This window comes from Leiobunum rupestre, chromosome 9 (assembly GCF_980474605.1).
Source record: "Leiobunum rupestre chromosome 9, qqLeiRupe1.1.hap1, whole genome shotgun sequence".
Classification (NCBI taxonomy): domain Eukaryota; kingdom Metazoa; phylum Arthropoda; class Arachnida; order Opiliones; family Sclerosomatidae; genus Leiobunum; species Leiobunum rupestre.
The window spans coordinates 12915246-12976193 of NC_143392.1; the positions used below are offsets into that span (position 1 = coordinate 12915246).

General features: G+C 38.6%; 5 protein-coding genes across 5 annotated transcripts; 2 read left to right on the forward strand and 3 right to left on the reverse strand.

Moving 5' to 3' along the window:
- The first annotated feature begins 31684 nt into the window (after positions 1–31684).
- pch2 (pachytene checkpoint 2 protein) lies at positions 31685–33743 on the forward strand. Its single transcript, XM_090159509.1, has 7 exons — positions 31685–31821; positions 32010–32172; positions 32250–32432; positions 32496–32723; positions 32789–33136; positions 33207–33392; positions 33640–33743. Exons 1-7 carry the CDS (start codon positions 31685–31687, stop codon positions 33727–33729), a joined length of 1335 nt encoding a protein of 444 aa, XP_090015635.1. The 3' UTR covers positions 33730–33743.
- Positions 33709–47936, reverse strand: LOC149926590 (uncharacterized). The gene is made up of 43 exons (XM_090157720.1): positions 47789–47936; positions 47340–47440; positions 46992–47159; positions 46769–46918; positions 44716–46623; positions 44508–44546; positions 44327–44446; positions 43964–44260; positions 43812–43859; positions 43698–43742; positions 43591–43629; positions 43483–43521; positions 42963–43421; positions 42832–42858; positions 42698–42769; positions 42246–42290; positions 42136–42174; positions 41927–42064; positions 39944–41863; positions 38705–39667; positions 38602–38643; positions 38405–38545; positions 38040–38339; positions 37927–37980; positions 37809–37853; positions 37710–37745; positions 37483–37653; positions 37323–37420; positions 37014–37254; positions 36914–36946; positions 36819–36863; positions 36306–36338; positions 36168–36233; positions 35904–36104; positions 35722–35841; positions 35369–35662; positions 35267–35305; positions 34944–35201; positions 34757–34886; positions 34356–34696; positions 34246–34284; positions 34037–34180; positions 33709–33983 (listed from the first exon to the last, which is right to left on the reverse strand). Exons 1-43 carry the CDS (start codon positions 47860–47862, stop codon positions 33826–33828), a joined length of 9720 nt encoding a protein of 3239 aa, XP_090013846.1. The 5' UTR covers positions 47863–47936; the 3' UTR covers positions 33709–33825.
- A 306-nt stretch (positions 47937–48242) lies between these two features.
- Positions 48243–52485, reverse strand: rump (heterogeneous nuclear ribonucleoprotein rumpelstiltskin). The gene is made up of 12 exons (XM_090158585.1): positions 52311–52485; positions 51824–52081; positions 51641–51734; positions 51304–51582; positions 51083–51236; positions 50970–51019; positions 50858–50903; positions 50735–50794; positions 49989–50647; positions 49873–49924; positions 49733–49816; positions 48243–49661 (listed from the first exon to the last, which is right to left on the reverse strand). The coding sequence occupies exons 1-12, from the start codon at positions 52373–52375 to the stop codon at positions 49606–49608; spliced, it is 1857 nt and encodes a 618-aa protein (XP_090014711.1). The 5' UTR covers positions 52376–52485; the 3' UTR covers positions 48243–49605.
- Positions 52486–53980: 1495 nt separating this feature from the next.
- On the forward strand, positions 53981–54860 carry Trs31 (trafficking protein particle complex subunit 31). Its single transcript, XM_090158445.1, has 2 exons — positions 53981–54230; positions 54304–54860. The coding sequence occupies exons 1-2, from the start codon at positions 54145–54147 to the stop codon at positions 54782–54784; spliced, it is 567 nt and encodes a 188-aa protein (XP_090014571.1). The 5' UTR covers positions 53981–54144; the 3' UTR covers positions 54785–54860.
- A 3028-nt stretch (positions 54861–57888) lies between these two features.
- On the reverse strand, positions 57889–59851 carry LOC149926593 (cytochrome P450 307a1-like). The gene is made up of 4 exons (XM_090158705.1): positions 59480–59851; positions 58623–59414; positions 58453–58552; positions 57889–58391 (listed from the first exon to the last, which is right to left on the reverse strand). Exons 1-4 carry the CDS (start codon positions 59844–59846, stop codon positions 58103–58105), a joined length of 1548 nt encoding a protein of 515 aa, XP_090014831.1. The 5' UTR covers positions 59847–59851; the 3' UTR covers positions 57889–58102.
- Between the last annotated feature and the right edge of the window lie 1097 nt (positions 59852–60948).

A 60948-nucleotide genomic window follows, 5' to 3' on the forward strand; every position in this document is an offset into this window, starting at 1 on the left:
GACTTGTACCTACACCAGTTAGAGACTTTGCAACATAACTCGAAGACACTGCTGGACTTGTACCTATTGACTCTGTATTTATCTCCCCAGTTGGCAAATCTGCAACAGAAGTTGATGAAGCAACGGTAATTTGTTTTTTGGCAGCATAAGCAATCCGCCTTTTGAGATTTTGCCGATCCCGGAAAGCAGGGTCTTGGTTTTTGGCATCTGTAGCCCTCTTCGTTTTTCTATGGTCAATTTCTGAACCAGTTGGTGATGCACCTAAAGCAACGGTAATTTTTTTTTACGCACATTGGCCAAATATTGACTTTCACAACGCACTATTCACTTCACTGAACACAGGCCGCGCAAACGCTTCATAAATCCGTGATATGCTACCAGGCACTAATGTTTACAACGCAAATATTATTATTATTATTGAGTGGGGTGGCAAGCCAAACACTTCGACCTAAGGTCCATTGTGCATCCCCAAACTGGTTGACTTAAATAAGTCCTATTGCCGACATAAAGCTTAAAATCTGCCCGGCCGTGATATTAGAGACGTCATACGTCTCCAACCGATGCATACCCAAATGCTCAAACCTCTGGGCTGCATAGTAATCGCAGCTACAGAGTACATGTGAGGCAGTTTCCTCCTCAGCTAGACAAGATCTGCAAATCGGGTCATCACTGACCCCAATAAGCGTTAAATGTCTGTTAAGATGGCAGTGACCTGTTAGTAGGCCAGTAACAATCCTAATACTGGACCTAGAGAGAGAGAGTAATTCTCTAGCTCTCTCCCTAGAAGGGCCAAGAGTGAACTCTTTGGCCTGCCTTTGACCCTCAATTTCAGACCATTGTCTGAGTTGACGATCCGACATAAACTTGGAGATTAAGCCGCGTACAAGTCCTCGGGAGATGGGGAGAGCAGGTTCTGGACCAATGAACCCAGCCCTCGCACCTTCCTTGGCCAAGGCGTCGGCCCTTTCGTTCCCAAGATGCCCCTTATGCCCAGGTACCCAACAAAGTTGAACTTTATTCTGCAACCCAAGAGTGCAGAGGAGATCTAAGCAGCTAAAAACCAGTTTAGAAAGAATACTATACTGGCTGAGAGCTCTAAGAGCAGCCTGGCTATCTGAATAAATCTGGATAACCTTCCCATGATACCCCTGATGTAAACAGTGAGCAACACAGGAGCAAATGGTAAAAATTTCAGCCTGGAATACACTAGTGTGTATCCCTAGACTTTCATAAAAGCCAAAATTATTAGTAAGGCAATACATCCCCGCACCAGTGCCATAGTGTGTCTTAGACCCATCAGTGAACCAGACGATCTCTCCTCTGGTACCGAGGGTCAAGTGACTCCACTCCGCACGGCTAGGGAAGTTGACCTCAAAAGGTTTACTAAAGTGGAGTTTAGTAACCATCAGATCAGAGCCCATTGTTAAAATCGGCATCTGATTGGACATATCTCGGAAGAGCTTGGTGTGGCTATGCTCCCAATTATTAGCCTTCCACCAGCCATTTTGGTTAAGCCTATAGGCACCTAAAAGGGCAGCTTCCTCAATAAAAAGGTGGAGAGGAAGCATATTCAGGAGTATTTCCAGAGAAGCGCTTTGGGCTGTTCTCATGGCTCCTGTAATGCCGACACAAGCCAGCCTTTGCAGAGTGCGCAGATCAAACTGCACAGTCCTTAAAGTAACCCTTGGACACCAGACCACAGCTGCATAAGACAGGATAGGTCTGATGATCATGGTGTACAGCCAGTACACAGTCCTGGGGCTTAAGCCCCAGGTCTTGCTAACTGCACTTCTAGTTCTCCAAAATAACATTTTGCCCCTCTTGACTATGTAGTCAAGGTGTGGTTTCCATGTTAGTTTGCTATCCAGGATGACCCCGAGGTACTTCACCTCGGTGCTCTCCACTAGGTCCTTTCCAAATAAGGAAATACCCTCAAACATACCTTTTATCCTTCTACGAGTAAAAGGAACCAAGACAGTTTTATTAGGATTAACCATGAGGTTGACCTCTCTGCACCAGCTCTCAACTGATGCTAGGGCCCTCCTCATTACGTCCTTCACTGTTGCCGGGAATTTCCCAGTAATGATGATAGCAATATCATCGGCGTAACCGAAACAGCGGCATCCTCCCCTGTTCAACCTCCGAACGAGTTCATCCACCACCAGGCACCACAGAAGGGGAGAAAGAACGCCCCCCCTGTGGGCAACCACGGCTGGTGGAGACCATAAGGGAGTCACCCAGCAAGGAGGATACCACTTTTCGGTCAGTTAACATAGATTTGATCCAAAGGCACAATGTGTCATTGATACCAAACCTTTTCGCAGCCTTAAGTATAACTGCGCTGGAGACCTTATCAAAGGCTCCCTCAATATCAAGAAAAACTGCTAACGCAATTTCCTTGTGCTCAATTGCTTTTTCCAGGCAGCTGCTGATACCATGCAGGGCGGTCTCAGTAGACCTGCCCTTCTGGTAAGCATGCTGCGCAGTCGACAGAGGAGAGTTGCAAAGAACCTCCTCCCTAATGTAGTTGTCCACCATTTTCTCCAGAATTTTTAGGAGAAAAGAGGTAAGACTAATTGGCCTAAATGCCTTAGCTTCCAGGTAATCAGATTTACCAGGCTTAGGTATGAAGATAGCTTGAGAAAGCTTCCAGGTGCTAGGTAAATGCCCTAGAGCAATACAAGCCCTGTAGATTCTCAGCAGCATAGGGCATAGAATATCAATGCCCTCCTGTAAGAGGATAGGAAAAATCCCATCCGGTCCCGGGGACTTATAGGGTTTAAATGACTTTACAGCCCATATAAGTCTGGAATGCGTGGCGACCTTATTCGCCACTGCCCAATCTTCCCTTTTGGTTCGATTGATCCTCAAAGGGCGATTGTCAGTGTTACCATTGCTAGTGAGCTTAGAGTCCGGAAAGTGTACATCTAACATATGTGTCAGAGTGTCCTTACCGGACGTGGAAAAACTACCATCTTTCAACTTAATGGTGTCAAGATGCTTAGTATTATCGTGTGCCAGAATTTTCATTAATTTGGCCGTACTGGGAACATCCGCTATGTTCTCACAGAAGTCTCTCCATGAAGCCTTCTTGGCATCGCGGATAGACTGGTGGTAGGTGGTGAGGGTGCGTTTATAGGCATCCCAATCACCCCCCTTCTTTGCCCTATTAAAGAGCCTACGAGTTTCCTTGCGCAGCCTGCCAATCTCGTTGTTCCACCAAGGCACTAGCCTTGGCCGGTTGGCAGGCTTTGCCGGACAGTTGCGGTGATAGGAGTCGATAATGGACTGTTGAACGCGTTCAACAGCCAAATCAAAATCCAACACCGATGACAGCCGTGGCTTATCACCCTTTAGGAAGAAATTTAAGTCTTCCCTGTAACCGGACCAATCTGTGCCCCTAGGGTTACGAATAGTGGTACAAGCCCATACAGGTTTGACCAGAATATTGAAGCAAATGTGTCTGTGATCCGACAAAGACGGTTCTTGATTTTATCTGCGACATTTACTGTACACAGTGTGAGATCAATGACCTCACTTCTGTTAGAAGTAACAAAAGTTGGTACATTGTTCTTATTCAAAATGTGAAGTCTGGTACTAACCAGATATTCCATTAAGTCGTTACCGCGCCGGTTGCAGTCTGAGCTGCCCCAGATTTCGTGGTGCGCATTAGCATCGCAACCGATGACTAGCCTCCTCCCCGAACCCTCACAGTAGCTGACCAAACTGGTCACCCCCTGCGAGGGAGGGGGGAGAGCATCGTCGTATGGTAGGTATGCCGATGCCATAGTAACCTCCCCACCTTCCGTGATGAGCTTTACCGTGGCAATATCCCTGGAGGTGTGCACTGAGAGCGGAAGGGCATGAATGCCCTTGCGTGTCAGTGCACAAGCCCTCGGTGTAGCAGAGTTATAATCATAGAATATATTACCTGCATTTTGGAGACCAAGTATCTTTCCATTGGCAGTCCATGGCTCCTGTATGAGAGCGACGTCAAAGCTCTCCTTTGCGAACCTCCTGCAGAGAACTGCAGTGGCTGCCTTGCAGTGGTGCAAATTAATTTGCAGCACCTTTACACTCATCTTGGTTTAAGGTGAGCTCGGTTGCAGGCCTTAGATGTCTATTCAGACACAGTGGTGGTTGTGTTTGTGGAAACCCCAACACACCCACCGGTCTGACTTACGTCCCTAGCCTGCCCCCCTGTTGCACCCTCCAGTGGTACAACCTCTTTGATCTCGTCGGTGTCCGACAAAGCAAAGGCCTTTAGCTCCTCCACGAGATTATCTTCCATTGGAATGTCCTCTCCGGAGTCCCCGCCAGCCAGAGCCTCATCTTCCATCCTTGAGATCTCCAAGGCAGAGGGTTCGACTGAACCACCCTCCTTTACAGGATCCACCGGAGCTGTCGGGTCAGGTTCATGAAGTATCTTAAAGATACCACTGTCCAGACCCGTTAAGGCTCGGTGTCCTGCCTCCTTGATAGCCTTAACCGACTCTCCATCCACCTGGAAGATCCAGCGGATGGCAGTCGGCTCATCGGCTTTATTTACGACCTTCCAACATTGCGTATTTAGCGCGTTGTTGTAGGTCCTGAGTCTACGAAGGAGGACATTGCCATCCTTGGTGTAGACGTCCTTGGTGCGGAAGGCTACCTTGAAAGGTTTCGGTAGGTCGACGGCCTTCATTACTGAAAGCCGTGACCCCCCGGAGACCAATTCCTTCTGGTTAAATCCTCCCACCAACCAATCCGCTGTAAACGCATCCTTACAGAGGTAGTGAATGGCGCCCCCAACCAGCTGAAAGTTCCCAAAACGAGGTAGAGGGTCTCCCGAAGGTGACCCATCTATCCGCTTCAGGACCTCACGCTGGATGGTGCCCATTTCCTCTGCGGAGATGGTTTTCACAGGATAGCCTTCTTTAACGATGGCCATCTTTGTGGAGCTTAAGGTTTCGCTATAGGTTTGGTCGTGAGACTTCACCTTTTTGGAAACCTGAGACTGGGAATCGGGGGAGTCATTTTCCCTGGGACGTTTTGAAAGTGATGGCGGGGGGTCGTCCTTACCAGAGACCTCCTCCTGCATCAATCTTTCCCTACGGCGTCGATTCCGCTTTTGAGTTTTACTGAGGGGTTTCTCCCCCTTGAACCCTTGCATCACCGACTGGGTCTTGCCAGAGGCAGACCCTTGAAGGCTAGGCCGGGTTCTTGTAGGGGAAAGTCCCCCCTCCAGGTTAGAAACAGGGGGGGTAACATCCGAAGATGAACCCGCCCCTTGCTTTGGGTCGGGTTCTTTCGAACCCTCCCCTTGCTTTGGGTTGGGTCCTTTCGAACCCTCCCCTGGCTTTGGGTTGGGTCCTTTCGAACCCTCCCCTTGCTTAAGGCCGGGTTCTTTCGAACCCTTGCCCGGTTTTTGGTTTTTTTGTTTGTTTTTTTGTGTTTCCATTTTGGTCCCACGAGAAAAGAGGAAAGTAAAAAGTCACGCAAATAAATCACTGAACACAGGCCGCGCAAGCGGTTCTCGCCCCTTTCCTCTCAAAAACAAATAATTTCTGTCTTGGATCAACCATGGCCGGGATTAAATAAAATGGGTCGCACAGGTGCGAACTGAATCGCGATTCCATATCTTTCAAGATATTATCTCTGAGTTCTGGAAATTTGGTTGTGGTGTTATTGTAAATATTGTCAAAAGTTTCCAATAACTTCATAACCACAAGCGCAATTTGTGGTCCATCTCCCTGAAAGCAGTCTGTTGCATCTTTCAGCGGAAGTAGCAAATTTTTTAAGTCCCTAATTTTTGCAAACCATCCAGGTGAGGGTGGACTCTTTATGCCATGGCTCAACAATGAAGTTTCTTTAGAATTGATTGCTTCCATAATTGTTTTTGTAATTGCCGACTTCATTACAGCCTAAATATAGATAATGAAAGATAACTACCAAATGTCAAATCACCTGTAACTTTCTACTATTAATTTTACAATATACCCTTAGGAAACGCTCCATTGCGAAACATAAATAATTCCAGCGCGTTTTTACTGGGCAAACTAAGTCCAGACCGTCTGTTTTCGATCGAAGGTTTTCGGTCCATTTCGTCGACTTTCGAAAAAACATTATGACTCCGTTGACGTACTGGCACACCGACTTGGACGAGGAGTCATTTGTAAGGTTGTTTACTACTACTAGCTGCAGAGTGTGGGCAACACAGCTTAACCTGTTCCATTTGGCCCTCGTGACTGTGTCTTGTACCACAATCCAACTTTCGTCGTTCCATGCTAAATTTACGATTTTACGGATATAAACGTGACTTGTATTAGGATAATGCTTTGGTTTGTCAACCATTTACCTAACAGCGTATTTCAAATTAGCAAGCCATAACCAGTGGCATAACGACAAATCCCCCCCCCCCCACCGCAGGATTTCAAAAGGGCCCATTAGGAAAAAACCATGTTTTTATTTCTTATGAAGCAGTATAAATTAAATCAATTGTAAGACGCGGCTGAAGAAGGACCTCGTAAATCAACCATGAAGTAGCAGATCTTTGGTTGCTAGGAGACTAAGGGTCCCAGCTTTAACAACTATAACGCTACCATGTTTACGGAGGCCCACTTCATGAACGGTCCATGGGATCCACGCCATCGGGCAGGTCACCTCTATGGCCAATCCGAGATTGATAATAATTTTTTACTTGAAATTCAATAAATTAAGCATTTGATATACTGCATTTTAGACGTCCAATACGTTTATAAAATCACATCATAATACCTTAAATTATATTTAAATGGAAAATAACATATCAAAATAGCAATATGTATGTTCACCGTGCGATGGTAACCTTCGGCAGCAAAAATGATATTATTCGTAACTCGGATTAATTTATGATTGGAAGGCTCAGAGCGTCAGTGGCGTAGCCAGAAATTCGTTAAAAGGGGGGGGTCCAAGAATGTTAATATTAAGAGGGGTGTCGAGAAGGGGGTGTCCATTTAGTATAGTCAAGGTAGGCCCAGGGGGTTGACATTGAACCATCCTTGTCTACGCCACTGCAGAGCGTTCTCGTGCAGCACGACCAAAAAAAATTTTAGCCAATACCGAGCCTTCAACCGAATTTCGACCCGGCATAACTGCGAATAATTTTGGTTGTCGTTTGACGTCAGGCCAGTGGCCTACCTCGGAAGGACCATGGACTAATTAATGTACTTTAAAACATTAAAACAAAAGTTTTACAAATTGAGCCAGTCCCACGTGTTTTCCAGCTGCTGAGCTACATTTGTATTTTCCCTCCCCTCACCCCTTTTCCTTCTTCCCCGGTTATCAGTAGTTAGTTAGTTCCTAATCCGAACTCCGCCGCCAGAGCGCACATTTAACAATCGAGCCGAAGCAAATATTCGGGAACGGGGCGTCCCTTTGCGAAGTACATTAATTAGTCCATGGAAGGACTAGTACGAGTTGGTATTTGCCCTTGCCCTTCTGGACGCGTGTTTTTATAACTGTCGCTACAAGAAATAGCTCTAATAATTATACAAACGCCGGCGTACGCCGCCGCCGCCGGTCATTTTGGCCACGACGAAGACGCCGCCGCCATAGGCCTAAACGCCGGCGTAAGCCGCCGCCGCCGGTATATTTTGGGTCAAACGCCGCCGCCGACCCATATCAGATCGGCGCAGGCCTCTACTTGGGGGAATAGAAGAGTAGACAGGCGAACCATTTTTACCGCGCGATAGGGAGCCATATTGTTGTCAAGCGAGCTTTGTGAACAGAGCGGATAAAATGAGGGGTTGGATTTTCTTCATTCACTTTTTCCCAAAGAAAAGCAAGAATAGGTATATCTTAAAGATTTGTACAGGCTAACACTGCAAGTCAAAAATCCCGTTTAGGAGAAAGTTTAGTTAGTTCTAGTGCGTCGCATCGCGACGGTGGTGCCAACTGAATTCAAAAAAGGAAGCTCAACCATGGACAAACCCATGGCTCAACATCGACTTTTAAAAAAAATGCCCTTGACAGTGTGCCTTTAATTTCAAATAAAAAAACGATACTCTTAAATGAACTTACGGAGGTGGAGGGACGACGACACCGGGGTGGTTGAGGTACTTCAGACAATGCTTCAGAGATGGTGAAAGTACTAGGAACCTTTTGAAAAAAACAATCGTTAGATCTCTTATTACCATAAATCGGCGAAGGCACTAGCCGCGAAATCCCCGGCGATTACCAGGGCCGCGTACGTTGGGTTGTTGCCAGATCGAAAATCTGAAATTATCGTACATAGGGCAAAAAATTATCGTTTGTCCTGGAAAATTATCGCATATTTATTTTTCGAGCTAACTTTGAATTCATAACTAAATGCGTTGAATTAAGATGCTTTTTTCTTCAAAGCACTACAGGAAATGGACGATATACTTACCTATTATCATTATAAACTGAACTTAATATGTTTAAAAATGTATAAAATTTATAATTATAAATCTATTTTTACATAAATAGCACAATTTACCGCCTAAAAACCAAAACCACGTATATTTTTTAGATTTATGTACAAAGTTACTTGGTTTTTGGTTTTAAAGCTACAAATAGGTGATTATGAAAAAGAATTGCGCGCAGAGGCTCACGGGAGTTGGTTATTTTTTTGACAAAGCGTCGGCTGCTTAAATTCGTCTGCACCTACCGAGGCCGCGGTCGTCCGCGTTTTTAAAAAGCACCAACCATGGATTGATTGTTTGAAAAGTTAGTATTTTTCTAAAATTCGAGGGGCTAACCACTCTTAGAAAGTCTGTACACCGGATTACGCTTAGATTAGCACTGCCAAAGGCAGGGACTTCAAAGATTACGCGTAATCCCATTAGTACAGTCAAAGGTACGGCTCTGTACACCGATTACGCGGAGTGATCTGCCCCTCGCTAAAATTATTAAAAATACATAAAGTTAACAAATTTATTATATATTTTTTTTATTTCTTATAGTTCTAGACCAAGTATTGATAAAGAAACAAGCACAATTTTAGTTGACATTTTAAAGGCTGTAAAATAAATGACCACACTTATAATTAGGATTTAAATCTAGTATTATATTGTACGAACGGTTTAAACGTCTTTAAACAAGAACTGGTTGAAAGAATTAAACCTGAAAATGAATTAAAATCAATTTGGATATAATTTTAATATATTTCATTTAATAAATCAATTACCTTAATTTAACGACTTTGCAAACTTCTCTCAAAACGAAAAACGAAAAATCCTTTCGATTGAACAATGAAATTAGAGAAATCTCGCTAACCCTTGCCCAACTAGTCAGACGAATTTACAAAAAGGGCCAATTTTGATACTTTCAACTTGGTAGTACTTAACCAAATCACGTGACCACCGATATTTTTCATAATCACCTATTGATATTAAGAAATACAATTTCTATGCGTATAGAAGCACACGGACTCATAGGCACCGCGAAATATAGCGGCGTTACAAATAGTTGATTTTATAAAATGTCTCTACGCTTGCCCAGCTTGTTGAAATGTTACCCTGGAATAGTTCAGTCAATGCCTAAGAACGAGTTCATAAATTCTTTAGTGGGAGAGAAAACGAATCCACAGCTGAAGCGGGGAGGCAACATTTCAACAATATGGCCAATTTTATTTTATAAAAAGAACTTTTACGCCGCTATACAGCGGTGTTGTCCTAGGGGGCCGACAGGGGGAGGTGAAGGCATTTGAGGGGAAGAACTATAAAAAAATATTTCAGAACATTTAAAAAAAGTTTCATCATCTGAAAGATTTAAAAAACTTACTTTAAAGATGAAATAGTCACCACATCTGGTGGCATGAGACTCTCTTCATGTGCTGTCCCTGTAGATAATACATAGGCTCAGGCTGTGATTGTGGCGTGCTACTTATGTAGTTGGACTTATCAATACTGAAGGTCAAGCCAAGCCGAGTGGCAAATGAAGTGCAATTGTCGAGTAACTGACGCATATCGGAAGGATTGTTGGAAAAAAGGACTATGTCATCGGCGTAAAACAGACAGACTAGCTTGAACTGAGAATTTGGACCATTCAACACCGCTCCCACCCCTGTACGACGTAGTTCTAGGGCTAGATCATCCAGATACAGAATGAATAGCAAGGTGGCTTTCCACCAATCCGGTACGCACATCATTTAGACTATACACGTAACTGCATCTTCAGTATAAACTTGAAATGTCTCTCACTATCTCATCCAGTAATCCTTTAGACAATAGCTTCTCCCACAAAACAGATCTATTTACGATATCGTATGCCTTTTTTAGATCTAAAAAGGAGACGTTCAGAGGTGTGTTAGTCTTAGCCGATAATTCCAGAAGACTTGTAACGACAAAGAGGTGGTCAGCCATTCTTCTATCTGGGCGGAATCCCGCTTGTTCCTCACTAAGCAAGCTCTGACGCTCAACATAAGCACTTAGTTTGTCTTTAATAAGCATTGCGTAGAGTTTATACATTACGGATGTCACTGCGATTGGGCGATACGAGTCTAGGTCTGTGTCATCCTTTCCCTTGCCTTTAAAGACCAGTGTGACTCGCGCAGTTTGCCACTCACTCGGGGTGTCTTCACTACATCGTATTCCGTTCAGTATGCGACAAAGTGTCAACCTCGCTATTGGACCGAGTCGTTTCAAAACTTCAGCGTATATCCCATCAAGGCCAGCAGCTTTCCCCGTTTTCAGACGGATCAAGACGTCCGCAAGATTCTTGAGCGTAAACTCATCTAGGAGAATGTTTTTGTCAGCAGCTGGAGAAGGGTTTTCTGTGCGGTGTACATCTTCAGTGGAGGAATTAAAAACTTCAGAGATAGTATTCTGATCCAGAGGGGTTACAATAGGAACTGCTAATTCTTCCTCAAGGTCACGCATATAGTTCGATATACGTTCTGCTATCATGACCCTATCCGTCAGGTGTTTGCCATCCTTTGCTTTAACACGTGAGGGTCGTTTGACTTCTTGTTTTCCGACGCGTCTAAGCTTCTTCATGAATTGCCAAAATTTACGGCCCCGGTCCTTTGCTGATTGTTCGATATTCTCTAGCCTAGTGTGATAGTGCTTGATTTTCTGGGCGATAAGCGTTTTGGCATTCGATTTCTCAGTCTGGTACTCTAGTCATTTACCCCTTACTACATCGGTGTCTTCCTTTGCGCGTAAGACCATACGGTGTGCCTTACTCGCGGTCTTCCGGGCAGAGATAGCTTGTGAAACCTCTTGGTCCCACCATTTCTTTGGAGAGAAGCCATTCTTTAGCTCACTTGCCGTTCTTTTCTTGGGTATTGTTAATTCCATTGTTGCATGGATAGCAGAGACAAAATCTGCATACGATGCCAGACCAGCTTCTGCACGTTCTTCCATTGCCCTCGAGAAGTTAGTAAGCGCGTCTTTATTTTCAAAATTCCAGAACACCTTCGGCGTCCCACGATCGCCCTTAGCACTTTGCCTGTAGTCAGATGCGAAATTATATTCTAAGAAGATGGCATTATGGTCGCTACAGAAACCTTTATCACAGTCGTCATCTATATACATATTAACAAGGTTATCAGTAAGGCATTCGGATTGTAGAACATAGTCTACCGTTGAAGTTGACTTAGGGCCACGCCAAGTAGTACGGCCATGGCATTTGGGTGATAAGTTGGCAATCGCTAGAGCGTTAGCTTCAGTTAGGTTCTTCATTAATTTTCCACTCTCATCTTCGGCCCCAAACTCTGCAATATGGGCATTAAAATCATCAACTATATCCTTCTCCAAACAGTTATATATTTGTTTATTCCATGCCGCCACTTTGGCGCCAGAGCCGGTGGAGCAGTATACCACCGCAAAACTGATCCCCGGGAGACTTGCAAGCTGGAACCAGAGGTGCTCTTTGCATAGCTTATGCTTTACTAATCGCTCTGTTGTGCTGATCAACACTCCAACACCACCACCCTTCTTATCCTTACCATGACGGTTCAGCCCGAGCCAGTGAGTCCCTCTAGGTATATGAGGAGTTTCACCGTCACGTAGATGAGTTTCGGTCGTACAGAAAAAACGCAAGTTCTCCTTATCCATAATCCGCGCTAGTTCAGCCCACTTAGCCTCGGCCCTACCACCTCTGATATTCTGAAGACCAAAACGAAAACTATCGCGGTTGTGTTTTACTTTCTGGCTCCTCCTCTTTCCCTGCTTCTTTTTTCTGTACTGTTTATCAACGCTTGCCTGACTTGTTTCAGAGAAGCTACATGTATCAACGATACCGATCGGTTTTAGAAATGAAAAAATGCATTCTTAGGCATTTGAATTTTAATATTATACAAACAGGAGGTATCACAGGCTATACTATTAGTCGTATTAGTAACATAAGAAACATTCTTTATAGTTTGTTCATACTCCTCTAGCTTAGAGGGAGCATGGCTTAAAGTCTGAACAGTACACAGAAAAAACAACGTTTAGCTTTTAAACATTTGAATTGCAATTTAACGCGTTATAAATGTAAATGGCTACTTTTGCCGTTGATTCACTAAACACCAAAATGTTTAAATCCAAAATGGCTAGACAACTAATCACGAGGAGCAAGCAAAAATCTATATACACGCATAAAAAACCTAGGCGTTTAACAAAATCAACATAAACCTAAACATCTCTGTTTTAAAGTGTTCAAAACGGATCCACTCAGAAAAAACAACGTTTAGCTTTTAAACACTTGAATTGCAATGTAACGCGCTATAGATGCAAACGGACAAAATGGCTAAACAACTAAACACGAGAAGGAATCCAAAATCTATAGAAACATGTTTGAAACCTATACGATAAACAAAATCATCATAAACCTAAACACCTGTGTTTTAAAGTGTTCAAAATGGTTCCTCTGGGATATAGATTTGAAACGGCTTCTGTTATAAAAGCCAAAGTTTCCGTTAATAACGCGTTAGATCCGACTGCGTCGATGTAACCGTTTATTTTGCTTCTTTCCTATTCTAATGTTCCTCACATATTTCGTTATAATTCGTAAACGAGTTATCCTACGGATTTGTGGTCGGTGACATTCGGCACTAAACAATACGTAACATCCGAAAGTATGGTTGGTCTTGTCCAATATTTAGTGAAATTTCGAGAAAACCACGTTTTTGAGTGTACTTTTGGTCATAACTCGGAAACTATTAGTACTATAGTGGCTCTGATGTCTGCATGACTCCAGATTATTATAGTTGCTAGCAGACTTGGAAACAGCGGTAGTCCTGTGGCAAATGGCCCTTAAAACAATCAGGGGGCCCTTAAAATAAATCAATTGAACGGGGGTAGCGGGCCACCAGGGCCCCCAAATTAAATTGAAAAATATTTCTGAAACGCTGTCTTCCTACCCTAGACGAGAGCGAAATCTATCGTTACTGATAGTCTGATGTGTTACAAATTTTACTACTTAAGCCCAGTTAACACTATACAATTAATTGGGCTCAGTAATACTGTGATAGATTCTAAATCCGCTTTGACCAAACTAGTAATGTGTAATATCTCCTGGGTGTATAATTTAAAAAGTTATGTACTAACAGTACTACTCAATTGTAAGCACGAAAATTGTATAGTGTGAACAGAAAAAGTGGGTACAATTGTTACAATTTGTCTGTTCAGACTATACAATTTTCTTGCTTACAATTAGTTGGATACAGTTAAGTGGCTTCATTCACGTTATCCGATATATTTTTTCTGACCTAACCACGAATGCCCCCGACGGATGGTTGTCCCAACCCTAGACCAAACGCTGATTAATTAATTAGTTACAATTATGTGGCCCAATTAATTGTATAGTGTGAACTGGGCTTTAGAAAAAGTGACATAATGACCAAAAGTGTGACAATCCCCGTACTTTCGTATGCTAAAGCTTTAATGAATGCTCGACTCGAGATCGACTACATAAAAGACTATTTATTGTCGCCTCTCTGGATCTTTTTTAGTCTATGGTATTATATCGTAGGTAGATGGAGATATCATCTCCACAGAATGTCGAAAAATCAAAAAGGGCACTAACTTTGACCAGTGGTACTTAGTTCCTCCGGTCCTCACTACGAGGCGTTATTTGTTGGTTTTAACATCCTTCCTCACCATGGCACACTTTTCCTTCTCCCCTCCCAACTTGTATTTCGCTCGCAACATTCATTAAGAAATAGATCCGATTGACACACTTTTGAAAATTATGTCACTTTTGGCTTTAGTTACGTTTAATATGTTTTGAACATCTGGCAACGCTGTTCCTTGGAAAAATTCGCGTAGTCGCGTTATTTATGCTTGACTTAACCAGTGATGCACGCGCTCGTATCTTTGGATACTTTTAGGATACGAGATGATACTTTATCCGAAAAATAAAAATAAAATTATACGATTTTGATATGATCTTCTACATTGCAAAATGATCGCGATAGAATTTTGAAGATAATAAATCGGAAGCGATCTATATTTGAAAAGATTCTTCTCTTACCTAGCCTAGCGAAAAAAAGAGCGGGAATAGAGCTAGTGCTTCCATTTTTTGTATTAGAAATTACACGATAGATTTTTTCTGGTTTCTCTTCAATTTTGTTTGTATTTGAGAGGAAATATTTTAGCGCCATCTAGATATGCCAATATACACTATTTGAGCTGCGAACCTATCTCACGTGATACTGAAATATAGCCAAACCCGAAACACTGTTAAGTGATTGAAGGGAGAGGAGCGGTCAAAGGTCGCCGTTATATAACGGTGGTGGGGGGGGGGGGTGGCAAACAGTCGGAGGGAGGGGGGACGGAAAGCAGAGACTTTGATTCCGCGCCGCGCAGCCTGAAAGGCGATTTCAAAACTAAAACCAAAACTCCCAAAAGTTATTTTTCCCACCGTCCCACCTTGGAGTAGAGAAGTCCACTTCTTTGCTCCAAGGTCCCACGCAGACGCAGTTAGAGAGTCATGTGTTGCAAACTGGCGGTGTGGGCTGTGGCGATGCAATAGCTTTATTTATTTTCCATTATTTAGTTTTTGAAAATACTAAAATTAAAATCGATTCTAATCCATAAAATCAAAATCAAATGTTGAAGGATTTACTTCTGAATCAATAATCAAAAGATAAAAATTGAAATATTCATTTTAATACTTAGAACTTTTGATATGAAAAAAATTGATTCTACTTTCTCGTGAAACGTATTTGAAATATTTTTAAATATACTTTTCTTAATAATGAAAACTAAAGAAGTATTTGAAATGATACTTATCCAAATCTTTAAAGATTTCTATTGATATTTTTCAGGCAAGGGCAAAAAAGAATTGAAATTAATTGAAACTCTCATATCTTTAAAGAAATTTGAAAGATCGGGAAAAAATCAAAGGGCCAAAACTAAATAAAATGAAAGATTGTGAATGATTTTGTCGCCATCTTTGCTCAAAAATATCAAAAATTAAATGATATTCTATAGAAATTTCAGAGGGAAAAAATTGATAGTATAGTATAGCTGCTGCCATCTATGTAAAAAGATACGAAAAAGATAGATATAATTTTTTTTGTGCATCACTGGACTTAACTTCCGTTTCAAGACGATTCCGAGCTGCTCACGTTTTTCTTTGAAAGTAAAGGCCTTTTCACACGAGCCAACTTTTCAAATCAAAATGCTGAGTCAGCAAAAATGGATCAGTGATCCATTTTTTACTCGCGTACTTTTTTGGTGGATCAACTCATCGAACTTTTATTCACACGAACCAACTAGTTGACTCAACTCAAGTTGACTCATCTAATTGGGTAAAAAAGTTGGCTCGTGTGAAAAGGCCTTAAGTCTACGTGAGAGATGATTTTATTTCTGATTAACAATTACTTGCAAAATAGAAGAGTTGCTTCTTCTTGTATATTAATGTAATTCCAAATATCTGCGTAACGAAAATTTAGGCCTAAGTTGACCTTGGATGTTGTATTGTACTATTTTCATGAATACCAGTGCTAGTCTGCCTAATGAAATCTATAGCCAAACGATTATTAATTAAAAAATTAAACATTTTAGTTCAAAGCTAATTATTAATTCGATCAAAAAATTAATATTAAATTCAACAATGTTATTACAATTTAGGGAAGACATTAATTATAAATGCTGGAGGTAAAGTTAAACTAGCGAAGAGGTTAAAAGTAGGAAGAGGTTAGTCAAGAGATTAAGCTTAGAATATAATTATTGGTAAATTGATAATATTGAAGTGAAGTAGCACTCATGAATGACATGCAATGTGGTTTCGACAGGAAGCGATCCTCACTACGATAAAATTCTTATTAACTTGACCCCCTGACTCCTATTGTCGAAAAACATGGTGGTAATAAATATAGTCAGTACCATTGCGGAGGGGGCGGTTCGATCTGGGCTGCATTTTTAACGTGAGGCAATTTCATTTTCACCGTATTTTGGGTTGGTACAGGACCGTTCTTAAAGCGCTCGTGGCCCCGGGCGAAATGCATGGGCGAAACTGACGACTGAGTGTAGAGACCCTCCGGTATATACATCCCTATGGTAAAATTTTAGAGGCCCTGGGCGACCGTCCTGCTCGCCCCCACCTTAAGCACGGCCCTGTATATTGGTATTATAACTGCCGGCCAAATTAAATGTTAGCCCAGGGCGCCAAAACCTCAATTTACGTCACAGAACGAAATCGTATACTTAGCGCTACGAACCTATAGTGTTATATGTAAAAACGCAAATTTATCGTCTAAATGATTCTTGGGCATCTTTCGTTGTAGACACACAACTTACTAAATATTGTCCACGCAGTTCAAAAGCTTCTTTATGAGCTCTACTTCACTTCACTTCGGTTTGGTTGGGTCACATATTAAAGAAAAACCAAAAATGCAGTTTTAGGAAAGAACATAGCTGAACGGGCTCGTCTCACACCAAGAGCCCGAGCTCGATTTGAATCTGAGCTCAGCCTATTTTCTGAGAATGATACGAGCCCGAGAAGAGACCAAAACGTTGTGGTCATTTAATTTGAGCCCGAGATGAGACCTTTATATTATAGCGTATTTTTGTGTGCTCGAACTGAAACTATTTTAATATAGCGTATATTTGTGAGCTCGAGATGAGACCATTAAAATAAACTAAATTGCAGTGAGCCTTAGCGGAGTCCAATATAATATAATGTACTACTACGAGTCCGAGCTGAGACCATGTTTTTGTAACGAGCCCGATATGAGACTTTTTTTTTTGAGATACACGAACATCGGTGTCGACCCGAGGCCTTAGACACCAGCACACACACAATAACTGATTAATCAGGGTGAGATATGTGTAACGGCCACGCCAACGGGGGGATACGTGGGGATAGGGGTGGGGACACCCGTGGCGGAAGTATCCCGACCACCCGTTGGGGGATTGGTAGTCGTCCTCACACGGCCATCCACAAACTCTGCCTCCCGGACGCCTGGGATTACAGGAGTGAGCCACTACTCCCGGCTCCCGATATGAGACCTTTTTATTTTTAAGAAACGGTTGTGTCCGTTTTTGCACGATTATATTTCCCTTGGCCACTGGGGAGCGCTGCGGTGCAGAACAAGAGTACGTACTTAATGATCGGTCCCCGAAATCGTCATTTGTTAAAACCACCAAATATTTAAAATTTGTGGAAGAACATCATATAGGTATAAAATGTTTGATAATCAATAAAATATTTTTTGCAAATAAAAAGTTTCTTTAGAATCAATTTTTTCTTTGAATAATCCGAAACTTCTCAAGAACTAGATACGTTTGGAATTCTAATGTTGCGGGAACTCGCCGCGTTAGAAACTTAAAGATTCCAGAACTCGACGCGTTTGAAACTTAAACGATTCGAGAACTCGACGCGTTTGAAACTTAAACGTTTCGAGAACTCGACGCGTTTGAATCTTAAACGATTTGACAACTCGACGCGTTTGAAACTTAAACGTTGCGACAAATCAACGCGTTTGAAACTTAAACGCTTCCAGATTTCGACGCGTTTAAAACTTAAACGATTGGAGAACTCGACGCATTTGAATCTTACACGTTTCAAGAACTCGACGAGTTTGAAACTTAAACGTTTCAAGAACTCCACGCGATTAAATTTAAAACGTTTCGACAACTCGACGCGTTTGATACGCAAACTTTAACTTTTCGAGAAATCTACGAGTTGCAAAATTAAACGTTTCGTCAAATAGACGAGTTTACATTTTAAGCACTACAAGACCTCAACACGTATACAACAATCATTTCTAGAACTTAACATGCTTTAAACGAAAACGTTTTGTAATTCGACGCGCAAAAGGACTTGACGTATCATCTACTCAACGCGTGTTGGTATAGTATATGTCTGTGAGAGCGTTGCATTTTCCCGTTTAGAAAAACGTCTAGAATTTAAACATTGTTTTTTTCTGTGTAGCTTCTAATGACTGTTCTGGGTCTTCAACATTGACGAATGTAGTTGTAGACCCTACTGAGCATTTTTTGTTGCAGAGTTGACTGTAGAATGTACATGGCGTTCGCGTGGCTGATCTCGACCATGGAAATGGGATCGACGTAGGCGGTGACTAAGTCGTTGTATCAGAGGGCGATCAATAGTTAAAGTAAATGAAGGTGTCTTAGCCCCCGCAATTTCCCGCAATTTACGTGCCTCCACAAGAATATGGTCCCTGGTTTCCTTCGAATCAACAGTGATCTTAATTGGACTTAAGTACTGGACTACGCCCCATGCGACAACTGCTAACCACTTCAAAATCAAATTTTAGTTTTAGTTTATCAATGATCGAGCCAATCCTTTACATCCCCTATACCGTCGATTTCATCCTCCACTTTATACGCTATGATATTGCACAAACGATCTTCATCTGCAGATCCGTGCCCCTCGACGCTAGCTTTACTCTGAAGATCTTGAATGGTGCGCCTTTGTTCGTCTACCTTCAGTTTTAGTATATCCATGTTCTTTGTCATCTCTCCGATAAATTGCTGATAAGCACCGTCGTCTGCCTTGTTGTTAAGTTGTTTTTCTACCGCTACCAACCTCTTACTGATTACCTCGTCCATCTGTGCTAGATCCCCCATGATATTTTTCTGTATATTGTCCATGTAAGTTTTCATATTACTAGCCATTGACTTGCTCGCTTGTTCAAGTTCATCAAGTTTTGTCATGACTTGCGTTTGTTGATAATTGAGTTTGCGGTCAATAATTAGTTCCATGCCAGTCATAATATTATCTAGTGTGAAGCCTAATGGGGCTCTCATTTCAACTTCTTTTTTTGCATTGCATGTAATCTCCAGCCCTTTCTCTTGGGGGTCTCCCAGACACGCTTCACCAGAAATAATACCATCACCAACAGGGCCCGTAGCCTGACTAACAGTCCCTGCCTTTGTACAACCAGGACATGTAAAGGAGTAGGCGATGTCTCTTGGGATCCTCCGGTCTTCGGGAACTTTAATATGTACACATTCCGCATGGCACCAAAAATTGCATTTGTTGCACTCAATCCATACGTTTTCTAATTTGGTACCCTTGTTGATTGGGCAATCACGTAGGCCACACGCTCGTCAAATATCAGAGTCATCCTTTGCCACTTTAGGAAAAATTGACTTGTCTCTTCGTCCAGCTCTCTGACTAGAATTGCCCGTCATTATTTTGCTTAGCGGCCGGAAGATGGCGAGCCCGTCTCGTGAATTCGAAACTAACACAGGGGCTACGTTCAGTGAAACTCAACGGTCTCAACGTTGACAACTTTTTTTCACTGAACGGTTTTTGTAATTTCCGGTTTTGACGTCACGTTGGCAACGTTAGCTCAACAAACTCAACGATTGAAAGAGCAGGTTTCTTCGTTGTCAAACGGAATCGTGACGTCACAGTACATGGGAAGGCTAGCTACGGACCACTCAGCAGACGATATTTAAAAAAAATTACAACAATCGTAAAAAAGCGTTCAGCAATAGTCTCAACGGAGTTAACGCAAACGTAAGACCGTTAAGCTTCACTGAACGTAGCCAGGGATTCTAACCCAGTAGCGGCGCTAAGGTTTTTTCACGGGTGGGCTAAATATTTTGTGGCTCCTAAGAATTTTGTGGCCCTTACGATTTTAGTTACCCCTTATAATTTGGTGGCAGCTGTGGCTTGCCCTCCAATATGTCTCTTATAGCTTCTACATATTTAAAAATTTGAAAATTTAACTCAAAGTATAAATTGCACTCTTCTCTTTTTTTTACTAAACTCTTCTCTTTGTTTTACTAAACTCGTCAACAACCAACAAAGGATTGTCTCTTAACCTATTAGATAAATCTCTATTTATAGAGAGCAAGGCTAAATTTGTTAATCGATTTTCAGACATTGTTGTTCTTAAAAATGATTCGAGTCTATTAAGTGTACTAAAACTACGCTCTGAAATAGTATTAGCAACAGGTATGCATAATACAATTTGGAAATATTTTACGAGATCTGGGAATGCCTGCTCGTATGTCAATAAATATTTATAGCAATCGGAAACATTTTGCAAATTTTGAGGTTTAAGATATTCATTGGTTTCAAGCTGCGTTTGCAAACTTTCTGTGTTTATGTTTTCACCGCTTTTGGTACTAAATAACATTTTAGCAACGTTGACCTGATTTTTCAGAGACTCCATTTCAAAATTAAATCTTTTTTAGTTTTGACAAAACGCAGTAATTTTTTCAACGTTCAAAAACTCGCTCGAATTTGGGTCTGATGCGCAAAGTTCTTCATAAATAGAACAATTTTCTAACAATCTTTTTTTCATTTCTAATACGAATCTATCTAAAATTTCAAAATAAGTTGCTTTAAGTTGGTCGCCAATAGTTTTGAACTCCGTTTCCCGACTACTTTGACGGAACTATTCTTTTCTGGTACTGGAATTGAGGCTGAGAGAGCTAATTGTTTCGCAACATCCCAAATTTGATCGAATCTTTCAGAATTTCGGTCTGTTTCTAACCTTTTTATTGTGGCACCGCAAATTGCTACGGCTTGAGTTATAACTACTTTTGGATTTTGCAAATATTCAGACAACACATTTGTTACGCCTAAAATCTCATCTAATGCTACGACCATTAATAAAATGCTGAAATTTTGAAGCTGGGAATGGTACCCTCTACTCTACATTCGGCTGCTTCCTCAGATTTGCCACTTTCAATTAAGTTTTCTAAAGCTAAAACTACAGCATTATATCTAGTTCTAATAAAATGTATACATTTTTTTTTACTGGACCATCTAGTGTCACAACTCTGGGGTTATTTTAATATTACATCGTATTCAAGCTCTTTTTGGGCCTCTTGAAAATACTCACTTCGAAGTGACGAATTACTTTGAAATGTATAAATTGCCTGTAACAAACCAAGTGTTTCACGAATTATTGGTACATTCTTACAGGTATCCACCAAAACTAAATTTAGGCGATGGGCGTAACAGTGCACATATGGACACATCCCACCCACAGCATCCTTAATCCTAATGTTCACTCCCGACTTACTTCCACTCATTACACTCGCTCCGTCATATGTTTGCGCTACACAGTTTGATATTTTTAACCCATTTGATAAAAGAATATTAATAATCGCGGAAGATAAAGATTCAGCGTCAAATTTATGTAAATCAACAAAAGACAAAAACCTTTCAAGAACCTCTCCCTTAGTGGTGGTAAATCGAACACAAACACTTAGTTGTTCTACACCGCCTTTGTCCCTAGTTTCGTCAGCAATTATTGCGTAAAAACCACCCGAATCATTAATATCCTGAATAATCATTCTTTGAACAAGAGCACCACTAGTGTTAATAAGCTCGTTTTGTATTGATCCGTGGGTATATTTTGCTACATTGGGCATGCTATCTACTTTTTTCTTTAAGTCAGGTGAAATGCGCTTTAACAATTCTAGGATTTCAATGAAATTTCCACGATTTTGCTGATCGTCGTTCTCTCGATGCCCTCTTAACGCGATATTCTGTTGAGCGCATGTTAAAACAATTTGCACATGGGCGGATAAAACTTCTCTGTTTCGAATAGTATCTAAACGGTGTTGCTTATTTATCTGTGAAGTTATAGCTCCTCGTTTCTTAGACTGTAAAAAATGTATGTACTTCGTTTCCGCTAATTGGTGGGTCGATTTCTCGGAAGTAAAATGTTCGTGAAATTTCTCATTCATATTTTTCCAATTTTTAAAACCAGTTGTGAAATATGTTTTTTACCACTGCTTGGAAAATGACGGCAGCAAAAACAGTATACCATGTCATTTTCTACAGAATATTCCAAAAAGGGATATTTTACATAATAAATACTATTGAAACTTCGTTTTTGACCCCTAATAATCGTTTGGGGAAATGATAAGAGCCTTGGTTGAGCGAGTGGAGAATCCATGTCGATACTAATGTCAGGAATAATTTGAGTTGCATTTAAATCAGATAGAGCAGGAGTTAAATGGTGCACGATACTGCTATTCTCATGGAGTTCTCGGGAATTCCTGGAAGCGACAAATGAAAGTGCAATGTCATTTGAATTGTTTGATTCACTTTCACTAGGAGCTCCTATTAAGATATTATCAATAACTGATTCTTCAATGCCTTCTACAACTTTATCGAAAACATTTTGACTCGTTTGCAACATAGAATGTTTATTTATAACATCGTTCGATTTATTAGTTGAAAGATTACTTTCAACATGAACCCCTATAGCGTCCTTCAATAGCTTATTTTATTGTCAGTACTATTTTGTTTTGGTTCGGATTCTAACGATTTGTTTTCGTTGTGGGAAAGTTGATGTTTTAAAGATTCAGTAGTGGTTGGTAAGTCAAGTTTGTTCGCAATTGCATTTAATTGAGTTTGTTCTAAGACTGGAATTGATGTTTTGAAGTACTTATTTAGAGCCCCTTTTTGAGAATTTAAAAATTCTTGACTGGCTTTTCACTTTTTGCGACTTTGGCTTCCGGACGGAAATTTTCTCCCACTCATTTCTACAATTTTTTTTAATTTGTCAATACTTAAATAGTTAAATTTACCGGATATAATTATCTAAAATGTATCTCTAAAATCCTTCTAATTCTCGAGGAATATTTATCTTAGTAAATAATAAGACTATAAGTTTCTAAGATATTAGAAAAATAACTAATAATAGTAATTTGCCTTGACAAAGGCGGTTTGGAAAATATATATCTACTAATAGTTAGCTAGCCCTGAAAAATGCTTTTTGGAAAAATTAACTATTAATAGTTAATTAGCCTTTAAAAGGCTGTTGAAATAATTTGAAATAAAATCAAACTATCAACTAGTCATTTAGCTAAGTGTTTATATTTTAAACAAGCGCATTAGGGCTTCTTTAAACGTCGAGGAGGTAGAAGTATGCTCTTGCTAAAATATTAAAACAGAAAAGACTAAACTACTTATAATTCGAGAAAGACTTTCAAAATATATATCTACTAATAGTTAGCTAGCCTTGAAAAAGGCTGTTTGGAAAAATTAATTATTAATAGTTAATTAGCCTTTAAAAGGCTGTTGAAATAATTTGAAATAAAATTAAACTATCAACTAGTCATTTAGCTAAGTGTTTATATTTTAAACAAGCGCATTAGGGCTTCTTTATTAAACCTCGAGGAGGTAGAAGTCCGCTCTTGCTAAAATATTAGAACAGAAAAGACTAAACTACTTATAATTCGAGAAAGACTTTCAAAATATATATCTACTAATAGTTAGCTAGCCTTGAAAAAGGCTGTTTGGAAAAATTAATTATTAATAGTTAATTAGCCTTTAAAAGGCTGTTGAAATAATTTGAAATAAAATTAAACTCTCAACTAGTCATTTAGCTAAGTGTTACATTTTAAACAAGCGCATTAGGGCTTCTTTAAACCTCGAGGAGGTAGAAGTTCGCTCTTGCCAAAATAATAGAACAGAAAGACTAAAGACTTAAAATTCGAGGAAGACTTTCAAAAAAGACCTGACTCGTTCTGGAGCTCAAGACGAAATGGAAAGAAATGTTTTAAAAAAAGCAGCTTAGCGGCCGAGCCTGGCATTGACCATATTTCGCAAAAGTGGTGAAATCGAAAAACCGCAGAATTTTCCAGGAAGCGAGAAGAGCAAGGTCGTTTTATTGTTGTGGCTATCGTCGCGTTTACTGGACCCCCTTCTGAGCTTGTATCCGAGCGTCGGATTCCGAGCATTGACGTGCATGCCCGCTGGGGTATTTCCCGAAATTCCCTCAAGCCCCTTTCTTTTCTTTCAATTGTGCATTAAACTTTCTCTCCATTTCCGCTCCCTTCGCCTCCCGAATCTATCTGTTTATGGTCTACTATCTTTTTGAGTAAACGAATTGATTTTTAAAGATTTTTCCCCCCGAAAAACTTTACTTGGCAATAAAAACATAAAGAAATTTCAAATATGTGGCCTCTTAAATATAAATATGTGGCCCTTTTAATATAAATATGTGGCCCCTCTCAGAAATGCAGGGGGGCTAAAGCCCACTTCAGCCCACCCTTAGCGCCGCTACTGATCTAACCGCCGTTACTCCGCTAAGCCGGTGGAATATATCATATAAGGCTACGTTACTTATCTTCAGAAGATCACACACAAGCCACAAAGTTAGTTCTCTGTCTTATGAAGCCCGTCTATTATAAAACTGGTTGAGATACGCGTTAATTAAATCTCTTTGATAAAAAAATAGGAGCATATATACAAGGGGCACGTTCAGCCTTACCTACACGTCTACTTGTTTACTAAAATAATGGCCGTCGGTTTATCACACGTAGAGCTAATTATACGACGGCATAATTGGCATTTGAGATTCGATGACGTCAAATATGACATCAAATTTGACGTCAAATATTACGTAGGGTACGAATGACGCAATATCTGTGAAACAAACCGTTAGTGAAGAAATAGAGCTAGTGGCATACTTATGAGTAATTATGTTACATATGCTCCTGGTCCGCGCCAGCCTTGGAAATAAGGTTTTATTTTAAACTGGTCCTTATTTGGGGGGTCACTGGTCACCGTGTCCAGTTTATTAATTCGAAATAATAGGAGATGACCTATTAATTTAAGGTTTATATCAATTTTGATTTCCCTATTCATTGGATTTCTATGTACAGCGACTCCGCTTACTACCGCCGCGGCCGCACGTCGAGGTTTTATGTAGAGTCCCTTCGCTCGTTAACCCCCTCTGGGAGGCTATTCTCTAATTTATCTCGATCTCACTCTCGATGTCGATCTCGAAGGCGATCACTTCGATCGAGAAGCCATTTCTCGATAAACGCTATTCTATACTTCATCGAAATCGACTTCGAAGTGATACATCTCGACTCTCGACAAGCGAGTAGACCACGTGGGTTCTACATATTTCCGGTTGTAATCGCGCATAGGCTCTCTATTTTCCGACCAATAAGCATACACCATCACAAAAACAGCTGATTACAAACGCACATGTTTTATAGTTTAAAGAAAGGATATTTATTTTCATTGTAATACTGCACGTAACTGCAATATATATTTTAAGTCCAAAGGATTTATTGTTTGGTAAAAAGTTTTGGTGTAAAGAATTGGTCGTGTTTTTTTAGTGAAATTTCTTTTATTAGCTTAGAATTATCTTCTATAAAGAAATAAATTAATCGCTGAACTAATTTTTTCAATGTCGGAGAGACAAAGTCGTGTTTCAGTTTCCCAGCAAGAGGCAATAGTGGAATTTTTGTCTCATCATGAACAATTCAAGCCGAGCTATAGCAAGCGACATTGCTTTTTTCCCTAAGAAAGTAAGAAAGACGGTTTGGGTAGTGGACTAGTGGTAGCTTTTTGGCAACACGGGAGAAGGGTGGGGGGAGGGAGTTAAAAAGAACTACCAGCTCGATGATTGGTTGAAACCTCTGTCGAAAGCGATCTCGTAAGCTTCGGACACGACGAGATCGACTTCGAGAAGTCCATCGAATTCGAGTAGCATTTTTCGACAAATATTTTATAGAATAGCGTTTTTCGACATCTCGTGAGAGCGATTCGAGATCGAGAGAGATCTCGATCGAGAACTGCTTACAGAATAGGGCTCCATGCCTCAAACCCTCAATCCTCTAGTCTCGCTTTCCCTGGAGTACAGTAGGCTACCTGGCTACGCGGTAACGGACCGGGGACTCTGGAGTTACGGGGCCTAGAGAAAGAGAGATAATACGGTAAATTACAAGGGTCTTCTAGGCTATGGTAGTAGTCTTAGGTGAGATTGTTCTATATTGTACTGATTTTCAGACATTGTTGTTCTTAAAAATGATTCGAGTCTATTAAGTGTACTAAAACTACGCTCTGAAATAGTATTAGCAACAGGTATGCATAATACAATTTGGAAATATTTTACGAGATCTGGGAATGCCTGCTCGTATGTCAATAAATATTTATAGCAATCGGAAACATTTTGCAAATTTTGAGGTTTAAGATATTCATTGGTTTCAAGCTGCGTTTGCAAACTTTCTGTGTTTATGTTTTCACCGCTTTTGGTACTAAATAACATTTTAGCAACGTTGACCTGATTTTTCAGAGACTCCATTTCAAAATTAAATCTTTTTTAGTTTTGACAAAACGCAGTAATTTTTTCAACGTTCAAAAACTCGCTCGAATTTGGGTCTGATGCGCAAAGTTCTTCATAAATAGAACAATTTTCTAACAATCTTTTTTTCATTTCTAATACGAATCTATCTAAAATTTCAAAATAAGTTGCTTTAAGTTGGTCGCCAATAGTTTTGAACTCCGTTTCCCGACTACTTTGACGGAACTATTCTTTTCTGGTACTGGAATTGAGGCTGAGAGAGCTAATTGTTTCGCAACATCCCAAATTTGATCGAATCTTTCAGAATTTCGGTCTGTTTCTAACTTTTTTATTGTGGCACCGCAAATTGCTACGGCTTGAGTTATAACTACTTTTGGATTTTGCAAATATTCAGACAACACATTTGTTACGCCTAAAATCTCATCTAATGCTACGACCATTAATAAAATGCTGAAATTTTGAAGCTGGGAATGGTACCCTCTACTCTACATTCGGCTGCTTCCTCAGATTTGCCACTTTCAATTAAGTTTTCTAAAGCTAAAACTACAGCATTATATCTAGTTCTAAAAAAATGTATACATTTTTTTTACTGGACCATCTAGTGTCACAACTCTGGGGTAATTTTAATATTACATCGTATTCAAGCTCTTTTTGGGCCTCTTGAAAATACTCACTTCGAAGTGACGAATTACTTTGAAATGTATAAATCTCAAATGCCAACTATGCCGTCGTATAATTAGCTCTACGTGTGATAAACCGACGGCCATTATTTTAGTAAACAAGTAGACGTGTAGGTAAGGCTGAACGTGCCCCTTGTATATATGCTCCTATTTTTTTATCAAAGAGATTTAATTAACGCGTATCTCAACCAGTTTTATAATAGACGGGCTTCATAAGACACAGAACTAACTTTGTGGCTTGTGTGTGATCTTCTGAAGATAAGTAACGTAGCCTTATATGATATATTCCACCGGCTTAGCGGAGTAACGGCGGTTAGATCAGTAGCGGCGCTAAGGGTGGGCTGAAGTGGGATTTAGACCCCCTGCATTTCTGAGAGGGGCCACATATTTATATTAAAAGGGCCACATATTTATATTTAAAATGCCACATATTTGAAATTTCTTTATGTTTTTATTGCCAAGTAAAGTTTTTCGGGGGGAAAAATCTTTAAAAATCAATTCGTTTACTCAAAAAGATAGTAGACCATAAACAGATAGATTCGGGAGAGAAAGTTTAATGAACAATTGAAAGAAAAGAAAGGGGCTTGAGGGAATTTCGGGAAATACCCCAGCGGGCATGCACGTCAATGCTCGGAATCCGACGCTCGGATACAAGCTCAGAAGGGGTCCAGTAAACGCGACGATAGCCACAACAATAAAACGACCTTGCTCTTCTCGCTTCCTGGAAAATTCTGCGGTTTTTCGATTTCACCACTTTTGCGAAATATGGTCAATGCCAGGCTCGACCGCTAAGCTGCTTTTTTTTTAAACATTTCTTTCCATTTCGTCTTGAGCTCCAGAACGAGTCAGGCCTATTTTGAAAGTCTTCCTCGAATTTTACGTCTTTAGTCTTTCTGTTCTATTATTTTGGCAAGAGCGGACTTCTACCTCCTCGAGGTTTAAAGAAGCCCTAATGCCCTTGTTTAAAATATAAACACTTAGCTAATTGACTAGTTGATAGTTTAATTTTATTTCAAATTATTTCAACAGCCTTTTAAAGGCTAATTAACTATTAATAATTAATTTTTCCAAACAGCCTTTTTCAAGGCTAGCTAACTATTAGTAGATATATATTTTGAAAGTCTTTCTCGAATTATAAGTAGTTTAGTTTTTTCTGTTTTAATATTTTAGCAAGAGCATACTTCTACCTCCTCGACGTTTAAAGAAGCCCTAATGCGCTTGTTTAAAATATAAACACTTAGCTAAATGACTAGTTGATAGTTTGATTTTATTTCAAATTATTTCAACAGCCTTTTAAAGGCTAATTAACTATTAATAGTTAATTTTTCCAAAAAGCATTTTTCAGGGCTAGCTAACTATTAGTAGATATATATTTTCCAAACCGCCTTTGTCAAGGCAAATTACTATTATTAGTTATTTTTCTAATATCTTAGAAACTTATAGTTTTATTATTTACTAAGATAAATATTCCTCGAGAATTAGAAGGATTTTAGAGATACATTTTAGATAATTATATCCGGTAAATTTAACTATTTAAGTATTGACAAATTAAAAAAAATTGTAGAAATGAGTGGGAGAAAATTTCCGTCCGGAAGCCAAAGTCGCAAAAAGCGAAAAGCCAGTCAAGAATTTTTAAATTCTCAAAAAGGGGCTCTAAATAAGTACTTCAAAACATCAATTCCAGTCTTAGAACAAACTCAATTAAATGCAATTGCGAACAAACTTGACTTACCAACCACTACTGAATCTTTAAAACATCAACTTTCCCACAACGAAAACAAATCGTTAGAATCCGAACCAAAACAAAATAGTACTGACAATAAAATAAGCTATTGAAGGACGCTATAGGGGTTCATGTTGAAAGTAATCTTTCAACTAATAAATCGAACGATGTTATAAATAAACATTCTATGTTGCAAACGAGTCAAAATGTTTTCGATAAAGTTGTAGAAGGCATTGAAGAATCAGTTATTGATAATATCTTAATAGGAGCTCCTAGTGAAAGTGAATCAAACAATTCAAATGACATTGCACTTTCATTTGTCGCTTCCAGGAATTCCCGAGAACTCCATGAGAATAGCAGTATCGTGCACCATTTAACTCCTGCTCTATCTGATTTAAATGCAACTCAAATTATTCCTGACATTAGTATCGACATGGATTCTCCACTCGCTCAACGAAGGCTCTTATCATTTCCCCAAACGATTATTAGGGGTCAAAAACAAAGTTTCAATAGTATTTATTATGTAAAATATCCCTTTTTGGAATATTCTGTAGAAAATGACATGGTATACTGTTTTTGCTGCCGTCATTTTCCAAGCAGTGGTAAAAAAACATATTTCACAACTGGTTTTAAAAATTGGAAAAATATGAATGAGAAATTTCACGAACATTTTACTTCCGAGAAATCGACCCACCAATTAGCGGAAACGAAGTACATACATTTTTTACAGTCTAAGAAACGAGGAGCTATAACTTCACAGATAAATAAGCAACACCGTTTAGATACTATTCGAAACAGAGAAGTTTTATCCGCCCATGTGCAAATTGTTTTAACATGCGCTCAACAGAATATCGCATTAAGAGGGCATCGAGAGAACGACGATCAGCAAAATCGTGGAAATTTCATTGAAATCCTAGAATTGTTAAAGCGCATTTCACCTGACTTAAAGAAAAAAGTAGATAGCATGCCCAATGTAGCAAAATATACCCACGGATCAATACAAAACGAGCTTATTAACACTAGTGGTGCTCTTGTTCAAAGAATGATTATTCAGGATATTAATGATTCGGGTGGTTTTTACGCAATAATTGCTGACGAAACTAGGGACAAAGGCGGTGTAGAACAACTAAGTGTTTGTGTTCGATTTACCACCACTAAGGGAGAGGTTCTTGAAAGGTTTTTGTCTTTTGTTGATTTACATAAATTTGACGCTGAATCTTTATCTTCCGCGATTATTAATATTCTTTTATCAAATGGGTTAAAAATATCAAACTGTGTAGCGCAAACATATGACGGAGCGAGTGTAATGAGTGGAAGTAAGTCGGGAGTGAACATTAGGATTAAGGATGCTGTGGGTGGGATGTGTCCATATGTGCACTGTTACGCCCATCGCCTAAATTTAGTTATGGTGGATACCTGTAAGAATGTACCAATAATTCGTGAAACACTTGGTTTGTTACAGGCAATTTATACATTTCAAAGTAATTCGTCACTTCGAAGTGAGTATTTTCAAGAGGCCCAAAAAGAGCTTGAATACGATGTAATATTAAAATTACCCCAGAGTTGTGACACTAGATGGTCCAGTAAAAAAAATGTATACATTTTTTTAGAACTAGATATAATGCTGTAGTTTTAGCTTTAGAAAACTTAATTGAAAGTGGCAAATCTGAGGAAGCAGCCGAATGTAGAGTAGAGGGTACCATTCCCAGCTTCAAAATTTCAGCATTTTATTAATGGTCGTAGCATTAGATGAGATTTTAGGCGTAACAAATGTGTTGTCTGAATATTTGCAAAATCCAAAAGTAGTTATAACTCAAGCCGTAGCAATTTGCGGTGCCACAATAAAAAAGTTAGAAACAGACCGAAATTCTGAAAGATTCGATCAAATTTGGGATGTTGCGAAACAATTAGCTCTCTCAGCCTCAATTCCAGTACCAGAAAAGAATAGTTCCGTCAAAGTAGTCGGGAAACGGAGTTCAAAACTATTGGCGACCAACTTAAAGCAACTTATTTTGAAATTTTAGATAGATTCGTATTAGAAATGAAAAAAAGATTGTTAGAAAATTGTTCTATTTATGAAGAACTTTGCGCATCAGACCCAAATTCGAGCGAGTTTTTGAACGTTGAAAAAATTACTGCGTTTTGTCAAAACTAAAAAAGATTTAATTTTGAAATGGAGTCTCTGAAAAATCAGGTCAACGTTGCTAAAATGTTATTTAGTACCAAAAGCGGTGAAAACATAAACACAGAAAGTTTGCAAACGCAGCTTGAAACCAATGAATATCTTAAACCTCAAAATTTGCAAAATGTTTCCGATTGCTATAAATATTTATTGACATACGAGCAGGCATTCCCAGATCTCGTAAAATATTTCCAAATTGTATTATGCATACCTGTTGCTAATACTATTTCAGAGCGTAGTTTTAGTACACTTAATAGACTCGAATCATTTTTAAGAACAACAATGTCTGAAAATCGATTAACAAATTTAGCCTTGCTCTCTATAAATAGAGATTTATCTAATAGGTTAAGAGACAATCCTTTGTTGGTTGTTGACGAGTTTAGTAAAAAAAAAGAGAAGAGTTTAGTGAAAAAAAGAGAAGAGTGCAATTTATACTTTGAGTTAAATTTTCAAATTTTTAAATATGTAGAAGCTATAAGAGACATATTGGAGGGCAATCCACAGCTGCCACCAAATTATAAGGGGTAACTAAAATGGTAAGGGCCACAAAATTCTTAGGGGCCACAAAATATTTAGCCCACCCGTGAAAAAACCTTAGCGCCGCTACTGCCTGCTATCCTCCTTGGTTTCACCAAAAAATGGCGGAGAATTCGAACAGTCACGATTTATTGTCTTCCCAAAAATTAATGTTTGAAAACGTTGAAAACGATTTAAGAAACGCGAGATTGAACTTTGAACCAGATATTCATGTTGAAATATTACAGAATTCAAAAAGGTATGTATTTATTTAATAAATTAGACGCGTTGTTATTGATAAAATAATTCTTTGTGGTATGTGGCGCGCACAGTTGTCAAAATTTAAGCCTTTTGCGTTCGAAAATTGGCGCGTTTTTTTCCCCTCAAGACAAGGGCTTAAATTAAGTATATTAGTGTTATTAAATATGTATAATTTTTATGTTTTAGCACTCTTCAGCCGAAAAATATTGAATATATTGTTCAAGGATTTCTAGTTGCTAACAACATATTAGCATCAGATTCTATAATAAATGAGTTTGAAGATGCAGAGTTGAAAAAACATGTTACAAATGTTGCTATTTGTGTTGATAATGGCCATCATGATTTTATGGTAATTATCTCCTTAATATTGTTATTCCGGCTGTTAAAGGTAGTTTATAAAACTAATATCAATTTGTATTTTTTAAGCAAAAATATTTCTTTGGCGGAGGTTGTCATATAAATTACCACGTATACCGACTTAATAATGATGGAGTTGGAGTGGAACAGTTAGAAGAAGATATTCCAGCGGCTAATCATTGGTTGCTTCCTTCTAAAGATTTTCACGGCTTGTGGGAAAACTTAATTTATAATAACAATGTTAAATCCCAGGTAAAGAATTTAGTTGCTCATGATTAAGCCCGTATATTCAATACTATAGTATCTCATTTATAGCTTTTAAATTTTGTTTCAACCACACTGCTATTCTCTGATAACTGCGTAGACAGTAATGTGGTGTTATGGAATAGAGTGGTTTTGCTACATGGTCCACCTGGAACAGGCAAGACTTCCCTTTGTCGTGCATTGAGCCAGAAGATTACCATTAGATTTGGCCATAGATATCGTTATGGACAATTAATTGAAATAAACAGTCATAGTTTATTTTCAAGATGGTTTTCAGAGGTAATACTTAATCTTAATACCTTATGTGTTTAGTATTTATACTTAACGTAATATTTCACATTTAGAGTGGAAAGTTGGTTTTGAAAATGTTTCAAAAAATACAAGACCTTATTGATGATCCAGAAGCTTTAATTTTTGTGTTAATCGATGAAGTTGAAAGCTTGGCTCATACACGAAAAGCTTCGCTTGGTGGCACAGAACCTTCAGATGCAATACGGGTTGTTAATGCCTTGCTTACTCAAATAGATGCGATTCGGCGATACCCAAATGTGATACTTTTGACTACCTCCAATATCACTGAGGCTATAGATTTGGCTTTCGTTGATCGGGCTGATATTAAACAATATATTGGTCCTCCAAACTGTGCTGCTATATACGAGATATATTTGTCCTGCATAAATGAACTTCAACGTGTAAGTAAACCTCAGTTTTAACAAAAAAAAACTGATTTAAATATTATTTTAAACATATTCTAATTATCAGACTAGCATAATCTTTCCCGCACAAACACTTCTTCCATGGAAACAGATGTCATTCACGAATAATAGTGGTGACAACTCAATTTTGTCCTATAGCAACAAACTTTTGGAGATTGCTACTAAAAGTGATGGTCTAAGTGGACGAACTCTACGCAAACTTCCATTTTTGGCCCATGCATTGTTTATTCAGGTAAAAATGAACTTATACTCGCATGCATAATTTGGTTTTTCTATGGATATTTAGTTTTAAGAATGCTTATTTGGGCTCTTCTTAGTTCTGACGGTGAGTATAGAGTTTATGATTAAAATATAAGTTTTATATTTCAATATTACATTTATAAGTAAACCCTCTCAACACATTCTTCTAAAATATCCTTTTGAACTTGTATGCTTTAGTGTCTATCATACAAAAAGTTTTTGTTTCAATTTTTCGTTAGTCATCAAAATGTTCTTTGGATCAGTTTCTCGGGGCTCTTTCACAAGCTGTTCTTAAACAGTTCAAAGATAGAGAGGAATTAAATTTATAGTGGTTTTTCTCATTTGTGTGATTTATTAAAAAAGTTCAATTTTATTTTGCAACTTATTATTTTGGTTTTTGAATTAGGGTTATATCATATACTAATCTATACGGTCGTTGGGCATTGAGCCAATCTTTCCTTTATCTCATCTTCATTGTTTCTAACATCAATTATACCCACTGTCGAGGAAATCATGATTTCATAGAGTCCATCTGCCTTTTTGCCCCAATGGTCTCTCATGGTAGCTATTATTACTTCATTTCCTGAAATAAGTTTCAATTAGTGAACTTATAATTTTCATCCCAGGGGAACTTACCAATTTTTAGTTGTCTACAACCACAACTAGGATCCATAGTGAATACAATTTCTTTATCAATGGGGAAATAATTTGCATCGCCTAAATACGTTTCGACTATGTTGGCTTTTCCACAATTTGTTATGGGTGTTTTGCCCCAATATCCTATATTTTGAAAAAATATAATTTAGGATATTTTTATTTGAAATTTGTATCTGGGCAAAATTAACCTCCATCAGATGGTATACTTGCTACTTTTACTTTGAATACTGTTGGTAGAGTTTTTTTTAAATCAGTTTCATAAATACATACACTTCAATGTCTTAATATGTAATCTTACTATAATCAACTTTGCATGTGTCATCTAACACACTGACTTTAGAAATTTTTGAACTGCATATAGGACAATCTCCTGATGGAGCTGAGCATTCCTCGGGTATATTAGGAGTTGTTGTTGTCTCCAGTGAAGGTTGTATAACTCCTTCACTTGAGTATAGATTTTCTTGAACTTCATTTGGTTTTGAAGTTGTTTCTGGGTTTAATACAGGATTATTAGTTACTGGCATGTAAGGGATTTTGTCTTGTTCCACAGGCACTTCATATTTTTCGTTTGGTGGAGTAACAGTTGTGGCATTGTTTAATGTGGGATAATTTTCTTGAATAAGTGGAAATTCGTTTTCCCTAAAATAATTGGAAATAATCAAGTAGTTACTACTAGATGACTGTGTAAGTGCACTTTACTTCAGATAATTTCCATCTATGTTAGTTGGTTTTTTGATTAAGAACTCATCTTGGTTACTTGTTATAGGTGGATTTTGATTAGAATTATAAAAAATTGGACCTCGTTCGTTTTCAATATGACTAACAGAACCTAAAGATTGAGTTTATAACATGAAACAGTAATATGTACACTATAAAACAATTTTACCAGATTCACACTGATTTTTTTGTTTCCAAATTAAAGAAGCTGCCGTATAAGAATGCTTCAAAATAGCCACTTCCTCATCCAATACTATACCCGTCACAAATGCATTGGTGGTATCCCATTTAGTAATCGGGGTTAGTAAGATCAGATGTTGACCTGGAACTAATACTCCACAACAGTTGTCCATTGCTGTTATTTGAAATTGAGATGGAATATGCAAAGAGCCCGTGTACTTTTCCATTAATTGGACTTCTCCACATTCTAATCAGTTCACATTTTAAGTATCTGCGTAACTTACTCATATTCTATTGTATGACTATAAATACCAGTAATTGTAGGTGGTTTCATAACCTTTACTTTCACGGCTGTTATTAATTAGAAAATTTCAGTTAACAATAATTAACATGGAATTACTTTATAACTCTTACCATCTACATAATGACAAATGTTAGGTAACAATGATTCATCCAAACATTGATAACAACTTAGGGGTTTTGTCAATGAGCAACTTGGTATTTGATTGAGTAAGGGGCGAGGGAAACTTGGATGTGGGTGAGGATGGAATTGGTTGTAGTTATCCAAAGTTTGATGATGGTGAGAATTTGGGCAGACAGGAAGATCCGTTTTACCCCGAGGCAGACTTACAATATGAAAGTCATCTGTTAGTTGGGTATTCTTTTCCAAAGGTGTTTTTCGCGAGAAAATAAGTGCAGAACCAATAGCTATAATTATAGTGATTAGTATTTTATACATGTATTTTGTTAAAATGTGTGAATCTTACGATATTCAAGATATTGGCATGAACAAAAACTGCCACTATAAAAGTTCACGATTTTATCTAATGTTTCTCTGTTCTTCAAATTATCTATCACTTGAATTTTGCCCAAAAAGCACTGCTCTCCTATAATTCAAAGTATTATTAAATACCACATTATTTTATCAGTTTATAAATATCACAAGTACTATGACTGTGTTGTACGCAGTCTTGAGGTCTTATACAATGATTTTCTTTCCTAACCAAACCTTCAGGGCACTTGCAACCTTTATGGCAAGATCTTTGATAACAATGAATGTTGTAATGACTGTCACATGTAGGTTCGCATCCTGGAGCAGGGGCACATTCTGAATAAATAAACCCAGAAGGGCAAGTACTTCCAGCTTGGTCTGTTAAAAAACACTGATTAGGATAATGTTTTTATTTATAATGAATTTTAAAATTATGCATACATGAATTTCTCTTGTGACGATGATTGTGCTCAAAACCATGTCTGCCAATGGGATGTTGATAAGCTCCTGAATATCAAAATTTTTAACATAACAAAATTGAACGATATATGTTCATTGTGATATAAATTCAATAAATACCATGTATTTTTAGTTTGGTGTATTGGGGTGAAGCTGTAAAAATTATTACATTTGAATTTTCACACAAGCAGAAATTATGTTTTGTTTCTTGAGAAAACAAAAAAATGGTGCTAATGTGAAACCGCCCTTGACTATGTCAATTAGGAAAAATTATTACCAAACTGATTTTCAGAGCTATTGCGCAATCTAGGTTTAGTTCTCAGCACATAGTGTCTAAATATACCTGAGGCGAAAAATACTACTACCAAGGATGATAACACGCTACTCAGTTCAGTCAGGAACCAATAGGAAGTGTCTTACTAATTGTTATTATGTTACATATGGTGTAATCAGAGAAATGTTTTTCAGGGGGGATTTTTTGCAATTTTGAGCAGGGCTAAAAGTCATAATGATTGGACCCTTTAAAATCAAGTTGTAAATTCTATATACCAATAAATGAAAAGAAATTTTAAAATAAAATTGTGCTTTTATCATCCTAATATTTGTGTTGTAACGAAATTTCATAACACTTACATGAAATGGATATCAGGGGTGAACGTAACGGACTATAGTAACCACCTAAAAAATGCAATCTTAAATTTGGAAGACCCATTATTAAGTAAGCGTACCTTGCGTGTCTTCAAGTAACTTGAAAGTATAAACTAGTAATAACAAACCTAATTTAATACTTTAAAAAATTAGTTTCCCCTAAATTAAATTTATAACTACCATAATCAGCTTGGCAATATTCATATTCCAAGTCTTTTGTAAAATGTGGTAAACAATGGGCGCATGATCCATTGGTATATCCCAAACAATCTGTTAAAGGTGCCGCCTTAGGTAAAATCGCTGAGGGGGAAGGCTCCCTTTCAACTGGGTTGTGGGAAATAAATTGTTCCTTCGGCGGAATATACTCTCCTGTTTCTCTTTGAAAGTCTGGCCGACATCTTGGCAATGTCAAAGTACCAACCTTAAGATACAAATGAAATTGCATTATTCATTTGAGTGCTGGTAACTACAATCAAGCATTCAAATTACAGGCAGTGGTAAAGTCACAAATCCATTCCCTAGTTGAATCAAATTATACGAAGGGTCCAATATTGGTTTCTGAGACAATATAAGATAGTATCCAGGATCTGTTTTATTTAAGAGATTTCTTCTTACTTGTCTTAATTGTAAAAATGGATAAAATTCTTACCAGCTTTGAGAAATGAGCAGTCACATTTACTGGGGATATAGGTATGAATGTCTTTGTTGTAAGTGGTGGGTGCTTTATTATAACTAACATCGTATAAAATTCTCAAAGTATCTCGGTAACATTTGTGATATTCCAAATCTCCTTTATCAGTGGCAAATGGTGGAATTGGCACTAAATATAATTTTTATAAATAATTTTTTATATATTTATTATAAAATGTTGTTTACCATTTATAGAAGCGTACACATTCTGTGTAGGTTCATCTATAGTAAGACAATAAACATTGTTGTTATATTAATCAAATTATTTTTAAGGGGAGTACTTACATTGTACTGAGTAGACATTGTCACGTGGTGTTTTGAAGACCAAACCTAGAAATTATGGTTTTTGTCATTCTATTTGATTCAAAATAGCATTTTCTATTAAATTCATCAAATAACTAACCTGATACCTGGGAGTCTGATAAAGTGTAGTCCAATCCTAAAGCTACAACAGCCGCTAAAATTGGGAAACATTTTTCAAAAAAACAACATTTAAATATGTAAAATATTGCAAACCATATTGAGATGAACAGTATAGGTCTTCATAAGCCAATGGTGTTTGAGCTAGACACTTCGGGCATTCATTTCTCTGGGGGCATTCGTAAAAATCTGATTTCTTCCCATCTGCTGTTAAATATCTAGGTATGGGTTGTGGTTGTTGCGGTATACAATTATTTAAAACCACGTTAATTTCCAAACCAAGAGATGGGTTGTATCTTATTAAATGAACGTCTTGTGATAAATTAACGCCTATTATTTCCCCAACTTGTGATTTCACCAAATTTGGTGCATTGGCAATAATGAAATGATATGATTCTGAAATTGATAAAATATTATTCTGCTATATATAGCTTAGCTGATTTCAGAATATTATATTTTACTTGGTTTTAGAAATTCGTTGTAACAACTATGTAGATTGGTAAAATATAAATTTTTGGCAAAGTTTCTTATGAAACCTTTGTGAGCTCTTGTGACTTTCGCAGTCCCACACTGATGGGACAAGACATTATAGTTTTCCTTTTCTAAAATTTGTATTCTTCTTAATTATGGGTATTGTATTCATATTGGAACAAATTACCTTCTAAGACATCACTAACTTTTGATATCTCGAGTAACAATACTAAAAATAAATTAGATGGTATGTATTTATCCATAACCATTCGTATTTGGTATGTCCTTACTGTAGTCAAAGGAGCAAAGTTTACTCTTTAAATCGTAACTCAAAGATTGGTAAAGTTTGGCACAACTTGAGGGTTTACCAAAGGGACAATTTAGACCTTGATGTTGGGCTTGTGGGTAATTTGAAGTATAGTGTGGGGTGACATAATCAGGCTGCCTGGGCACTAATTGTGGTTTTGGTTGCTGAAATTCTTCGAGTCTTGGCTCATGATATATAACTGGTGTATGTTGGGGTTGCACAATCGATATTGGCTGGGGATATACCACTGGCTTTGATTGAAGGGATGATACTGGGATCGTTTCTGGATATATTCTGGGCTGCGGATGTAATTCAGGCCTAACATGGGGATATTCTACTGGCCTGGGTTGAGGATAGGCTACTGATCTGGGTTGAGGATAGGCTACTGGCCTGGGTTGGGGATAGGCTACTGGCCTGGGTTGAGGATAGGCTACTGGTCTGGGTTGGGGATAGGCTACTGGCCTAGGTTGAGGATAGGCTACTGGTCTGGGTTGGGGATAGGCTACTGGCCTGGGTTGAGGATATGCTACTGGTCTGGGTTGAGGATAAGCTACTGGCTTGGGTTGGGGATAGGCTACTGGCTTTGGTTGGGGATAGGCTACTGGCCTGGGTTGGGGATAGGCTACTGGCCTGGGTTGGGGATAGGCTACTGGCCTGGGTTGGGGATATGCTTCTGGCCTGGGTTGGGGATACGCTTCTGGCCTGGGTTGGGGATACGCTACTGGCCTGGGTTGAGGATATGCTTCTGGCCTGGGTTGGGGATACGCTACTGGCCTGGGTTGGGGATACGCTACTGGCCTGGGTTGATGATACGCTACTGGATATCTTGATGTTGGTGTACTATAGTTTAAAGTATGATAGTTTTCGCTGGGATCTATTGAAGTTGATTCTATGTAAGAAATGCTTTTTTGATTGTATCCAACTTTCGATGAACTTGGATAGTTTCCTAAAAAATGTGATATTTTGCTATTAATAAGAATAATTTGTGCTATTGTATCGAAATGGGACCTTTCCAGTATGGAAATGTGGATGATTATAGAAATAAACAACAAAGACTTACGAGATAATTAATTGTTTTATTTTAAGTGTCAAATATCTGGTATACTAACAATAAAATTTTATTTTTTTGGCATGTTTATAACAAACAATTTTTAACTAAGTTCCTATAAACCATACCGGTACGTGGCCCATTTCGAGCATTCTTTATTTTATTTAAATGTACCTGGTTCGTAGCCATGAATTTCTCTTTTGTATTTTAATCCATGTGTTTGCTTTGGGTATGTCTCTTCTTTTTCTATATGATAACCTGCTTGAGGGTACAGAACAGGTTGAGGAGCGGGGTACAGAACTGGTTGAGGAGCTGGGTACCGAACTGGTTGAGGAGCTGGGTACAGAACTGGTTGAGGAGCTGGGTACAGAACTGGTTGAGGAGCTGGGTACAAAACTGGCTTCGGTTTAGGTGGAGGATAGTAAACAGGCTGGGGTTTAGAGTAATAAACTGGTTGTGGTCTTGGATAATAAACTGGCTGTGGTTTGGAATAAACTGGCTGTGGCTTTGGATAATAAACTGGAGGTGGCTTTGGATAATAAACTGGCTCCGGTTTTGGATAAACTGGAGGTGGCTTTGGATAATAAACTGGCTCCGGTTTTGGATAAACTGGAGGTGGCTTTGGATAATAAACTGGCTCCGGTTTTGGATAAACTGGAGGTGGGTTTGGATAATAAACTGGAGGTGGGTTTGGATAATAAACTGGCTCCGGTTTTGGATAAACTGGAGGTGGGTTTGGATAATAAACTGGCTCCGGTTTCGAATAAACTGGAGGTGGCTTTGGATAATAAACTGGCGCCGGTTTTGAATAAACTGGAGGTGGCTTTGAATAATAAACTGGCTGTGGTTTCGAATAATGAACTGGCTGTGGTTTTGAATAATAAACGGGCTGTGGTTTCGAATAATAATCTGGCTGGGGTTTCGAATAATAATCTGGCTGGGGTTTCGAATAATAATCTGGCTGGGGTTTCGAGTAATAATCTGGCTGGGGTTTCGAATAATAAGCTGGCTGTGGCTTGTAAGGCAAGTAAGGTTGAGGTGGCGGAGAGTAGACTGCAGGTTGAGGTGCTGAATAATAAACAGGTTTTGGAGCTGGGTAATTAACTGGCTTGGGGGCATAGTAAACTGGTTTTGGAGGAGTGTACAAAATTGGACTTGGAAGTGTGTAGTTAAGTAATGGTTGTACTGGTGGATAATAAACTGGTTTAGTTGGTGCATGATAAACAGGTTCAGGAGCCGTGTAATTGTAAAGGGGTATTTCGTAAGGCGCTGAAATTCTTCCAGTTTTGGTAGAATAGCCCACTTTATATGGCTCTGGCTGAGAGTAATTGTATGATGCCGGGAGGCTGTAATTTAATGGGGCATATTCATCTACATGTCCATACCCTGCTGGAGGTGGTGGTAAATATTGAGGACTATACAGTGGTTCATATACAGGGGGAGCTGCTGGTCCATATATGGGTTTAGGCGGTCCATAGTGGTAAGGTTGTGGATTGCTTATTGTGTAGTTAATTGATGGAAGTGAGACTTCGTAGGGTTGGTTATTTGGTTTTGCTGTATAAGAAGCAGGCTTAGGATATACTATTGGGCCTCCGTAGGTAATTGGAGCACTGTATGGTGCTGGAACAGAGTAATTAACAGGCGGCTCATAACTGGAAGAGTAGTTCACAGGAGGGGCATAACCATAAGAGTAGTTGGCTGCTGGTTGGTATGGAGAAGAGTAGTTGGGTTGTGGTTCATATGGTGCTGTTGTGTTATATTGGTAATCAGTTCCATCATTATGCTGGTGAGAATGATCTTCATGGTAGTGATCATGTATCTTTCGTACTTCCCTTTTACGAAGCTCATGCCGGTACTGTCCATGTTGTTTATAATCTGGCTGGTATATTGGGGTGCCTTGCTGACCTGCATATGCTTGAGGTGCCTGTTGTGATACATGGTGGAAGTGACTGTGACTCTTCTTGCATGATGGTAAAGATGTTTTCCCATGTCGCAAAGGAATTAGGTAAACATCATTGGCCCATACATAATCGGTTCCATTGTGGCTAGATTGCAAAGGCAAGTTTGGACTCACAAGCAAAGCATAGCCAATTGCTAAAAATGGTTAAATAGTAAGTGAGCCTTTATTGCTTTGTCCAGATTGTCTCTCTAACTCACGATATTCCAAATATGGACAGCTACACCCTTTTCTGATTACATATGTAATGGGTCCATGTATTGGAGCAAATTCTCTAAAGGGGGTAACATCCTGTTCAACGTACAGAGTGCCCCGTCGACACTGGCCCTCGTATGTACCTAAATTGTGATGAAACGGACGAATGAGCATCTATTAAGAAATATATTATATTAGGAAAAAATTTAAAAACCTCTTTTGGTTCTCATCAGGTCGCCGGCCTGTTGCACAGCTGTTAGAAAGCAGGAATTAGTTTTTCTTTATTAAATACTGATTATATAATATATAAAGGTGATAAATTACTAGAGGTGTCCACTTTTACTAGTCTAGAAGCCTCATGGGGGTCATCTATGAGGATTAGAATTATAATTAATTATCTATACTTTCACACTTTTGGGGTGAGTAGTTTTTTTGGAAAATAAATGAAGAAATAGGATAATTTCTGTTGAAATTATAGGAAAATATAACTTAAATTAATCACATACAGCTGAAGGCAATTTTATTCAATAATTATCTGAGCGAGCATGTCTTCCTACTACAGATATTTTGACCTTAGCCTGAAGATGCAATAACTAACGTATACTTATTATAATGTCAATATTGAAATCAATTATTGGGAATGCTAGAATTATGAAAATCTCCCTAAAATAGAGGAAAAGGTTAGAGGAGGGCCATAAAAATATAGTAAAATGTTATAATTTATATAAGAGTTGTGGTCATCCTTAACGCGTTTCCCTATATGTGACATAACCTACCTCGAACTATGATCTTAGGATAGTATTTAAATTCATCCTTGGCATCATCACCCGCTACTCCGTAAAACTGACCTGCATATAATTGAAAGTAGTGTAATGATATAGCGTTCACTATAAATATACAAATATTATACCATTTCCTTGCACATAAACTACTCCCGCTGTGGTTGGTTGTACATAAACACAAATGATAAAAATTAGACTTTTGCTAAAACTATATACACTTCATAAAGGGATATTAATCCTGTTTTACACTAATACTTACCAAATTTGGCACTGCAAAAGAATTCATCAATTTTGGAGGTAAGGGAATGAAGGCAATTTGGGCAAGAATTTCCCAAAGAAGCTGGACAAGGAACTCCTGTATCTGGGACTGATGGTAGATTGTTCAATGGTAATGGTGGTGGAGCGATTGCAACTTTATATTCTTGAGGTTGTTCCACTCTTGGTGTGTTTTCGCAGTTGGGTATTTTTGCTGGGCCATAGGGCAAACTGTATATTGCTATTTGGCTATTAAGTTGAATTTCATGATTTTCCAGAGGTGGAATTATGTCATCTGATAGTAGTAGGCCATAACCAGGACCTCGTTCCAGGACTGGACAACTGCAAACATTTGGAGCATGCAGGGTATAATCTATGGGAGTTGACTTTGTTGCGCTTGCTGGATCTACGTCAAAGAGTCCTTTTACGTGGTAATGGGCACATGCTGAAGTGGGCTCAATTTCTGTATAGAATTTAAATTTTAATATCTTTCACCCTTTGGTTGAATTATTACACAATATTACCTTGTTGGTAATTTAATTTTTCATTCTTTTGATCAGAAACTTGACCCAAATAAGTAAAAAGTAAAAATTACAATAGTCATTTTTATCCTAAAGTAAATTCTTCATTACCTATAATATTGAAGTTTTGAATTCCATAGTCGCTGGGATCTGTAAAAGGAGTGTTATTTATTTTATTTAATTTTTTACCAAAAAACTTATTGATTTTAAATTTTTACTTTCTAGCGTTACTTTTGGTCTCTCATATTTTTCTCCAATGCTGTCTATGGAAATTAATAAATTATTTATTGTTTTTTTTTAATCGGTCAAATAGAGTAGTTAATATTAATTACCATCCTTTCCGGGATTCTGTAAGTCCAATCCATAGGCAAAAATTATTGCTAAGTAATAAAAAGTATATATAGTAAATTGCTTGAGATAAAAAACAGGAGAAAGTAATACACTGGTTTTCAAGGAGATTTATGATGCTAAGATTAAAAATTACCAAATTTAGCATTGCAAAATCTTTCTTTGGATAACTCTGAAAACTCTTGATAACATTGGGCACAAGTTAAGTCACTGCTTGGGCAATCTGCATAGGTTGCATGGGCCACCGCTGAATCATGGATTTGGGTAATAGGGTGGTACTCTTCTTTGCAAGATGGTAATGCTTTGTTGATAGCTACCAAATTATGGAAGGCGTATCGCAAAACTTTAACCTTGGCCATGTTTACCTCCACGTAGATACCGTTATCCTCAGTTAAAGCAGTCTTGTGTAGCATCAAAATGGCTGGTCCCGCAACTAGTAAAAATAGATAATTATATGTATATTTTTTTTTAAATGGCTGTTGATATTTTCTAGCCATACAATTTTGCAAAAATCCACATTGGCACTGATCATTGCTACCAAAGTATAAGATGGGTGGTATGTATCTTGACTCTCCCACCAAGACTTTAAATACTTCCATTACGTGGCAATGATTGTCCCCTATTTTATATTTTTAAAAAGAGTAAACCTATGGTAAAATTAAAATAATTTCTGAACTTACGTGTTGTTTGATGATTCGACTGTAAATCCACAGACAACACTGAAATTCATTACAGTAGGGGTTTTTATAAGTGCTTATAAAGTAATCGTTTTCATCCCTTTAAAATTCAAGCTCAAAAATTTGGTTTTTGATTTAAACATAATCTTACAATACAAATTTCAAAAGGATTATGATTTACATAAATAACTCGATGAAGTAATAAAAATACCATAGTCATGGGAGCAGATTTTCTGGTCTCCAATATCCTCGAGTTTGTCGTAACATGAAGGACAATGCAGGGTAGGTGCCCCACACATTCTTTCCGACACTGCGTAGGGTAAAGAATGCGTTAGAAGAGTTGGAGACCGGGGTATTGTTGTTGGAATATAATTTTCAGCCACAAATGGAGCTGGAAAGTATGTTCCGCCTCTCGGATAAGTCGTATTCACATTGTACGCTTGAGGTTGATTTTGGGATATGGGTTGGATGGGTGTTTGATAAGGGTACCAAGGAACTGGGTATGGCTGTGCTGGGTGGTACACTGAGGGTGGTTGTTGATATTTGGGTTCGTGATGATTTACTGGGTAAACAGGATGAGGAGAAGTGTACTGGGCTGGTTGAGGATAAGTAGGAACTGGCTGTCCCACCCGAGTATAACTTGTGGTTATAGGTACATGATTCTGTACGGGTGGCCTTGGTATAGAGTAGGGGGCTGGTTGGTAAACAGGAGGGCTCTCTCTATAAATCGGAGTGGTGTAGTTTATAGGTACTTTGTAATGAACTGTTGGATTCGAAATAGAATAGGGGGGAGGATGGTAAACAGGAGGGGTTTCTCTATAGGGAGCAGTATAATTTGGAGTGATATAGTTTATAGGTGGCCTTGGTATAGAGTAGGGAGCAGTTTGATAAACTGGGGGATGTTCTCTATAAATTGGAGAGTTGTAGTTTAAAGGTACTTTGTAATGTACTGTTCGATTCGAAAGAGAGTAGGGGGAAGGTTGGTAAACAGGAGTAGTTTCTCTATAGGGAGCAGTATAATTTGGATTGGTATAGTTTATAGGTACATAATACTGTATGGGTGGCCTTGGAATAGAGTAGGGGGCAGGTTGGTAAACATGAGGGTTCTCTCTATAAGTTGGAGTGGTGTAGTTTATAGGTACATGATACTGTACAGGTGATCTTGGGATAGAGTAGGGGGCAGGTTGGTAACCATGAGGGTTCTCTCTATAAGTTGGAGTGGTGTAGTTCATAGGTACATGGTACTGTACAGGTGACCTTGGGATAGAGTAGGGGGCAGGTTGGTAAACATGAGGGTTCTCTCTATAAGTTGGAGAGTAGTTTAAAGGTACTTTGTAATGTGCTATTGGATTCGAAACAGAGTAGGGGGCAGGTTGATAAACAGGAGGGGCTTCTCTATAGGGAGCAGTATAATTTGGAGTGGTGTAGTTTAAAGGTACTTTGTAGTGTGCTATTGGATTTGAAACAGAGTAGAGGGCAGGTTGGTAAACAGAAGGGGCTTCTCTATAGGGAGCAGTATAATTTGGAGTGGTGTAGTTTAAAGGTACTTTGTAGTGTGCTATTGGATTCGAAACAGAGTAGGGGGCAGGTTGGTAAAAAGGAGGGGCTTCTCTATAGGGAGCACTATAATTCGGAGTGGTATACTTTATAGGTACATGATACTGTACGGTTGGCTTTGGAATAGAGTAGGGGGCCGGTTGGTAAACAGGAGCCGTATAATTTGGTGTGGTATAATTTATAGGTACATTGTACTGTACAGTTGGACCATAACTTACTGGTCTCCTTATTTGATAAGTGGTTGGTGGTCTGTAACTATTAGTTAAGGGACTTGTGTAATTGTAAAATGGATATGTTGGGGTCTCTGGCCATGAATACTGTTTGGGTGGTAATCTAATAGGCTGGGGATAGGACACAGGGGGGCCATAAGTTAATGGGGATGGTCGAATATGGGGTCTCGTGTGTGGTGGTTGGTAAGGATAGGGTGACACCGGTTGGGGAAGGTGATATGATTGAGGTGGGAGGTTGGGATATATCAATTCTTCAGAGTTCTTTTTGGTACTTTTTAAACTTTGGTAGTCATTCTGCATTAAATCTATGTCATCATTCCGATTGGTTTCTTCTGTAAAGAAAGTTAATTTGTCAAGGTCAGGGTCAGACTATGTAAAATTCCAAAGGGGGTAAGAATTTATGACAAAGCTACGCCCAAGGGAAAGTTAACAAGGGGCAACCCACCCCTCTGGTCTACACCACTACTTTGTTCTAACCTGAGGTTATGGAACATTTTTCGATCGCATCCTTAATTTTCCTTTCATTGACTTGACTATAAGGCAAAATCATCACTGCTTCATCCAATGATAAACCTTTCTCCAAATTCCATTTCAATCCATCTGTTATCACAAATACTTGACCAGATTCTGTAGCAGAAATAGTATAATCCTGGTAATATTTATTTTTATATATTTAACTCTTTTTCAAGTATTGCCCTACGTTTTGAGAAAAGGTCTTGACATTCTCTGGTAGCTCCTTCTGATAATGAAAATTTCAGAGATTTTTGGTAAATCGTTTCTGCAATATCCATGTACTTTTTGGTCACTCGCAGCAGTCCGCATTGCTTTAAGTCAGTATTTGATGGTTTTAATAAAAGTACTTTAACCACTGAAACAATACAAAAATTAATTAATTCCAAATCAGATACTTAATTATTTTTATCAAGGTTAAAGTGGTATCATAGTCCAGAAGCACTTTTTTGCTGACTTAAGTAGTCTTCTCTGTGGTTAATTTTTTTTTGCTGATTCTGTAATCTTAACGCTTAGAGAAAGTCGATACATCTCTTACCATTTTTGGTTTCGCAAATTCTGCTAAATATGGATGGGTTGAAGTCGGTAAAGCATTCAGGACTACTCTTAGCTACGAAAGGACACTCCTGCTCTTCTAGTCTTTAATTAGATTGAAATAATTAAAACTACTATTGTACAATAATATGAATTTTTGACCATTTATGAGTGCTAACTTGCTAAGTTTCTATATACTTTGACTTGTAATTTTACATATTGCTGGCCCATAAAGCACTGTCGTTTTACCTTTTTTTCTTCTTAACTTAATTTCACATAAATTTGAGATTTTACCCAACCTATCCCCCTATATAGATTTTATCACCTCTTTATAATCAGATTTGATAAGTTTATTAGCCATACTATAATAGGATTTATAATATAACATTATTTTCCAATTAAAAAAATTTATTGCAATTATTAACTAATTAAACACGCAAAATTATTACTTACATAATTTGTTCAGCAAAAATAATCCTAGGAATAACAGATGTGCATAAAATGAACCCTATAAAATACAGATCCATGGTGATATTCACCACAAAATGTATTGGTTCTCCTATAGATCGCTCTTAAATGCAGGCAGTTGCTATGAGTTTGATGTTTTCTTAAAAACTAGTACATTAGAAGAGCAACTGATCTAGCGCTTATACTGATGTAACTTTTACTAAAAAGTGAAACGCTTGTGCTATCACAATCTATGAAGATGTAACATTTATAGATAAATAGACATTTCCTTCAGTGGGCAATTTGCTTATTTTAAAAATAAATTGCAAAGTTGTATATATATTATCACAAGATAGCGGCATTTCCTCTTTAAATTTTATTAGAAAATTTGCATATTTTTTAAAAGAAATGTGATATTAGCTTATCAAAGAAATAAATTGCCAAAATTTATGCACATGATAGAAAGGACATTTATTAGCAATTATGAACATCTTTTTTTACATATCGTTAAACAAAGTGAAATCAATTTTACCAAGTACCCTTAACCTGAACCAATACTTACCTATTCATTACGCTAGTGAATTACTAAGTTTCCCAGATTGAAATTGCACATTTCAAATACCAATACCATGATCTCTCTTACTAAATTGAATCTAAACCTTACATAAGGAGCTCAAAAGGGTAGAGGCAATTTTTGGAAGGAAATCAAATTTTTAAGACATTAGACAGAAAATACCAACTGGAAAACTTAAAATTACCACGTACAAATGAGAAAAAATGCAAGCATCAATTGGAATCCCCATACACTTAAATCTATCAGATTAAAAGGACTCTACAATATCTTCACTAAATTTAATGCCATCTTGGACTATTAGAAAAGTATTCTTCGTTAGGACAATAAGAAGTACATATATCTAAATTATTTGATAAGAAAGTCCACTTTTAGAGCAAAGAAATATTTTTTGTCAAAAGAATCAGACGAAGTATGTAAACATTAAAAGTACAAAATTTCAGGTGGAAAATAGACAATATCAGATAAGATATTCAAAATAATGAACTACTTGTTATTTCACTCCAAAATAACAGAAAATGAGCCGAAATTAATTGCAAATTACACATATGGAGCGTGCCATTTGATCTTGCTTCTAAGTTCCATTGTTTTTCAAACTAAAATATCATTCAGCCCTTGAAAAATGTTCCTTGAAATCTTTGATCAGCTAAAAGAATTAACTTTCTTTGGATTGGTGGCATGCATTGATAGATCCACAAAAGTTGCACAGCCACTACATTTGTCCAAATAACACCCTTTCGGAGATCAATACATACTCCCAAATGAACGTGTAAACTTGCTAAAAAATGTGAGCTAAGCTGACCTCTCGAGCAAAATTTAAAATCTTTATTCCATGAATCAATTTATGATGATAAATGGTTCAATGTTGAAATGAATTTAAGCAATACAATTGTGTAATAGACTTCAAGTTAAATGTTTGTAACTCCTCTAAAAATAAAATCTTAGCTTCCCAGAATCAAATATGATCTTCCAAAAGGCAGAGTTCTTGGGGAAATTTTAGGAAAACTCTTCGGATGAAAATGGTGAACAAGGAATCCTCTTGGAAATCTCTTAAAAAACTTGGTTCCTTGAAAAAGTACACAGCGACAACTTGAAAAATGAGTCTATTAAAAAACTGCAGCAGGAATAGATCATTGTGAAATGACGTTTCTTCTGTCAGACGAAAAAATTTACAGGAACTGGATGTCTCGAAAGACTCAGATGTTTCGCAAAACCAGATATAATACTCGAGAACAGATGATAGTTTTGACAATTAATACAAACGAACTTCAATAGGACGCCCATCAACGCGTAAACCATGCATCAATTCTGAGATACTTGAGTTGAGGGTTTTTAACAATGTCTTTCAAACTAATGAAAATGTCTAATAAAAAGGATACCAACAGCACGCTGAGCATCTCTCTCACTCTGGAATCTGATCACAGCAGATCCACGACCTTTCATTTCAGAAAACCTGATTACACCTAAATATTTTTAACTCATTAGCAATTGACGTATGTATATAAATAACCTTCCTTACCAATTTCTCTAAACCTCTCTCTTACAGTTTCCCATCCTATAGTATTGGGCAACTAAAAATTGTAAATTGTAAATTAGATCAAATTACAAACAGTTCATAAAAAATTATGTAATTACATTTCTTATCAAGACAGTATCAGATGTTCTGGGACTTCTATAGTCATCCCCGCTGGATTGGAACCCACGATCAAAGCTTGAAGGGCTATTATATCCAGTATTTGAATTGTTCGAAGGCATTACTGGGCTGCTTTGAAGACCCGTGCCACCCATCAAACTATTTCCCCCTGTTGAATTAAGTCCTAAACTACTCAAACTAGAATTACCCCCAAGTCCACCAGTTCCCATTAAACTATTCACATTTGTAGAAAGGTTCATACCTAAACCAGGGATGTTATTAGCGCTGGAATTGGCGGATGAATTTCCCATGACTAAACCTCCAGTTCCCCCACCTAATCCAGCTAAACTAGCGCTCAAAGAATTACTGAGACTCGCCAAATTAGTTCCAGAAGCTAAACCACCAACATTCATCATGGATCGATCGTTGTTTCCTCCTAAAGCCGTATTTGTCAAACCACCCATACCTAATCCCAAAGCACCCAAACCCATGTTTGCGGCAGCCATCGTGTTCATAGAGTTAGTGTTCATATTGTTTAATGCGGCCAAATTGGCCATGCCTGGACTACTGCCCATCAATCCTAAGTTGGAAGCTGCAGCCACTGAGTTGTTGTTAGGCATGCCTAGTCCAGGTAGTTGCTGATTTGAAGCTCCTCCAACTCCTGAAATAGTTGCATTGTTCATATTCAAGCCCACAATAACATGAACTAAATCTTTTATAGGCTTAAATAATCAATATGGTAGCTTACGAGATAGGTGTAACGGTTGACCATCCAACCCCAATCCTTTGCCAAGTCCAGATAAACCAGCTAAAAATAAAAGATAAAATTAAGATTATGAACATATAGTTCATATACAAATTTCAAAATCACATGGTAGTTTTTTCGATGAGCGGTCACCATCTTCACTGTATCTATCCTAAAAATATGAATTTTTCATGGTTAATATAAACACAAAATTTTACAGAAATCAATAAGAACTTGCCATTCTCATATTCATAGTCCTAGTGAACAGTTTTTGGCCATTGAGCATAGCTAATTATCAAACTAAGGAAATTCACATAAATATTTTGCTTATTTGCTAAAAAATAAGGATACAAATAGCTTGAACTGCTTCAATTGGGTGAGCAAATTCAACAACAGCCATGCCCTTGCTAACACCATCATGATCAGTTTTAAGATCAACATTCACTATTGTTCCTGCACAACTAAAAATCTCTTCCAATTTCCTCGCATCAACTTTATATTCCAGCTATTGAATGATATATATATTTTATTATTTTGAGGCGATACGACAATTATATAAAAAAAATATTTACATTAGATACAAAAACCCTGCTGGTGAGTGGACCACGGATTCCAAGAGATGCGAGGAAGTCTGGATTAAGCCCGTAATTGTTGAACTGCATGTCATTGCCCCCACCTCCGCCGCTCCTATCATTGCCCCCACCATGGCCATGGTGATTTGGATGATTATGACTTCCACCACCTCCTCGACTTCTATAGTTATCTCTATCATTATCTCTGTCGTAACTTCTGGATGATGATGATGATCTTTTCACCAAAAATCCAAATTTATCTCTTTCCACATCATAATCCTAAAGAATCAGACTCGGATGTGTTAAGTTTTCTTTTTCTTGAAGGTGTTTTTTTTACCTCTTTTATAACAAGCTGCCTTCCACGAAAGTCATATCTATGCAATATGTCTACTGCTTTTGAAACATCAGACGGGTCCTTCATTTCCACTATTCTGTTCAAAATTTTAGTAATAATAATAATTATAATACTGGCAGTTTTAAAGCAAAAACTTAAATGATACGCTTATGTTCAAACACGTACCCACATCCTCGAAACTTTCCATTTTCATCAGAAAAGAATTCGACAAAAGCAACTTCCCCAACTTTTTCTCTGAATAAGTCCTTTATGTCACTCCATTTGCAGTCAAATGAAATGTTAGCTACGTATACTCTTTTCGTTACAGCTGTACGTCGAGAGTTTCTTTCTCTACTGCGATTGCGGCTCCTTGAACGACTTCTTCTCGAAGAACCCCTGCTTCTCCGTTCTTTATCATTAGATGATCGGTCTCTGGATCTAGATCTATTAATATCAGGTTAATTTTGGGTAATCTTGGATACTAAAACCAAATTATTTGTCATTTGGCCCCAAAAATAAATACTCCTTTCAGTCGCGCTTTACCATACCGCGAAGCTACGGCGGAAGGATATACTGTGTAATATCTTTTAGAAAAAAGGAGTTCAATGAAGGCGAGACTGAAAGCATGTAGGCTTAAGAACCGCCGGCTGACATTATTATTAGTATTAATCACCTTTGTGACGAGCTTTCTTTTTTAACCTCTTCAACTTCAGGTTGTCCATTCTCCCCTGTTTCCATCCTTAATATAGTTATTTAGTGTCTTTTAATATGGAAATAACTTTTGACAAATTTGGGATAACGACACTAAGCAAAAGCGATTATACAATATGGCGATTGGCGTCTTCTTTGTCAGATACAACACGGCCAACTTAGATCCACTGCTACTGCGAGTAGCAGTGGATCTAAGTTGGCCGTGGATACAATGAGTTAGAAATATAGTACTTTTAGAGCCACAATTTGTATATGATGGCTGGGAGCACTTTCTTGAATTTATGAACGAACCGAAACAGTTATCATAAGTTGGTGGCGTCATCTACTGGAAGCCAGCAGTGTAAATAATTTATACGCTATCTACCACTAGCAGAAAATATTTAAAAAGTTATTTTATTTGAAAGATTGGTGACGCCACCGACTAATGATAGTTGTGAGCGTCGATAGTTTACGTGGTTTCAAGAAAGTGTTCCTTGAGTGTTGAGACCCCAGCCACGCAGATATAAGTAACTTGTGGCTCTAGAAGTACTATATTCCCAACTCAACGGTCAGTTAAGTTTTCACGGCTGAACGTAATCAAAGTTGGCCGTCTCTTTGTTAGCCCTGTCTTTAATGCAAAGTCAAACCCATACCATAGAAGTTGCGTTATTAATAATCGCTTGAGCGGCTTGATGCATTTTAGGTGTTTCCTAGTTTCGACGAAAGTTTGTAAACGCGATAACTTCTCAACCGTTGGTTGTAGAGGGATATTTTTTCCACTTTCTAAATATGAATCGACCACTGTGAATTCAAAAACGCGCGAGCCAGAGCCGTAGAACCAATATTTAAAAAGTTGTAAAAAATGAGTTTTGACGGTTCCCACCAAACTATTAATTTTTGGAGGACGAAACCGATAAATAACGAAAGATATTGGAAAATAAATAATAGTTGCAATTGGTTTCATCGATCTATCTATTATAGTTTTTTTTTTTTTTTAGAAGCTCGTTATGAGCGATTGTAACGGGTGGGACAATTCAGTCCGCTCGTCCATCTGATTAATCAGGTGCGAGATATGTGTTACGGCCACGCCAACGGGGGTATACTAAGGGATAGGGTTGGGACACCCGTGGCGGAAGTATGACAACCACCCGTTGGGGGATTAGTGGTCGTCCTCACACGGCCATCCACAAACTCTGCCTCCCGGACGCCTGGGATTACAGGAGTGAGCCACTACTCCCGAGTCCCGGCATCTATTATAGTTTTCTAGCAGAACGAAAAAGAGGGCAAAAATTTCACCTGTCGAAGACTTTTTAAACAGAGTGTACATCGATTAATATGCGGAGTGACTAACCCCTCGGGGAAATCAGACCGAAAATTCGCGAAATCTAAGGAAATTCGAGGCGGTGAGGATTTTAAAGCCCAGCTATTAAAAATTCACAAAATACGTCAAAATCTTGCTTTGAACTAAAAGTGAAAAAACACCCTTTCCCAGGATTGCTAATTAGACAGGGTAAGCCAGTGTAGGGGGAACTTGTAAGATTGTAGACATTTGTGTGTATATGTCATTTTTATGGAATGGAAATTTTTAGTGCGAAAAGGAAAATTTAATTTTCGCGATCTGGCATCACTGACTGTTTTTAGTTTACAAGTCATAAGTGTTCTGTAAGACATTTGTTTTCTCGACAACAGAAATTGAAGATAATTATAGCTTTATTTGGATGTACCTATTAAGTAAAGTTTAAAGAAACCTTTTGACTGTGGAGTTTCTTCAGATTTCAAGGGTCGAATGATTGTGAAGAATATTTTTTACCCAAAAAATGATGGCAGCTCACAGGATTAGAAATAGTATTCTAGAGAAACCTCTGACGAAAGGTAAATCGGAAGTTCATTTGAGTGCTTACAGGTAAAAAAATAATACAAATGACAGTAAAATCTACACCAATTACGAAATAACTGATTTAAATTTTCTCCTGAAGTCTTGTGTTTTCTGAGCTGGTTCAATATTGTCAAAACAGAGTCAACTCAGTCCCAGAATTGCAAAACAAGCTATCGAAATTGGGATATCACGTTGGAGAACGAATAACTGATGTCTTGGTTTTTCGTGAAAGAAGTAGTAAAAGAGAGACCAAGATATTCCAAATTCTTCTCTTTGTGAAAATAACACTTTGGAAAGCTTTGTTTGGAAGAGAAGCACCTGGAGAAATTGAAAGAGCCAATGATGATGAAAGGGTGTATTATATCAAAGATGAAGATATTCTGGTCAACCGTTTCATTTCTGTTCCAAAGGATAAAGGAAATTTGAACTGCGCTTCATTTGTGGCTGGCATCATAGAAGCTGTTCTTGTTGGTTGTGGATTTCCTGCCAAAGTAGCAGCCCATTGGCATGAGGGAACCACTTTTAGTATCCGATTTGATGATTCTGTGATAGCAAGAATCAAATCCTTAGAAAGTAGATAATTTGTTTGTCATTTAGCCATTATGAATAAAGTTTGGTATTTGTTATTTTTTTTTGACAAATACCTTTTTGTGTGAACCCTCCTGAGCGATTGAATCCTAGATGTGTCATAAGTTGACTTTTCTTCTGAATTTAAACAATGGATCCAAGGATTAATTAGCTTCACTAAAGGATGTAAATTCTGTTAGCTGTGTATTTCGAATGCCACCTAGCAGTATAGGTTGTTTTCTGGATGCAACCGAACCATCGCCAGAGGTATGTTAAAGAATTGCAAACCTCTTCCCCCGAGCATTTATCCAAAAGTTACCCTGTTACTTAACCACTTCCATTAGGACTGGTCCAGCACTACCATGGGAATGGAAGGAGGAAAGGTTTAACCATAAACAAACATGAACTATATGGAGAAATCTACTGGTTCCTTTAGTGAAGCTAGTTAATTTATCATTGTTTACAAACTGAAGAGATGATAGAAGGGAGGCGTTGGTCGTTTTGGCGTTTGATTAGACGTAATATCAAGATTTGGATATTGGTTGATTTGATTTAATTCCTAAAGTTGGCGCCTGTTCCCAAATAACTGTTTTTGGTCTGTATTGCTATTTCGTCGTGAGCAGAGCGCACGCGGAGTGAGCACGTGCAGGGGGCCGTGGCATAATCGGCATTTGAGATTCGATGACGTCAAATACTACGTAGGGTACAGATGACGCAATATCTGTGAAACAAACCGTTAGTGAAGAAATAGAGCTAGTGGCATACTTATGAGTAATTTTGTTACATATGCCAATAGCCCAATACTATTGCCCCATCACTGGCCGGGGAGCCATAAATAAGCTGCTCTCTCGGTGCAATATCCGAATGTAAATCGGAATTCCTTACGGCACCTGCGTTCGATTGACCAATGGAACATGTAACTACTTTCACTTCAGAAGTAGTCGGAACAGCCTAAAGAAAAACGCCATAATTTTAATCGATTTTTACTGATGAGCTCTGATAGCGCTCCGAATTTCCGAAATCCAAATAGCGAGAATCCACTGGCGTCTTTTGGGATAAATATAATGTCAAAATTCTTTAAAATATGCTTTTTGAACCTTAAAACTAGTAGTAGTAGGGCTTTTGTACAATAGGTGTTTTCATGAAATCCGGCTATGTTGTTTTCCCCCCGACAAAAATTGCCCCTCAGTCTTTGATGGGAGCTCAGTTCAGTACGTTCTAACTTCTAAAACCGTCGGCGCGACTCGCATGAATGTACGTCAACAAGTTGGCAAACATGTTTCCCTTCCTAGAGTATACCACCTCCATAGAAATCTCATAGGTAACTAGAATGCTGCCGTGTAACTGGCAAATGGGCCAAACGCCGTGGCAGACGATAGCCAGATCTCAGCCAATCAGAGCTCAAAGAGTGGTTCTGCCAAGAATTTAATGTCACCAGAGAGAATGACGTCACCTATCTCCCGCTATAGTAGCGGATCCAAGGAGGATTATTATCCTCCTTGGCGGAACCACTCTACGGCCTCTCATTGGCTGAAGATTCAAGGCGAACTGGCGTCAAGCTCGGCCGTAGGCGGCAGCATTCTAGTTACCTATGAGATTTCTATGACCACCTCCTAGGCAGTTAAGTCCGTGAGCCAAGAGCTGAAAATGGGCTTCTCGGTACAAATTGGGCGCACCAAGGTTTGATCACAATTTCAAACAGGCCTACCCTCAAGGGTCATGGGAAAAATTGCTAGAAATTCGTGGGGGTAGCTTCTCCTCCAAAAGGAGGAATGAAATTCTAAAATTGGGTTAAATGTCGCGTTTTTAAGCCCAGAAATACATGTATTTTTGTTAAGCCTTATTATCTCCAAAACTAGTAGCGATGTAGAACTGCACATCATTGCATTGGATACGTAATCACCCGTAGAGTAAGGCATGTTCAGTGATGTAGTGCCGTAAAACGCACCGTTCGGGAGTTAGTATGGATGAAAAGCATTCTAAAATATTTTATAGCTTTTTCGAAAAGGCCTACACTTAAAGGTCAAAAATTGTAAAATATTTAGGGAGATGGGCGTTTTTAAGAGCTCGTATCTCCAAGGAGGATAGTATCTCCTTATCTAAATACTTCGGAGTATTGATTATCGCATCATTCGATACGTACAAGAACTCATGGAATATAACGAGTGGATCAGGAGCTATTTTGTTTCAAAGTGGTAAAAAAAAACCTTTTTTTCGAATCGCACTATGAATGTTTATTAGGTAAATTTTATTTTAGTCGATCGTTATATTTATGAGAAATTGTAAACGGTAATAACGCTTTAATCAAGTTAAGCCTATTTAAAAAAATAGGGAAAATTACTATGACATTCGCGGGCATCATAGCACGAGTGGGAGGGGCGAAGGTTGGTTGGTGTTTGGTTACATATTTAAGAAAACCGGGGTGTTTCAAATAGTTTCGTCACTGATTCTCAGTGTTACTTAAATTTCAGTTTTAAGAAAATAATTTTATTACTCTTTGTCAGATAATATACTTAACCTAACTTTATTCTAACATTACTTCAGAGGTGTCTCTTCAAAGCGAGACAAATACCTGCCTGTGGTAGTGGTCGCGGGTAGCAGTTGTTTGGAGTATAAGTAGCGCTTCTATTTAGGGCCGGACTGGCTAGTAGCTGGCCCCACCGGCTATTCAATTGTGTTGGCCACATTTCCCATTAATGCCAAATTTTTCCTCTTTGGCCCCCAATTTGAGTTGCCCCGATCTAACTCGCGATCGCCGGTTGTCCGCCAGGGCCTGCTTCTGTAAATGGAACGATTCGTAAGGTCTCAGTAGCCTAAATACGTTCTTGGTTATATCTATAATTTCCTTCGTTACGTACGAATTATGGAGAAGAGGGAGTATGCAAATTGATACATTTTGCCCGTTGACAAATTACACGGTTTTACACCCAAAATAAAATCACTTAAACTGCGTTACGTACGAATTATGGAGTATGCAAATTGATACATTTTGCCCGTTGACAAATTACACGGTTTTACACCCAAAATAAAATCACTTAAACTGCGTTACGTACGAATTATGGAGTATGCAAATTGATACATTTTGCCCGTTGACAAATTACACCCAAAATAAAATCACTTAAACTGCTGACTTCATAATTTATTCAAGAAAACCCCCGAAATCAACGCCAGAAAAAATTTAAGGCTACATTTAAAAAAAAACCCCAACGTCATTAGGAAGGAAATAAAATTGCTGTCACGATGTTTAAAAAATTAAAACAGTGAAAGCGCGTCACGCTACTTAAAAATTGCACAAGCCTTGACTTAAATAATCGTGATTATTGGCATAGTTCTTAAAGCGAACTTCGCGTCACGGAGTGTTTATTCCACATCACTCTCGATTCACTCGTCAGAGGCTTGAAAAGCAGTTTGATTGGCTCCCTCGAAAGGACGATTCCGGCTATCTCTTTGGCTCCCCAAACGGGCATTCCCGGTGCTAGTTCTAAGTCCATGGTTCGAAGAATGTACGGCAAACCCAGCAAGAGGATACTCTTCACCAATCCGTCTCCCATGCAAGAACGTTTACCGACACCGAAAGGAATGAAGTAGTTTGGTTTCGAGAACTTTCCATCTACGAGGAACCTGCGAAGAGAATATGTTTTAAAATGTTTTTCGATACCTCCGGTAGATCTTTCGTTTATACCTTCGTGGTCTAAATTCCGTTGGATTATCCCATATAGTTGGATCCATATTTAAGTCAAAGGTGTTGAACATCACTAAAGAGTCTTTAGGCACGTGATACCCTATGATTCAAATACATTTTTGTTTAGCTTTAGCCCTAGATCGAGGTTTGAGCAATAATAAACTACTAACCGTCTAGGGTAGTGTCGTTGGTCGCTACGTGCGGAATGATCGGAGACGCCACGATTCTAAGTACTTCGTAGATGACGGCTTCCGTGTATGGCATATCTTTGCGGTCTGTCAGCGACGGATTTCTTTTCGTTTTGGCCATCAGCTCTTCGGTTTCTCGTCTGACTTCTTTCCTCGATTCGGCGTCAAGGGCGAGCAAGTAGAGCGCCCACAACCACATATTGCTTAAAACCGAATGACCCCCGATTAAATCGTCGATGATCACTTCAGCGTGTTCCCGGGTAAGATTCGACTCGTCCCCTTGTTTGGATGATTGCAGCAAGAACTGGTCGACCAAGTCACGCGGCTTTTCGGGATTGAAAGTGGCTTCGTGGTCTTTAAAGATTTCGTCCGTAAAGCGTCCTACAGTTTCCGCCTGCCTTCTCAAATGGTCCAGTCTAGCGCTGCTAAACCAACGTAACCAAGGCATAAAGTCTAAGGCGAATCCCTGAAACAACTCCCTGAAGACTTCGTCGTAGATTCGCACCGTTTCTCGAAAGCGAACATCCTCGGGTTCGAATCTAGTGCCACAGATATATCGGTAGAAAATATTCGCCGTCGCGGTTAACAGGAACGGCTTGGGGTCTACGGGCTGTCCGATTCTAGTTTCCAAATCGTTGACCATGATGCGCAGTTCGGTTTCGGTGATATTGTTGAGATTTTGACCAGTCGGTGAAGTGTACCTCGGGTGCAGTGGCGCAAAAGCGGTATCACGACGTAGACGGTGCTTTGGTGACCAGTCGCAGAGTGCTATGGCTGTGGGAAAAACCTCGTTAAGAATAAGCCGCTCAATAAAGTAATTAACTTTCGTAAGTACTTACAAAAATTCCTGTCTCCTCTGAATATGGCGTGGAACCGTAAAAAGTCGGGTCTGTTGGCGAATTCGTGCGCTTTGTTCACCATCACCTGCCTCATAAGTTGCACCGAACTAACAACGACGCAATAGCGACTGCCTAATTTCACTCCGTAAATATCTCCGTAGATTCTTCTCAAAGCGGAAAACCCGTCCCAAGCGTTTTCGTAGTTACTAAGTAAAGCTGAACTTCCCAGAATTGGCCATGGCCTTGGTCCGGGTAAAGACACTTTCTTTGACGTCTTTTCATCCCCGCTAACGCAGGCACTTACGGCTAACACCGCGAGAAGTAAAGCGACCAGAATGGCGCCGATGGCCAGAGTTACTGTTATCATTTCCATGTTTTCGGGTACTACGTTGTATTTGAGCGAAGGACTGCTACGAGGCACTTCCTTTCCACAGAGAACGGCCTAAACAATGGAGATCTAATTTTTCGGAGATATTCCTTTATAATAATTCTGTCTGGGATTGCAGCGAAGGAGGAACCAAGGAGCCCCGTCACCGCCCTTCGCTCCTTTGACGTTTACCGGCGTTCTACGGCCCCACCCCTTCATAAAAAATACCCCAAACATCGGGGTAACGTAGGACCCAAAACGAACCCCTCCTTTTTTATCTGGATGGGACATTTTTCAAACAGCGGGATCGACTTTTTTCCGAGAAAGTTTCAAAAATTAAGGGTCTTCTTTTTTGGAGTAAAAGATCTGACTTATGTTTATCCGCTTTTTTTTCTATAGAATAATGTTCCTGTCATTTTCATTTTTTGAAGCATTTTTTTACTTATAGTTTAGTATTTCCATTATTTCGTGTTCTTGTTTGTACCATTCGCTTCCTGTTTATCGGTTGCTGTTCTGAAGGTTACCTCTTTCAATTTCTGTCCTAGTTTGAAATAGGTTTTATTATTATCGTTGCTGCTACCCATATCTGTTGATAGCCGTGTAAAAAGAGATCAAGCGATAATTTTTTTTTCTAAAAGCACTTGGAACACTAACGAGTAAGTAACATAATACAATAAGCGTGACAATTAGTAAACGTTTTCACCGAACTAATTTTCAGAGTTATTGCGTAATGAGGGTTAGTTTAGCACAGAGCCCCCTAGAGGCTAAATATGCCCAAAGCAAGGATGATAAAATACTGCTCAGTTTGGTTACGAGTCCAAATCGGAGCTTAGCGAAAAACAGTTCGGTAAGAAAATTAGCATTAAAACAGGAGATAGTGTCATGCTTATTGTTATTATGTTGAAACGGAAATAAAGTATGTCGTACTATCATATGTAACATAATTGAGCGTAGCTCCCTTAGCAACGACTGCTAGGGGGGGGAAATGCTGGTCCTGTGATTGTCCGAAGCCGTCAAAATAACCTATGCGAAGCGCGCGTAAAAGGCGAGAGAGTAGAAACCGCCCGAAGCCTGGCGCCCGGTGAACACCCGGTGAACCTGG

Coding starts and splice junctions, on each gene's coding strand:
- rump (XM_090158585.1), bottom strand. CDS start 52,375: ATGGAAACAGGGGAGAATGGACAACCTGAAGTTGAAGAGGTTAAAAAA. Junction 51,237..51,303: donor GCAGGGTTTTTGTATCTAAT/GTAAATATTTTT, acceptor ATCATTCAATAG/CTGGAATATAAAGTTGATGC. Junction 49,662..49,732: donor AGATGCTCAGCGTGCTGTTG/GTATCCTTTTTA, acceptor CAAGTATCTCAG/AATTGATGCATGGTTTACGC.
- LOC149926593 (XM_090158705.1), bottom strand. CDS start 59,846: ATGATAACAGTAACTCTGGCCATCGGCGCCATTCTGGTCGCTTTACTT. Junction 59,415..59,479: donor CAGAGGAGACAGGAATTTTT/GTAAGTACTTAC, acceptor TTTTTCCCACAG/CCATAGCACTCTGCGACTGG. Junction 58,392..58,452: donor ACGGAATTTAGACCACGAAG/GTATAAACGAAA, acceptor TTCTCTTCGCAG/GTTCCTCGTAGATGGAAAGT.
- Trs31 (XM_090158445.1), top strand. CDS start 54,145: ATGATGGCAGCTCACAGGATTAGAAATAGTATTCTAGAGAAACCTCTG. Junction 54,231..54,303: donor GTTCATTTGAGTGCTTACAG/GTAAAAAAATAA, acceptor TTTCTCCTGAAG/TCTTGTGTTTTCTGAGCTGG.
- pch2 (XM_090159509.1), top strand. CDS start 31,685: ATGGCGGAGAATTCGAACAGTCACGATTTATTGTCTTCCCAAAAATTA. Junction 31,822..32,009: donor ATATTACAGAATTCAAAAAG/GTATGTATTTAT, acceptor TTTATGTTTTAG/CACTCTTCAGCCGAAAAATA. Junction 32,173..32,249: donor ATGGCCATCATGATTTTATG/GTAATTATCTCC, acceptor GTATTTTTTAAG/CAAAAATATTTCTTTGGCGG.
- LOC149926590 (XM_090157720.1), bottom strand. CDS start 47,862: ATGGATCTGTATTTTATAGGGTTCATTTTATGCACATCTGTTATTCCT. Junction 44,261..44,326: donor ATGTGGATTTTTGCAAAATT/GTATGGCTAGAA, acceptor TATTTTTACTAG/TTGCGGGACCAGCCATTTTG. Junction 35,202..35,266: donor GAAACCACCTACAATTACTG/GTATTTATAGTC, acceptor TGAACTGATTAG/AATGTGGAGAAGTCCAATTA.